Below are 72089 nucleotides of genomic sequence, written 5' to 3' on the forward strand. Positions count from 1 at the left end.
ATGTGACACAATCACCTAATTTGTATACTTTGCTAGTGGAGGTTTTAAATATTGATCCTCATTTCAAGGAAGCATTTAGAGGCAATTACTCTGAATGTGGACTAATGGCTTACAATGGTTTGAAAATGAAGTTAAATGCCTTCTTTAAATCAATTATTACATAAGCTTCCATATTTCTATTTGCTGACAAAGCAGTATTTGGACTGATAATTACGCTTTAAGTCTTCATCACTCCATTACACCAGTAAAACTCAACTAACTCCTCTGAAACATCAGTATAACCCTGGAATAAAAAAAGTGGAATTGTGAATCAGGTGCTATAAATTGGTTTCCATCCCCTCTACTTTTTGGTAAGGTACACAGGCAGCTGACAGATTATAAGCTGTGTGTGGAATTTGCACAATGGCTAATAAGAGCTGTCACAGTTTAGGACAATTGTACCTGTATTTCCCCTCACTGTTTCAGCAAGGATACCTGCTCTGAGCTCCCCAGCCATTACCTTTCTGGGTGGAGACCCTATACCAGTCTCTCTTCCTTCTGATTGGTATATACCTACTGTGCAAAGTTCCCTACCTTCACCATGTATTTCCCAGCACAGACAGGTGACCAAGGTCACCTGCTTGCTTTATCTTCAGAGACTATAACAGAATGATTGCTACAGATATATGTCACCATGCAGCTCTTTCTAAGCAAGTCTACTTTATTCTTAAGGTAAAAAGCACTACAGAAAAAACATGAACAACAATACAAGAACCTACAGGCATGCTATAATAACAGAGTTCACCCCAACCCTAACATGGATTCTGGCAATCCCAGTCTTTCCAACCCAACCATCAGAATTGGGACCCTCCATGGACCAGGGGTTCTGACCACCTGCTGGATCAAGAAGAAGGCCATGCTCCTGTTTAAAACTATTTATCCAAAACCCCTTCCTATGTCTGTCCCTGGAGAATCCACTTTGAACTAGTCTGTGTATCTCTGTCTCCAGGGAGGTTGGCTTCAAAGAGTTGGTAATGGAGGAAGTGCATTAGTATCCCTCCTTCCCTTCTATAGAAAGTCCACCATCCCTTCTTCCCTTCCATAGAATGCCACATACACAACTGCATTTTAATGCAATGTACCCCAAAGCTATTAACACGGATTCAATAAGGTTTAACAATTCAATAAAGTTTATCTTCATTCCATAAGGTTTGTTCAAGATAACACAGGATATTGTCAGTTGGTCACAAGAGTCTCCTGTGGTTTGGAGATATTCAACTATTTACTTATCTCTTGTTCTCTGTATACAGATTTCTAACATATCACCGTAACATTTAGGGCACCACATCCTAGTTACAGATACCATTATTTTCTTGTAATCACCAAATCCTTGTCCCATGCCTCATTCTGGGCTACTTTCTGGGGTGGGCTCAGCTTTTGGGTTATCTTCCTAAGGAAGTGTTGCTAGTGCCAGGCTGCAGCTGTTATTGAGGGGAACTCTAAATAAAGAGATGAATATGAGTGTTGCCATAAAGCTGCTATAGTTTTACTGAAATTGCCTTTGGTAGCCATTGCCATAGCTGAAATACTTTACCCTTGCCAGCTTCAAATGCCAACTCAGGGCTGACTGCTGGAGTGTCCATAATACAGCTGAAGTGGTGTAATGCAGGGGGAAAAAAGCACTCTCTTAAATGGCCAGGTCCTGATCTATATCAGAACTATTAATGGACAAAGTGTGAACAAAACAGGAATGTTCCCGTAATGGAAAAATCTTCAAGGTAAGTGTGATCCAGGGAGCTCTTGGTGCCAACTCACAGGTGGCACAAGAAGTGCACAGGGATTCCCTGAGTCAGATATCTGCATAATAGTTCACCAAAGGATGGCATGTGGGTCTCTGCCAAAAGCCAGTAGCCCACTGGTCATCATAATCATTGCAAAACATATGTACATATAATTTTTAAGGAGTTACATATCTATACTAAAAATGTTCTTAAGGTCTTAGAGTTAAGATCACCAGGAGGTGATATACCTCAGGGATGTTCCTTTCAGGCAGGAGGTAACCAACACCTAGCTCCCTGTCTGGCCATGGGTGTGCTGTATGACTCAAAATGTATGCCTACTTGGTTACGGAGCCAAGGCCAGAAGGAAGTTGCCAAGACTACCAGAAAGGAAATTTACAGGAGGAAGCAAACAGCTGGGGGCATCCTATTTATAAACAAAGACCTGGTCTACACTGCCGTCAGCAATCGATGGGAGATACGCAAACTACATAATGTAGCTTGCATATCTCCCATCAACATACTTACGTTCATGTAGCTTGGCGTCTTCACAGGACTGCGTTGACAGGAGACACCGTCCTGTCGATGCAGCCTTATTCCTTTTGAGGAGGTGGATTACCAGGGTCAACCGGTGAGCCCATCTGGGATCAAAGACCCGCTCAACTGATCCCGCTGCATTGATTGCTGCGCAGCCAGCAGTGTAGACATATGGGAAAGCCCAAGGAATGTTAGGGTGTATTTGAGGGTGTAAGGAAACACATAGGACCCTTCATCTGGGAGGCAACGGACAGCATGCTTATCTTATGAAAGGAGGGTCACAGCCCCAAGCCTGGCTGTAAAGCATTGCAGGGATTTTAGGTGAACAATACAAGATGGCAGAGCATCTTAATTAGGTCTAGGTTCTAAAAAGTGTGCTATGATTTAATGTTATATGTAGCCATTTATTTTCAATTCTTCCTATTGCTACTACTTGAACCTCAATGCTTTATTAAATAAACTTATACTTGATTTTACTATAACCTATATAAGCACTGTGTTTTAAGCGGAGAGGAGATCTGAAGTGAACCAGTTTGCTGGGAGGGTACTGTCTCTTTGGAAGCAACAAATTTGTTAGTATTGCGAGTGCCCAGTGCTCCAAGGGCTGGATGATCCAGGGCGATGCTCAGAAGACATGTTAGGATGTGCCTATTGGGAACCAGCAGAGTAACAGCCAGGCCTGTGAGGCATACAGGCAGTGCTTGTGATACCTGTGGCCAGTGGAGTTGGGGAGCTGACCCAAGGCAAGCACAGACAGGGCTTCCTCACACTAGGGGAGGTGGTAACATAGTGCCTCCCAACCCTGGGTATCCTCAGAAAGCCTCACAGTAAACCTGCATATTAAAACTTAGGGAATGTGTAATTTTCCCTTCTACCCCACTTCCTTTTGAGGGCTAAGGGTCCTTGAATATGGCCTTTGATGAATAACCTGACCCTAGTGTGAAAACAAGCCTTTATATCAGCACAGCATGTGACCTTCTCCCTGCCTCCCTCGGAATTGAGGATTGAAAGAGTTACTTACTAGTAACTGCTGCTCTCTGAGAGTTGCCTCTGTGCAGTCACACGTTGGGGATTTGATGCCTCTAGCATCAAGCTGTGGAGCTGTATAGAAAAGGCATGGCTGCTGAGGGATCGGTGTAGTAGCACTCATGCTGTGGTGCTATGCTCTCTAAAAGGGAATACACCCACTTCTTATTCACCCCACACTGTTCTCTCAAGCCTACCAACCCCTGAAATACCAAGAACTCTGAGGCAGAGGAGAAGGTGCGTGGGTGGTGTGAATGCAGAGCAGCAGCTCTTGAAGATCACTTACAAGTAACCAACCCCATTCTTCTTTGAGGGACTCCACTTTTCCACTTCTGGAACATTAGGGCCCATTCGATGACGGTGAGCAAGGAGTTTTAGGCAAAAATGGACTGTAGCATCCCTTTACTAAACCAAGCATCAGATCACAATGGCTAGTCCAATGGATACTGCTTACTGAACGTATGAACAGTTGCTGCTTTGCAAATGTCTGCAAGAGGAATCTGTTCCTAACAAGCTACAGAGACAATTGTAGTCCCAGTGGAGCTTCTCTTCAATCCTACAGGTACTAATTTTCTGACCAAACATTTTATACAACTTCTAATATTGTGAAAGTCTATTTACTAACTGGTTTGTTCCTTACATCTTTCCCCACAGGCAACAAATAATGCCACATTTTCTGAAGGGCTTAGTCTTGTCCAGTTAATAGCAGAGGGAACTTTTCACATCTAAAAACATATAACTGAAATTCTCTTGGATGGACATGAGGTCAGATGAAGGAAACAGAGGGAGATATATACTGTGACATCTGAAAATCTGAGGCCACTTTAGGCATCAATCTGGGGTGAGGTCTCAAATGACTTTGTGTGCTATTGTGTAAGATGGAGATGCCCTCATGACACTGAGCTCACTAGCTCTCCTAGCATGTGTCATGACTATTAAAAATGCCATTATGATAGCCAGGACATTCTGAGAGAGGGGCTCAGAGTGGCCCATAAACATTACAGCTTCAGGAAGGGCCATTAGTAGTGGGAGAGGCATTAGTCATGCCCATAAGAAACGTACAGACTGGGGGATGGGAAAATAGTGGCTTGTCTTTAATCAACATGTGAGAAGCAGACACAGCTGCAAGATGCACCTTTAGGGAAGCTACTATTAAACCCTATGATTTTAAATGCAAGAGATGCTCTGAAACCACAGACTCCCACCTAGGACAGAGAACTCATTGCCCTTCATCCAGCACCAAAGCTTTGTCCATTTTAGTCTGCAACACTTCAAGGCAAAGTTCTTGCTGGACTGTAACAGTACTGCTTGAATTTTCTGCAAACACAAGCAGTCCATGGAAATTAGCAGACTATCTTCCCAGTGGCTAAGCAAAGTGCCTCAGCTACAACAAATTCTCAAGACAAAGTCTGTGCAACAGAAAATTCAGAGAACCAGCAATTCTTTGGTCAGCTCACATTTGTGCTATCAATATACTGTTTGCTCAGTCCTCCGATTTTCCTTATGAAACTGGGCATGAAGGTAATAGAGGGAAGGCACAGAGATGACTGCTCCAATTAAGCAGGAATGCATCTGATAGCAATTGGTCTCTGAGCCGTGGTACAGTACAGATGGCACTGAGAATTCTGACTGGACGTGAGCAGGTCAATTTGTGGTTGAGCCCACCTGAGAATTAAACTATCACTAACTGGTTTAGGAACCATTTGTAAGATTTCCAGCAGTGTTGACTCAGTTTCAGGATTACCTGCATCTCTGACCGTATCTGTCGAGTCAATTTAGATTGTAAAGTCTTTGGGCAGAGGCTGTTGAAGAAAACACAGTCTTCACTTCTGTTTGGGTGGGCAAGGAAAAGACCTTTATTAACAAGGTTATTACCTGGGGCAACAGCTTTAGCTGAACTGCGCCCCCCATCTGTCGTGTAAAGGTTTTTATATAGCCTTATTACCAATTCATTATTATACAAGAAAATGCATTAAGCATGTGTAAAAAGAGTGAGTTTGCACAAACAGTGTCATGTATACAAGGAACTTTCCGTATTTGGTTACAAAGGAAGGCATGCGCATAGCTTATTGTTAAAATGGAAAAATACAACTTCAGTTAAAAGAAAGACACAGTCGGGCAGTTTACTTATCTCATTTAACTTCAGAGAAAACTTTTGCCCACGCCTTGCTGACCATGCTTATCGGTCAGCGCATTCCTAACTGCCTCGTAGCTTTCAGCTACATGCTCAAACTGTCTTTGTGACAAACTTCATGTTTCCACACTGTCCACCTGTACGCTGCCTAGCACAATAAGTCCACATTTATGGTTGGTCTTTAGGCACTACCATAATAAACATGAACACATCTGCACAGATTAGGACAATCCTAAATTGAACAAAGCCAACTCATACAGCTGCAAAAATACCCTGTACGACAAAATAACTGAAACTTAGTCTAGTTATGTTTCAAGATGAAATTCAACTGAAAAACATAAATGTTGTTTAAATATATACTCAAGATCCCTTCTAGATGAACAATGCTTGTCTTTTTCCTTAGCTAAGTTCTGTAGGGTATTCAAGATACATAAACTTTATACAAGAAGGGAAATGGGAAATTTGTTTCTCTTCCTTCAGAGTACTGATGGCGTTCTAAATTTGGGCATTGGCAACCATACACTACAAGAACTGGTGTGTCTTATAAACATAATTCAGTATTTTTTCAGTATTTATGGCTGAAATATCTGAGCAGAATATTGCTAAGGATAATTCTGTTGTGCTTTAGGGCATAAATTGGGACAATGCATACACAGGATTAAGCAATGACTAGGTAAATTTTGGGATGAGGTTTGTACTCTTTTGAAGACCCAGGTACTGGCCATTGCTACAGGCTAAATACCAAGCTAGATCAATCAGTCAGTAGTCTGATCTTGTAGGAGTAATGCTATGATATGAATGTAACTTTTGCTGTGAACATGAAGACTTCACAGAAGTTGTCTTGAAAAAGCTTAATTTTGTAACTAATAGCTTCTTTGTAGAAACCACCTTGCTCACAGTGTGCAGATTGACACTGCTCAGCTAGATGATTCTAAGATTATTTTCTAGAATTAAAAAAAAATCTAAGAATGGTAAACATGCTTTCTCGGTTCCTTTTTTCATGTATCCTTTACTCTCTTTAAAAGTCTAAAGTAGTTCAACAGGGTTGTCTACTGGTAGAGAACAAAAATGCTAATACCTGTTACTCAGGGTTTTTCAGAACCCAAAGCAGTAGTAACTTAACTGGTGTTTTGGGTTTTTTTTAAGGTGGTGTCAGGAATAAATTAAAGAGAACACAGCACTTTTGTCTGATAAATGATTGATACAAGCAAACGTGCTTTTATTTAAAACTACTATTTATTAAATATTAAGCACACATCACAGCAGGTTTAGGATATTTTAAATATACTCAGTCTTAAATCGTTTAAAATATTTTTTTGATTGCTTTGAGGTATTTAGCTATAAACACTGAAATAAAGATAATTTTATTAAAACATAACCTACAGTGATTTGTAGGGGTTAGCATAATAATTTTCTTGGTTATTAATTTAAAAAATTGTAATATATTTTAAAATATTTTTAGTATTGTTAGATATAACAATATGTTATAGGCTTTTAAAACCAAGGTTACTTTTTATATATATAATTTTTTGTTTTATTTTAATTAGCAAACTGCAAGTATGCAGCTGTCTAACCTTGCCTTACAAAGGCCTAAAATTATCTCTTGCTATGTGGTATTTAGTTTTCAGCTAGCAATAATTAAACACACAAAATGGTTAACTGCAGTATTATCAAATACTGGGATATATGGAAAAATATCAAATTCTGGGAGAACAATACTCAACTAGTGTTACAGAAGAAGCAACAGCTATAGAAAATCATTCATATCCCTCTATTAAGCCTGTCAAGAATGAGAGATAAACAGCAGTAATGAGAAAGATTTGAAAGGCAAAAATATTCAAACCATGCACTGAATACTGAAAACTAAGATTTCTTTTGAGCTGAAACAATTTTAGAAAATTTCTATAGTATGGAAACAAAAATAAGAGATACGCCCATTGGTAACAGAGTGCACTACTGTAAAAATCATGGTAGTGCCATCTATGTAACTGAACTTCTTTGTATTAGTTTGTGAAAGCCATTGATTCATTCTTGTATATAAACTTTATTGATCTTATTACTGCTACCAATGAAATGTGTGATTTTTCCATTTACCAGAGACACTACTACATTTTAAATGAGACCATGTAATCTTCTCAATATATTTATTTGTCATTTATCTTAAAATGTATGGCATCTATGGAAGTGTCATTTGTTACTGTGCTTCAATTACCAAGAGCCAAGTAGTAAATCAAATGAAGAGCCAAAAGGCTAAAGCAGAGTTCCAAAGGCTGACAACTGAATTTTTATGTTTGCACACAAGTTATCAGGCACAAAATTAAGAGTGCAGCTGGACTTTTTGCCTATATATTGGCCAAAGTTTGGCTGATTTTACTTCCTAAAATATTTCACATTACCCCTTTAGATATCTCCCCAAAGAGAAGAGAATGCCCTAACTTGAACATACTGACCTGTAGTACCTCTTATGAACGGAACCAAAATCATGTTATAATCTAAGGGCCTAATTCCTGTATTCCTTATTTCACTGAGCATTTTACCTGAATATTAATGGACATATTCTCCAAGGACTGGAGGACAGTCTAGTAAAGGAACACAAAAAAGTTCACTGCAGCTCAAAATGTTACATCAAACTCAGTAGTTTAATCTAACTGAAGACAACACAATTTGTGGTGTTTGAACACTAATATTCATGTAAAAATATATGAATGAGAAAAATACTGCGATGAGGTTTGCTGACAATGTGTCAGTCACAGGGTGAGCTGCGCGTTAGACCCATTTCAATCTGTCTTAACTGCTCCCCTCAGGTGACCCGGCTTCCAGGCACCTCACTCTGGGTAGAACTATGCAGTCTTACCACTCAGACGCATCTCTGGGCTGTGGCTCCGTTTACCAAGAGCATTAACTTGAGAGGCCCTACTGGGTTTGGCGCACCTAAGCCCTCCAGAAGCCCGTGACAGAAGTTTGTAATGACACTGAAACAACTTCTTCAAAAACAGAGTAGTATTAATTTGCCAGATGGAACTCAGTATTTAGAAAAAGGGGTTAAAGCCAAAAAAAAAAAAAAAAAAAAAAAGGGTCCTATCCATGTCCTGACTTACCTAACGAATAGCCTTTCTATCCATAGCTAAGGTAGATCCAGCTTATTCCAGACCCACCCTTCTGAATCTGAGTAAGTTCGCATCTCCACAGACCCTCTCTGTTTCAGTCCATTAGTGTGTCAGCCTCAGTCTGCTGAGGATTCTCTCTCTCCCTCCCTTTCAGCAGGGCAAATCCTTTAACTGACTGGTGTCTTTTGATCTCTCTCTCATCAGCCTCGGCAAAGTAGCTGTGTAAACTTGCTAGCACCAGTAAAGTAACTTCTTTACAGCTAATAACCTGGCTACTGTGTTTGAGTGTTTGCTGGGATGTTCTTTACAATGTCATTGTTTTCCCTTTCCTGCTTAGTTCCTCTAACAACCCCTTTTGGATCTTACCCCACAGCAAGTAATCCATCATAAACACACACAGATATGTACAATATTCATAAAAAATAAGAGATTTCCCAGTTTGGCACATATCATGCTATCAAATGCATGTTCTTTACTAATTGTTTCTAAAAAATTTCCCTGCATTCTATTATGGACAATGGAAGCAAATGGAATAACTCAAATTACAGAAATCATTTGAATCATTTGTTAAAAACACATTGATAATGAAATTTAAAGTTACAATAAAAGACATACCATTTCAGAATATAAACGTCACATCTACCAAGTTTTTAAGGTTAAAGGCCCATTTTACATACAGTACAAATTTGATAGAACAGAAATAAATAAACCGAGTAAGAACAAAGTCCCTTACAAAACTTGTATGGTCAACGTGGTAGTTCTTCTGTTATGTGCTTTGTCTTTTCAAATCTGTGTTTTTAAGGACAGAGGCAGAGCACCTGGCACTGCCCTTTTTCATTTACTAAAAACACATGCCGGGAGACTCACAATACTGAATAGGAACAAATCCTCCATTCTGGATCAGGCAGATACCCTCTCACGACTGAGGCACACAAGGGTCGATCCTGTATCCCACACACAGGGTGACATCTAGCCCCACTGAAAACAATGAGAGTTTTCCCACTGACTTCAAAGGTGGCAGAATTTCACCCTCAGTATCAACTATTTCTCCACCCTTTCCCCAATGCTTGGAGACCAAGGGTGTCACCTCCATGAGCTCCCTGTCCACAGCTGGTCTGATACCTAAGACTATTTCCAACCACATCTTACCAATATACTTTTTCATGCCCGGTAAAATAGGTTTAAAACAAAAACACACTAACTTCTTTGAAGATCTTTTAGTCTGTTTTTTCTTGTTAAAAACATTGGTTGCAGTACAATAGTTTACCATACAGTATCAACAAAATGCACTCAATTTACATGCACAAGCCATTAAACAGTAGTACATGGACTTTATATTGTCATTCTAAAGTGAACACTGCTACGACAGCTGACATTTTGCTATGTATTTGTTCTTGCAAGCTCTCAAAAATAATTAGAATGAAGTTAGTGTTCCAATTTTAATCTGTTCATGAAGTATTGTCTGAAGATTTCAATGCCAATATTGTAATGCGAAACACAGCTAAGACTATTCTGTGCAAAATACCACACAGAGTATGGTACTTATCTTCAGCAACATGTTACACTTTGGAAAGTATTAGAGGGCCCCCATAAACTGATAGGTTAATGTCATGTCCATAGTCAAAAAGTAAATACAGTCAGACTGCTATCCAAAATGTATGTTTCATGTGTTTTCTACCTTTAAAAAAATATAAAAGGGACTAATTACAACTTTAAAAAGAAAAATATAGGAAAGAACAATAGTCAAAAGAAAAGCTACTGGCAAACTGAATAGACATGCAGAGGAAGAAAATCAAAGCATCCTTTTCAGGCAAAAGAACTACCGGGATCATCAATTTTAAAAGCATTCAAGCACCATATAAAACAAAAACTTATAATGGAAGGAAGATTATACTATCCTACAACGTTTCATTAAAATATTTTAATTATTCCAATTATTAAAAACTAAACCAAATCAAAACCTTCAAATTGGCTGCCAGTCCTGCCTATTAGAGGTTTCTTTCTACAACAATTTGTTCTAACACACACATACATATGGATACTACATATTATGAGGATATTAGCTGAAAGTTTATGAAAAGTCATTCTTTGTGGGAGGTGCAATTTTGAGACACCGCTTTAGTGGTACTGTCTCAAAGCTTATTAACCAGCTGATAGTGTTTCTATATTCCTTCTTCATCTATTAGGATTAAACGGCTGGTACTGTTGTTGTGGGGCCTATGGAAGTGGTCAAGAGGGAGATCAGATTTATGACTGACATGGTGAGCTGTTATATCCACCATGTTAAATAAACTGAGACTGTTGTAATAAAGTCCTTCCTACAGCAAACAAAACTCTTAGTTTCATGGGATTGAATATAATTATTAATATCTTTCTATAGATTAGAAAAACTCATCTAAACAAGTGATATTGTAAGGATGCAGAGCTGCCAAAAATAAAGTGCCTTAGCTCTACCCTGCTTTTGGTATCTTCCTAAATACCGTACATAGAGAGAATCCTCTCCTTTGTAAGTAACTAAGAGAAATTCATAATTATACTACTGTTGGGTCATATACTGAAATATTTAAAATAGTCAATATGGTAATTGGAACTATAAATCAGCACTCACCATCATAAACAAAAAAGATTATACAGGATTTCAATAAGTAAAATCAATAAGACAAAAAAGAATAAAAGCCCCAAATCTGCTTTTCCAATAAATGCCTTCATAACAAAAGTAGTAAACAAAGGTCTAGTTTTAACATTCTGCAAATCAGATCCTCTAATCCAGACTGATTTTTTTTTATTTCAGTTTGACTATCAGAGAAACCACCTCTTAAACATTTCTGGTATAAGCACTCATTCATCTTAAGATAGCTTTCAACAGAAGTTGAAGTTCATATTGAACTTCTAAATTAGGAAACCATGCCTGCAAACATTTGCAAATAAAACACTCAGATTTTAATTTAGCTATATTTGCATGAACATGCATAAATATGCATAAATTCAGACACATTTGTCCATTTGTTCGACTCATGCCCACATCATGCATTCATACCATACATCTCAACTAGCATTCACTTCATACTCACTTTCACTCCATCTCATCTTTCTACCCACTCATTATGCATACATTACCCAGACAACTCACTCCTCCAATAGCACCCATTCATTTCACTCATTCTACATACACACACACTCATTGTAGGCATGCAGCCAACACCCACCCATTCTACATGCACATGCCACACCTCGTACCCAATTCATTCCATTCAGTCATCCCATCACACACAAGACCAATTCAGTATTTGCCTCCACCATGCCAACTTCCACATAACACAAGAGAAGGGGAAAGAACAACATGGGCTTCACTGTTTATAGACAGAGCCCAGGGCAAGGGTTGGGATTCCATGTGTGGAAGTTCCATTCCTCCTGATAAACATCCCAGGCCTATGATTCCCTACTCCTTTGTTGTTTCCTCCCTTACCACAGATGTCTTTTGGAAAGGGCTCCAATGGCCTCCCACACCTTTGAGCCTTTGGGAGGGACCAGCTGCCCATTATCTCCTGTGTTTGGGAGACTGTCAAGTGGGAGTCACTACCTAATTCACACTAGGCAGAGCCCAAACCTGACTCTGAAGATACTAAGCTCAAATGGCTTCAGCCCTGCCAGCTGAAAACAGCTCCACCCCCATGGGAGGAATCTGCCAGCAACAGGGGGATTCCCATCATGTGGGTATGGAACCCCACACATTGGGTAGAGCTACCCCAGCTAGTAGGATTGGAGCATGCAGAGCTCAATGCCTGGGAGGTTGTGTCCCTGCCTTTGAAGATCCTGGGGCTCTGTGGGATTTGGGAGGGAGGTAGTGGGTTCCCTGTTTGCAGCTCCCCAAAGACTAGAGATGGGGAGTCAGCCAGGACCACATGAAGACCTATGGAGGGGAGGGGCAGGCGATCAGGGCCCATCTCAGAAGATGCCTAAGGTAAGAGGGGAGCTGGGGCTAGGATGGGTGGATCGATAAGGACTAGAGGCTGTGGGAGGGTAAAGGATGGGGGAAGGTCAAGGGGACATGGAGGGCTGCAGTGCCGGCAAGGAGCAGTAGCTCCCCAATCAGCTCTAAGAGCAAAAAGCTGAGCACTTCACTTCACTGCTTAAATAGCTAATAGGCAGTGAAGCAGAGCTCTGCATATTCCACAGACTGAAGGACCAGTCTGTATCAGCTTGTGTGGCAGCTCCAAATGGCTTTCCTTCCATGTGACAGAGGTGAATAGGAAAGAACAACCAACCAAAGGCTATCTCCTCACAGATTAGAGGTTTTCCACACAAATCCATATAATGATTTGAAAATCCGTAGTCTACTGGGAAACCTGTGCAACTGGCATGTCTAGGGAGTGTCCACAGTTGGCACATTGGAATCTAATTTAAGTTGACCAAAACAGATCTTCAAGCTATATCCTCTTGGGCAGAACACAACATTGGTTCATTCTAACCTTTTGCACAACGTATTCAAAACAATAAGGGAGTGATCTCATCTTTTGTCATGTGCACTCATCTGGAAAAGACTTCCTGTAACACCACCTCAAAAAAACCTCTCCTTTTCAAATTTTGTCTTTAGACATCCCTCATCTACAGCTATTGACTCTTCTCGGCCTATCTGCTATTCTGTACAAAACATAGATTTATTGTTTTGATCCACCTGCCAGTAGCTCAAATTATTCCATTAGTGGCTGGGCTGGAATTCCTGGAAGTCTGGTTAAAGTTCAGGAGGAAAGGAAAGTTATGTTTACTGGAAGCAGGTACTGTCACTTATTTCGGTGGCTGGCTGGAAGAAGGGATAGTCCACAAACTTACTTTAAACTTGATTTTCAAAATACTTCTTCAGGAAAAAAAAAGGGGTGACTGTAGAAACTCTGAAGGATGAACCTGGTAACAAGTCAGAACTAAAAACACTTACCTTGTCAGGAAGTGAAGGCATGTAATGGATGCTTGTAAGCAATACTGGCTAGAATTGTTAGGAAATGCAAACCAAATGGTGGTGGGTAGTTGAAATAGGTCTATCTTCAGGCAATGTGAAATGGTGGCTCAAAGGAAAAAATAACTACAAAAATGCTTAAAGACTTTATTCTGAATCACCCACCAACTGGCCCCACTGATAGTCTGGATTGGAGGACCGGATGAGCAGCAAGTACCCTTTTTGGCATACATTTACAAGTTAGGCAGCAAATGTGGAAATCCAAACTCTACACAGTACATCCAGAGCAGGCAGCTAAGTAATAATCCTGTTACAGGACGAAGGTGAGAGGGAATTGGTAAACGTCAGTTGCTATTATAAGTGAAAACATTTCAACAATTTACATTAAATAAAAGCTAAATGGTATCTTAATAAAAGATGTACTGAATAAGGTAAAGCCACAATAAATTAGTGTTTCCATAAAACTACATGCTGAATGTTTTGTTCCCAAGTCTATACATTGTTACTGTCTGTTAATTCCTAAATATTCTGACAGCATAATTGAATAATTGAGGTACATTAGTTTATATTTTTATTTGTATTGTAAAAAGATTAATTTTTCTTTTCCAGTTTTTTTTCTTCATCTCCAAAGAAGAACAAAGGAAACATTCCTAAAAGGCAGCCAATGGTCACTCCAATAGCTTTACCCTAAGGAAAAAGAATGGAGAGAAATGATCAGTTTCTCACAGTTCAGTTGCCACTCATTTGCACAGGAAATAGGTCCCATTATGCAAGCCACTGTAATAACACGTAATTAGAAACTGACCCTGTCCTGAAGTGCTTACAATCTAGAAAGATAAAAATGATATAAACATACAAGGATAGCAATCAGGGTAACATCATATTAATTTAATGGGTTTGTTTTTTGCCCCAAGTCAGGTAATATACAAAGAGGAACATATATGCAGGGCATAAGGAGTGGGATACACACCATAAGAAAAGAACAGTGTGAATAAGTAGTGGGGAACAGCTCTGGGAAGGGCTTTGAACAAGAGCTCTAGAACTTGAATTTCATGTGATGGAGATGATGATGATTGTGTAGGGATTCAGGAATGGGGTGACATGGTCAGAATGACAGGCAAGGAAGATACCATAGCAGCTGCACTTTACATGGAAGGTGTCAGGGAGACCAGAGAAGAGATTATTGTAACCAAAATGGGAGATGAGTGCCTGGGTCAAAGATTTTGCTGCTTGTATACCAAAAAATAGGTCAGATTTCACAAACACTATGGAGGAAGAACTAGCAAGATTTGGGTCCACATGTCTAGGTCAAAGGAGAAGTCAAAGGATACAGGTAGGTTATATCTTTGAGCAAAAAAACAAAAAGAAAAGAAAAGATGGTCGTATTGTGAAGTGGCAGAAGGGGTGAGTGGGAAGGTTTTGGGAGGAAAAATAGTGAGCTCAGTTTTGGCCATGTTAGGTTCAAATTGATGGTAAGACATCCAGAAGATGTTGTCAAAAAGAGATGCTGTAAAGTAAGACTAGACAGAGGGAGACAGCAGACAAATAGATTTGGGAGTCATTGGCATGAGAATGGAAGCTGAATCTAAGTGAATGAATGAAATCTTATGAAAAGATGTAGAGGAAGAGCAATAGAGTAGTTCTAAAGGTAACTTTCTTTAAAGTTTCAGGAGTTGGATTCTCACAATTTTAACATTTGGGATTAGCAATTAGCATAGGAACACCCTGAATAGTAGAGGCTGAAGAGTGTTCCATTGAAAACATTTAGTACCTTTACATAAGGCTAGAGGATTCACTGCTGGCAGTGTTGAATCAGGACATACAAACACACACCTCTCAATAACAACTTTTCCTAGATAAATGCTGTAATTTTTCTTGCCCTAGTTAAACTATTCCCCCATTACATTTTCAGCTCTTGCTTGGATATTTCCTTCACCTTGCAACTGTAGCATTTATTTCATCACAATGAAGTGCCACCAAAAAAAAAAAAAACCTGACAAATTTAATTTCCCCCATTCTAAATGAGTCAATATTAAATGCTTCATTGTTTAATAAAATTAAAACATGCAATGTTTTCTATCTGTAAGATGATGAATATCCGGTAATTCTGAAAATGATTTCTATCCTAAATCTAGGTAGTGGATATTCCTTTAACATGCACATTTTACCTAGATGAAAGCTGGTTTTAGATCCAGATTAATATACACAGGATTGGAATTTGAATTGTACACCAGTTCAGGTATATTGCCAGAAAACATTTAACAAATCTGACAGGAACAATTAATACAGATACCAAACTTTCTAAGGACAAGTACTGCCACTCATCATGCTGACTGACTTCAAAGAAACCCATCTAATCTTACCACCACAGCCAGAGTTGCCAGACATTTGCAGGCTGTGTGGCTATTTTCCACTCCTGTAACAGACCCATCTACCCTCTATTGCAGCCTGCCTTTAATCACCCAAATGCAACTCCGTAACACTCTCCAAGCCCCCCACATACCTGTTCCCCCCCAACTTGACAACAATATTCAGTATTTAGCAAATACCAAAAGGTAAATATTTGATATTTGGCAAAAACGGAAATACTGAATTCATCCCATCTCTGCTAATGACCAGTGAAAACCACACACAAACTATAAATAAATATATTTACCAAGTGTGCACTGAGACGTGTTTGCCACATATCTGCTTGCTTAGGTGTTAGATCAGGAATTGACAGGCCCATTCTCGAAGCTAGAGCTTCAACATAGCCTGCAAGACTGAAAAAAGCCATATGTCAGTAGTACTCAGGCTTTTGGATTTGAAAATACATTGGCTGGAGTAAAGCACAACTGAAGTTAAATTACTTTTGCAAAAGTACTACTATCTTATATCGAACAGCTTTTCTTGCATCCTGTACTGCTAATCCACCAGTTTGGCATATACAGAAAAATATTCAGACTTTGAAAGTTCATATTTATATTATAAGTGCATATTTTTGACTAATTCAATCCATAATTAGGCAATCCTTCCAAATAACCAAAACTTCATATAAGAAGACTGGACATTATTGTAGTTTGGCACATTTTACAATAACTTTATGAAAAAAATTTCATCATTTAGCAATAAACCTTTTTCAATACTAGGGAAAAAACCAGTAAATACATAAGAGCTTCCCTCAGGAACTATTCATGGAACATTCTATCATATCATATATTTGTGCTTTAATAATCAGCTGCTGAGGCAGAACTCACTGTCAATATGCTTTTTTCCTATGTCAAAGGAAGCTGAAAATTCACAGATATCAGTTTACCATTGATAACTACTCAACTCTGGAATCTAAAGATATCTTTTCCCCTCTCATACACCTTCTTAAAAATGTAATAGTCCAACTGTAAAATAAAAGTAACATTACATTTTAATACTGAGTGTTCAACATATTTACTATGACCTTTATCATACATGTGAAGAAAAGTTACTCTTTTTTAAATGAACTGAAAAAATGAGGATTTCAGAGAAAAACTTGTCAATTAACTTAATCTATTTAGCCTTTTGCAATACTGTAGCTGCGTTGGTCCCAGGATATGAGAGAGACAAGGTGGGTGAGGTAGTATTTTTTATTGGCCCAACTTCTGTTGATGGAAGAGGCAAGCTTTCATCTTTACACAGAGCTCAAAAGCTTGTCTCTTCCATCAACAGAAGTTGGGCCAATAAGAGATATTACCTCACCCACCTTGTCTCTCTATTAAGCCTGGCAAATAAAGCTTTCTAACTGCTGCTAAAATGCGAGTTTTTGTCAATCTCGAGGCACATTAATAACTTGCAGATATTAAAATTGTATGAGACACTATATATATAGATTGCCACTCCCAACACAGGTGAAGTCATTCCAAAGAATAACTAGTTTATATGCAACTCTTCAGGTTTTTCAGTTTTCCAAGAGCCAATTCCTATTACCAATTAAATTCTCCATGTAAAGATTCTCTCTTGATACAAGCCTGCTAGCTCTATTCAAAGCTTTGGCAATAGTCCATAGCCATTTGCTGGGGAACACACTTAGTATTAACAGTACAGCGTTACCCCCACTGACAAGGAATGCAAGTTAGGAAAGTTTTGCCTTTTTTTTTTTTTTTTTTAAAACCAACTTGCCTACCTAAAGGGCTAATCTCAATTGTACCGTTGGGTGGAGCAAGCAGGCTGCTACACATTAAAGGTGGTGGATGTGAGTCTGGGAAGGACCTGGCCTGCTTAATAAGCCTCAAGGAAAATAGTTATAGAGCTCTAGGTTGCAGTAGTCCTCGGGAAATACCACTAAAAAAGGAGGGTATTCCAAAGATGCAGGCAAGCTGAACAAACCTGCCTGAAACCATATTGTTGGAATGTGCCAGATCTCCTGTCTAGGTATACTAGTAAACTACAACAGATAGACTGAAAGATACAGTCTATTCAAACTATAATGTAAAAATCTGGTTTATAGATTAGGACTCAACGATTTTTAACAACTTCCATATTTTTTCCTGTATATGAAAAGGTATTTGAAGATACTAACACTATGGGATTCTCACTGTTGGGCCTTGTTCTTCCAGAACACGATAGGGTGGAACTAACTGAGGCTAAGACAGTGTTTGATGCTATCTTCAAAGATCTTGCCCAAAGTCTCAAACACTGACTCCACACATAGCAGGTGAAAGAAACCTTCATATTCTAGCACAGAATGTATGTCATGCTGAGATGATCAAGGACATTTTGAAGAAACTGCTCTAAAAAGAGCTTAGCATGAAAAATATTAAAATGTTGGATTTATGGCATTTTAGTTATATTTCTCTTATCTGAACAAAGTTTTGCAGTTTCTGGCCATTCAGTGACATTAATACAAATTGAACATTAATGCACTGACAGGATCAAGTTTTCAGCTGGTTTTCTACTGAGTCTCCATTTAGACATGCACAAAAATACATACATACATGGGTTCACATTTTGCAGGTACAAAGATTTGTGCAAACACAATTCTGCACTTGCCAGTAGCAAGTATTTCATATGTGCATCTGCAGAACACACTGAAATGAATGGGATTTGTGAATGCAAGTTGTGTTTGCAACAATGGGTGAAAATTCTATTTATCATCTGCAAAGTATGTAAATATATTTTTTAATAGATACGACAAAACTTTTAAAGCTAAACTCGAGATACTTTGCTATATTTTCTGATTGGAGTAAAGGCTAAAATATTTTCTGAGACCCTGAAATGTGGGGACGGTGGATGTGTCACGGGATCCACACGTGCAGAATATCTCAAAGAACCACAGTTACTATCAAGTAACTAACTATTCTTCCTCCTTCGAGGTGCTGCACATGTGGATCCCATTTATGGCAATTACCTCATAGTTACCTTTAAGAGGCGAGAGCTAGGACTTATCTAAAAAGAGACTGCAAAATGGCTCTACCAAAATGGGTATCAGATCTTGAAACGGTAACTAACGAATAATGTTTCATAAAACGTATGAGCTCAAGACCTACCAGGTGGCTGCTTTCCATATTTCCTACATTGGAACCTGACGGAAGCATGCTATCTATGAAGCTTGTGCTCTGGTGGAGTGAGTTCAAATGCTTGACAGAGGACTCTTCTCAATATCATAAGCAGTTCTAATACATTCCGATAACCATTTTGAAAGTCTTTGTGATGCAATAGCCATCCATTTTGATTTATTACAAAAAACAATGAAAAGTTGACATTTTATTAAAAGACCTACTTCCATCTAGGTAATATAACAGGGACCTCACATCTAATATATGTAATTTAGATTCAGCAGGTGAAGAATGAGGCTTTTGGGATGGAAAAGCTGGTAAATGAATGAACTGATTGATATGAAAATCTGATAGTAGTTTGGAAATAAAAGATGGATGCAATCTCAGATACGCTATCCATGTGAAAAACTGTCTATGGAGGATTAATCTTTAGGGCTTGACGTGTGTATTCTGCTAGTTGATGTTAACTGGCACTGGGAATGCTATCTTCACTGTTAGTAGGTGTCCATAAGTGAAAATAGCACTAAATTTAAGTCCCATGCTGGAGCAATCTTTCTCACAGGATAAAAATGTGAATAAGGCCTTTCATAAATCTATTCATTGATTTATGAGAGAAAAATTATCTCCCCCTCTTCTGGAGCATGACATTCAGATATTATTGCCAAATGGACTTTGACTGAAAAGATTAACAGTCCTGAGTGCTTTAAGGATAAGAGGTAATGTAATATTATTGGAATAGAACATTGAGATGGAGCATAACCTTTAAACCTTGCCCATAAAGAAAAATGTTTCCATTTGGCGGTATACGTAACCCTAGTGGATAATCTTCTACTCTGAAGAATGATCTGTATGTCTGAAGAATGCTCTCTGTCTATTGAGGACATCCAGGCTAGGAAATGCAGAGAGGCTGCGTTTGGGTGGAGAATCAGATATGACTCTGTGATAACAGGTCTTCCAGAACGGTGAGTGTGCTAAATTGATATTATGACAGTAGCATTAGATTTGAGAACCAAAACTGGCAAGATCAAGCAGGGGCTACTGATATAACTCGAGCTTTTTCTTGCCGTATTGTCTGTAACACTCTTGGAATCAGTGGAAACGGAGGGAAAACATACATCAAACGGTGTGACTGAGAAATCTTGACTGCGTCTGCTAGAGATTCCAGACTCTTTCATGCTCAAGAGCAGAATACCACACATTTCCTGTTTTGAACTGATGGAAATAAGTCTATCTGGGGAAGTCCTGCGAGCCCGAGTCAGTTGACCCAAGTTGTGAGACTCGCTGCCCCCAGTTTTTTTCTTTGCAGGGTAGATACACCCACAGTTGTTCAGACTGACTGGCTAAGGTTGTTGGAAGGAACTGAGTGGCAGTTGGGATCACTCTGCCCGTTATGTACTTGGGGGATGGGGGTGTGAGGGCATGCATGGCACATGCACAACCCCTATTGGACACTGCTACTGAAATGTTCCAAGCCCCTGTGCTGGGGCACATGAACACCATAACTGGGAGCCACATGTGCAGTAACAAAAAATGCAGCTTTATTTCTGAGCACAGCAAGGAGAGAAGGGCAATTATTCTGGTATCTTTATGGGTATCTGGTTTATTATGTAAGCAGAGTCTGAATGGACTCTCCCCAGCCGAGCTGGTATTTGCATGAGCACATCCACGCTGCTTAGGTGCTCAGCATGATGGGACTGCTTTGCCCAGATGGTCCCTTTGGCTGGTGTTAGGTTACAAATAACAGGAGTGGGGGGCGGGGAGGGTGGGGGAGCCAGGCCAAATTTGAGTGAGTGGCATTGCAACCTGGCACATCCGAGTGGTGTTGCAACCTCATGTTCCAGTTTGCAATGCTTGAAGCAGAAAACTGGGCCAAGCCCAGGGCCGTATTATCCATTAGGCGCAACAGGCACAGTGCCTAGGGCCTACAAAACTTTCAGGGCCTACGAAAAAAATTTTTAATGTATAATTTTTTATTTTTATTAAAAAAACTATTAATAGCTTAAAATCAAATTAGTTATTTTGGTCAGGGGGCCTACGAAGGCAAGTGTGCCTAGGGCCTATGAAGGTCTTAAAACGGCCCTGGCCAAGCCCCTTGGGACAGGAGTGGCCACTCTGGCATGACTGCAGGGCAAGATCACTCTGCAAATTCTCCCAGGGCTTCCCACACCCAAAGGGACAATGTTCTCCTCCCCTCCAGATAAAATGAAATGAAACAAAATCCACCCCTCCAAGAATGAAAAAATTATTTAAAAATATAAAGAAAATTTCATGGGGCTTTACTCATAGGTCCATTGTTACCTGAATATGGGTGGTTGGGAGGACCCACTAATTTAACTGTCCATTCTTTTACCAGCTTCTTTCCACAATTTGCCTGAGGTAGATAACTCAGAAATACATAAAACAGATTAGCCCTGCCTGGTAAATCCATACATTGTAGGAGGTGGTGGTAGCACCACGTCTTACTAAGGTTGCCTGAAACTTCCCATTAGAAGACCCCTTTTTTTAAGTTGTTTATAATTTTGCCAAAATATATGTAAGCAGGGTCTGAATGAGCTCTCCCCTGCCAAGCTGGCCAGAGGGAGGGGAACAGGTGTCAGGGCCAGTCTGTATTTGTATGAGCACACCCATTCTGCTTAGATGCTCAGCATGGTGGGACTACTTTGCTCAAATGATCCCGTTGGCAGGTGTTGGGTTACAAATGACTCTAATGTTAAATGCAGGGGTAATGAAATGCTGTTCTCATTACTGTACAAGCAAAGGGCAGCAGAATGGTGCTTAGCCTGTTCTGATTGAAGGGTCACTGTCATCTGTACCAAACTAGCTAAGCAAGGGGCTCAGATGCCAGAGTGCTGTGAAGGTTGATAGGGGCTGGGGACAGGTATTCCTGCTTGGAAGTGTGGGCTCTGCTTAAGAGCCCCAGGCATGATTTAACCTCCCCGCACCCACTGTTCAACGATAAAGCTAATTAAGATTCCATTAAGAGTCTTTTGTTTTGTTAAGTGCTCACTAGAGCTGAACTCATCTACTCTGGGACGGTGCTCCCGCCTAGATTCAGCACTAAGATTTACCCACTGAGAGGTGAGAATCACTGAGAGCTGGATGGAAACTCAAGAGACCAACCTGCAGAGGTCACAGAGGAGAAGCAGGTGGCAGCAGAAGGTAATGGTTTGCGGCAGCTGGCAGAATGGATGGCAGAGTGAACAAGGTGCCTTCTTTGCCCCCTCCCGCCACCCAACCAGGGTGGGAGGTGAACTCTGCAGCTGCACCTCTAGACTCTGGGTCAGCCCTGACTAAGGACAACATCCATGAATGTGAAGGGAGGGGCACATTAAAGGAACTTCTTGTTGCTGGACTTAAGAACCTGAAGCAAAAGGTAACTGCCCCACATACCCTGGGGTAGGTGTTTTGTTCATGGTTTTTTATGCATGTGAATCCTGCTTGTGGTGTTTTCCCAAGTTAATGCCGGGTTACTTTTCCCCTTTTTATTAAAAGTCTCTTTTTCACATTCAGTCTCTGTGCTTGTGAGAGGAGAAGTACTGCCTCTAGAGGCACCCATGGGATGGGTGTAATTGTCCCAGTATCGGGGCTCAAGCTGGTTTTGTGTTGTATTGTTGAAAGGAACCTCTAGATACTGAACCTGGCCCTAGTTGCTGCCTACTCTGACTGGCAGAAGTTACATTTAAAATACATTTCAAGAATTAGAAACACCCAAAGGGATTTCTACAGTATATTGAGCTTTGCTGCGGGGGGAGGATTGAGATCAGGAAATAAACTTCAAGCAAAATCCAGACTTACCCCAGTCCAGCTAAATCTGAAACAAGATTTCCCAAAGCAGCAGCTGAAATATTGACAAACAGAAAAGCATTTTTACAAAACCCTCTGACAAAAGAATAATTAAGATATATAACATAAGTATCCAGAATTAAGTTTCTTCTCTTACATTAGGATTTCTTTTAGCAACACTTTGTCAGAGTAGCTTCAGTAGAGCATTAACATAGTAGGTGGTGCACTTGTTTTCCTGAATTTATTAAACTGAAGAAATTCATTCAGACCTGGAACACGGCATAACAAATTTTCAGATTGTAGTGAACAATGGCCAACTTTATACATCTGACACAGGAGCTAGGAGTCCTTAGTCTGAGTCACAAAAAACAGCTTCCAATCAGTTAGCAGAAGCAGCAGAACTCCCACTAGAAGTTGTCTAGCTAGGTGTGACTAGAAAGCCATGAATACCATGAACAGTCTTAGAAATTTTTACACCAGATCTGAAAAATGTGTGTATTTAGACAGGAACTAAGACTGTATATATCAACATGCATATGGAATCTAGTAAGGACAAGGAGAACAAACAGCTTTAAATTACCAAACTAACCCTAATCATAATTCTAATTAACTTAGATTTGCTTCCCAGTTCAAAAAAAAATTGTTTAAAAAAAAAAATCACATAACAGAAGTAAACCAACCATGGCATAATCAATCTCAAACCCCTCTCAATCAATAGTTGTTCTTAATTATATTTCCCATTTTAACAGTAAGGACTCAGAAAGCAAATGACAGATCATGGCACTATTTTCAGTCACATTTTTAGAGCCTTATAAAAGTTCAGCATTTTCCAAGAGAGCATTCTTCCTAGGTCTATACTAGCCATGTCAAGAAACCCAATTCAAGAAAGTCTCCTAGTGCTACTGGATTTATAACTAAATTCCTGTTGCTAATAAGTGCATTTTCCTAAAAAACAAAGAAGGAAACTACTCACTCTGGCTATGTGTATACTGACAGCAGCAAAGTCGCTGCCATCAGATCGACTTATCTGGATCGACTGAGCGGTCAGTGAAGTTGATCCAGAAGTCGACGTACTAAGATGACCTTCTCAAGTGGCATAGCGCTGCGTCAACAGGATCGCGGTTCCTGTCGGCGCACTGCAGTGAAAATGACGCGCAGAAGAGAAGCACAGAAGTCTCCTGGAATTACGCAAGTTTTTTGCGTACTCTGCGTAACTCCGATCGACTGCTGCCAAATTGCTGAGGTAAGTATAGACATAGCCTCTGTGTTCTATTAACTAGTATTTGAGAGAACACTCAGATGGAGAAACTATACAACTCTGCATTCCAAAATGACAGTGATCTATAAAATCAAGAATGGTGTGGAGAAAACGCATCGGGAAGCATTATTTACCTTTTCACAAAATACAAAAACCAAGGATCACCCAATGAAATTAATATGCAGCAGGTTTAAAAGAAACATAAGGAAGTACTTCTTCATATAACAACGTGTGGAACTCCTTGCAAGGGGATGTTGTGAAGGCCAAAAGTATAACTGGGTTCAAGAAGAATTAGATGAGTTTATGGAAGATAAATCCATCAATGGCTACTAACCAGGATGGTCAGGGATGCAACCCCAAGCCTTGGGTGTCCCTAAACCTCTGACTGCCAAAAGCTAGGACTGGATGACGAGGGATGGATCACTCAATAATTGCCCTGTTCTTTCATTACCTCTGAAACATCTGGCACTGGCCCCTGTCGGAAGACAGGATACTAGGCTAGACGGACCATTGGTCTGACCCATTATAGCCATTCTTATGTTAATGAGTTAAGCAAAAGTAACTTTTGATAATTTTGTAGCAAAACAGAATTTTGCAAAAGAATTACATCTAGATTTATACAATACAAAGTCATCCCTACTTTCATGCCAGCAGTTATGTGCTGTTTTCTCTGCAACTGGAACTTTAGAGTCTTCTTTCAAATAGTATGACAGAATTAAAATAACATGTTGCAAATCTGGATAAGAAAACAAGATAATTTAAACATACTTCAGAGCTATAGGCTTTGGGCCTGATTTTGCAAAGCAATGAGTGCCCTCAGCTCCTGTGTACTTTATTTGGAATTGCAGGCACAGAGGCTTGCAGAATCAGGCGGTTCTGTTGATGGTTTACAACTTTCCTACAGAAAATGCCACTTTTTTTAAGTGATACAACAGCTGGACTTTTACACAATCAATATCTGTAGAAGCTATTTCAGATGAAAATTCCATTACTGTAGATGGAATGTTTACTTTTAAAAACCTAGAGTTGTTTCGCTACAAACAAGATTAATTTATGGAATAAGGAGCAGCTGCTTCAAATCCATGTGGCTCATTTTCAACCTAGATTGAAGGAATTTGCCATTTTGATTTACATTTATTGTGTTTATATTACTTGCCTGCCATAGTTGATATTCCCAGAACAACTCCAATTGATAATTCTATTTGGGTTCCCTGAAAATAAAAGTTATCTTGTCATTATTTGAGGCATTGATTGTCAGAAGTAAGTTAAGAACATTCATATTTAACATACCAGACTGATGGCTGCTTGTTTTATTATTTAGAAATACAGAGGTAGCTAATACTATAGGTTCTACTGAACCAATATCTCTCTCTCCAGCCTTTCCCATCCCCTTAAATACAGGTCCCTGTTTCAGATATTTAATATCTCATATATTCATTTCATACTATATATTTGTTTCACAGTGGCCATCTACTGGACATCAGAAAACAAGAGTCCCAATCTCAGTGCACTAATTTCCTATTTTAATTCTCTTAGCTAAATGTAAAACTGACATGTTGTTATTCTAACACTTTACATCTTTAAATGCTGATCAAAATAATAAATACTCAACACCACATGAGATACTTAGGGCCTTATTTGTCAGATGGAGAAGACAACACAATGAGATTAAGTAGCATGCCCAACACCTCAGGATCAGTGGTAAAAATCAAGATTAGAAGTAAGATTTTTTGGCCTCTACTCCTGTGCTCATTCCACTAGTTTATTTTGCTTTTAGGAATTATTTTGGCAAAGTTCTAGGGCCTGTGTTATACAGAAGTTCAGACTAGGTGATCACAATGGTCCTTTCTGGCCTTGGAATCTATGAACTAGGTAGAAATATTGAAAGTGTTCCAATTAAACCCATCCAAATTAAATAAAATACTGTATATAATAAAAAGCAGCAGCAGCACCTACAGCATTTCTATAGGACCATTTATCAGCAAGTCTCAAACATTAAGCAATACAACACTCCAGTGTGTTATGTATATATTATAACCATTTTATAAATGAGTAAGACATATTTCATGACATGTCTAACGTCACACAGCAAGTCAGCATCAGTCAACAGAAGTAAGGATTCTTGACTCATTAGACCATTCATGCTGCACAGATTTTAAGAGCAGGAAAAAAAAGGAAGTTATTTTCAAATCAAGCAAAAATAAGATCGGCTCTAATTTTGTCCCTTCAGACAGGAACACCATTATCATGAAAAGGAAAAAAAAATTTTTTTTTTGAAAATATTCTGTATAAATAAATAAAATGTGAAAATATTCCCAGTGGAAGTACTAAAATTGGACTGAAGCTAGCAACATGGTGGAGAAAAAGTCTTCTGGAAGTCATAATAAAAGTGAGGAGTGAAAACGATGTTTATTTCATCGGAGACACTACAGTTCCTTTATCAAAATCAGACAAAGACAAACTTACCGCAGCAATCATAATTGCATTATCCAAAAATCCAAATCCTACAAAAGGTATTGCATTGTGGAAGAACACTGGAAGAAATAAGCAATAAGAGATAAGAATCTATCCAAGTTTCAACTGTTCTTCAAGTGTTATACATAAGATTTAAAAGACAAATTAAGAGACAGACATAGTCTTTCCTCTGCTGCTTCTATAAAGCTTGGCCTTGTTGTCCTGATCTTTTTATTTTCATTGGGTACACCCACACAGCCATAGAAGACCCACGGCAGACCCATAGCTGGCCGAGGTCAGCTGACTCAGACTGCGGGGCTACAAAATAGCAATGTAGACATTCGGGTTCAGGCTGGAGCCCAGATTCTGAGACCCCCCCGAAGGTCTATAATTAACTCCATTACCTTGGTTCCTTAACATGTTCCTGGAGTTTTTTTTAGACTGTCAACTCCTCAGAGCAGGGAATATGTCTTCCTTTATGTTCCTTGGCCAGCGCTGAACACTGTCCTGCACTTAAATCTGCTCCTCTATTTCCTGCTTGAAGAACTGAGTTTCATTTCCATTTCCTGCATTCCCAACCCATCCCTTTTTCTCTACTCCTCACCTTTCCTCTGACAGTTCAAGAGAAGAAATGTCGTTTGATATAACTCAATATTGTAGTAACTTGGTATGGACTATGACACGAGTGCCTTCCTTCAATAAGCAAGCTTTCATTACAGTACAATTCTTTCTCCTTTTTGCTACCATTCTCATCTCTTCTGCCCCAATAGTTCTTAGCTTGTAAGCACTTTGAGGAAAGGACTGTGGCTCTGATTGTGTATATGCATCACCTATCTCAGTGGGGCCTCAGTCCCCATTAGAGACTCTGAGTGCTACTATAATATTAACTAAGAAACAGTATAACGCATATAACTTAAAATGAGTGTTTCCTACATTTGTTTTTAACACCTTTTTTGCTATATTCCTACTGTTTCTGCCACTTGGTGCTTTTTCCCAAGAATATCTTAAAATCTACACTCAGTATTTTCTAAACATACATACAACCACATGGGGGGGGGGGTGTAGAGAGAGAGAGAGAGAGGGAATAGTGAAAACATGAATATTGATTTCACATTGCAGAGAAACTGAATGGATAATAAAAATGTGATTGATACAGCCAACTCATACTACCTAGGAGTGGCACCTATATATAAGCCAATTTTTGGAACTAAAATACCAAAGTTGAATACGTTTCTTTTTGCCCCCCAAGTACATAAGGGTGTATTTGGAATTTTGGAACTATTCTACATGACAGTAAAATTTTTTCCCTTCATATATGCATTTGAAAATGTATAGTGGATTGTGATTTGTAAAATCTGCTATGTTAGCAAACTTTAACAATGAGGACATTAAAAAGGCAACAGATAGAAAACACTAAGTGTGTGAAACATACTGCACTGGCTCTCAAGGTCTGTATTGCCAACTATGGATCTGTAGTAAGGGCCTGATCAAACTCTTAAATGAAGTCATTGAGATTCTAATAACTTCAATAGGCTTTCGACTGGTCCCTGAATGAGTAACACTACAAACAACTTAGACAACTAAAATGGGAAATGAGTGCAGGAATATGTTTGGCCACTTATGTACAAGAAAAATTACTTACATTCTTTCTGTTAATAAGCAGAGCTGAACACATAATTTGTCAAGAAAAATTTAAAGAGTGGGGTGTTTTTATTCCTGTTCATGAATTTTATGTATTTGTTCACTGTTTCAATTACTCAATTCAGTCACTGCATGCGAGTAGCTCTTTGCAGACTAACAGCATGAATATATGTGATATCTGAAATTTGCTTTCATAAATATTCTGCAATATTTGCTTAAATATAAATTGCTTTGGCAAACATTCCTGCCAGTAATTCTTATTGCTACAGTGTTTATGGAAAATGAACACTAAGTAGATCTAAATACAGTTGAAAATTTAAAATATATGTCAACCCAGTATTACACAAATAGTTTTTATTTTGCATTCCCCCACCCCACACACAGATGATAATCTACTTCTTTAAGAAATCAAGGAAGAATTGCTGAAAAACTTGCTTTTTGGTTCAGCCAAGAAAATAATTTACTCAGACACCACTCCTTGCCAAAAAAAAAAAAAAAAACACATTTTGTATCTTAACACCTAAAATTTTGACCCAAACCAAATTCCGAAACCTACATCTATAGGAGAAAATACCATGCTATAACCAGCTCCACTTGATTTCTAAATTCCCAGAAATTTTATCCAACACCTATATTTATACTACATGTGCGCGCACACACACATTCCCTATCTTAATACAGATATTTAAAATGTAATATCTATATGTAGACCACTAAATAAATAAAGTTAAAACTAATATTGCAAGAGGTCAGTGACAAGAATAAGATTGGTCATTAAAATTTCCAGCTGCAAAAAAAAAAAAAAAATGCTACCATATCAACACAGCTTCGAATCAATATTCTATCCTGTATTGGCTTTGAATTTCTTTTCCTATGCAATAAAAGTTTGCACTTGGGTTTTTTGTAAACTAGATATTAGGGACAGTAAGATCCACCAAAGGTATCTGGCTATTTCCCCAATTAGGGTACTATGAAACAACAGCTAGGGTGGTTGCAGATTTTTTTTTTATGCCTCAGTGCACTCCAGGTGTAGGTTTCCTCACTAGTCTCTAATGAAATATGTAGGCAGCTCCCTTTAATGAAAGCAGGAGTTAGAATAAATCTGCAAAATTTTAAAAAGACAAGTATTTAAAGTATGAGGAATGAAAGAATACATCCAACTACATTCAATAGATTTTTTTCTTTTCATTTACCATGTTTCAGCTGTCCTGTGGATGGTGGTGCAACTTCCAACTTCTCTAGATAGGTCAAAATGAAATTAGAAAGTTAGTCTAATCACTATTTACAATTCATTGCAATATAAAATGTTTATGGTATCTCTATATACTCTAGAAGGCAGAAAATAGAAACCAATGTGGTTGTAGTGGAGTAATAAAAATACAGACATAGATCAAAATATTATACAAAGATATCTCAAAAGTGGATTCAAAATAACAATCACTGTGACTAACATGCTCTCTATTAATTTATAAGGTCTCTTAGACTAGTGCCATACCAAAATTATGCAAAACAAGTTGCCTATACTAGAAAAATGTGATGAGCACCTTTGTTATAAAATCCTAATATTGTCTTTCCAATAACACTATACACAATGATATTATCTTTCTAATATCATGGATTTTTCATTGTTGATGCAAGATTAAAAGTAAATAATACTATTGTTGTATAGGCCATTGCTTTTTACAGCAGCAGTTGAGGTCCTGAAGCATAAGCAAGTCTTTTAGGGCCAAAATCAGTAAGAGCCTTGAAGATAAGGACCAAGATCAGGTGATGAAAAAAATCCAACCCGGAATTGCTGGGATCAAAGGAAATAAGTGGTAGTATTTGACAGGCCTTATATGTACTTGAGCCCAGGAAATTAAGTGCAAGTCAGCCACCACTGACCCTCAGGATATGCAGGCACTGCCACCCTGACGTTACCTATGCCTGGATCAGGGACAAAACCTGAAGCTGGGCTTGTCATCCAGGCACTGGACAGGAAAGCTCTCTCCTACCAGTTGCTGCAGCAAGCCTGTAGATATTACATTTCATGGGAAAGCACAAGGGAACTGCTGATTGGTCACTCGACCATTCTCTAACATGCACACCTGTGCTTTGGCTAAAGCCTGCAGAATCTTTATTACAGATGATGCGTGAGAAGGAAAGAACCCAGCTTTACTCTCAGAGCCCAGGGCTGAGTTTAAGGCTGGCAGAAAAAAATTTCTTTTAATAGTGAGCAAGTTTGAATTAGAATAGTTGAGACACAATAACCATAGAACACTATAATGCCATTTTTGCAGAGTCGCTTGGAAGTATATAACACAGTTTTAAAGCACAGAAATGTGTAAGAGATTGTAATCATATTAATATCATTATCTTATCAGCAAGATAGTCCCCAACAATTGAAAGACCAAAACTCTAGATGTAATTAAAGACTTTAAATACATTTCACAATATATTTCTACACAAGAGCTGTTTTTGACCTTTTGAATTTTCAAGGCTTAGCACAACGGATACAATACTACTATTAATTCAATGCACAAATAGGGCGTACATGAGTCTCAAAATGAAAACAGCCCTAGCATCGGATTTCAAGAGAGCTTCTCACCAGACCCTTTGGCTAAGGCACACAATTGAAGGAGACACCAGAGTGTGTCTTGCAGTAGGAGGAATTAAATGGAAAGAGAACCTTATTAACATGTCATTAGAATAACCTATTTAAGTGGAAGAGTAAGGCATTCTATATTTTCTAGTAACTGAGGCCCAGCAATCAACTAGCTAAATGTTTTTTTAAAACAACTTTTCAAATCTAAGTTCTTTACATGTTTATAGTTGATAAATTGTTTTAAAACAAAGTTAGACTTATCGCAAAAGGATAAGCTTGGAAGACAAATCTGAACACTGGAAAAAAACAGTGCTGTATTAATTTGTGCCTAGTTCAGCAAATGATATAAAATCTGCTGACCATGGCTGATTTATATCCCTTCAGTAATATTCTGCCATTTAGATCCATGTTTATTCCTTTCACCTGAAAAGAAAATGATTAGATGAGTGACAGTTGGGGATTATTCCGGAAATCGGTCAAGTGTACTAAGAAGCATGAATGCTATTTTGTGGATGAACAAACTATTAAGAAATAAGGATACAATGAAACTTGCAGCCCTAAAGAAATGCACAGAGTCTACTGGTAATCCAAGTCACAACTTGTTATAATTTTATAACAAAATTATTAGAATAAATCTCTAATATGATAATCCTGCAATCAGCTATTGGCCATATATGATGGGTGCAATACGTAAGATACAGCTAGGCAATATCAAGTCTCATGTAACAGCGTTAAAGATCTAAACAGCATAATTTGTAAAAAAAAGAACAGTTTCAGACACTGTACTGGTCATATTTTAATTTTCTACTCCCAAGCAGAACAGAAAAGATGTCATTGTTAGCAGTTTACTTAGCAGTGGATGCTGGGAAAGGGTGACGAAATAATATGAACAGTTAAGGAAAATACTAATACTGTAGATCAGGGGTCAGCAACTCGTGGCACGTGCAATGATTTTGAGCAGCACACCGCACCCCTCCCGGCCCCAAGCAGGGCCACACGGCAGCCTCTCCCCCCTTCCGGATCTGCCCCTTTCCCAAGTGGGCCATGGCCCTGCACAGTGGTTCCCTGCTGGCTGGAGCCGCACTGCTCCCAGCCCCAAGCAGGGCCACACGGCACCCACTTTCCCCTTCCAACCCCGCCCCTCTCCCAAATGGGCCAGTGCCCAGCAGTGCCGTGCTTGTTGGAGCCACACCACTCCCGGCTCCAAGCAGGGCTGCGTTGCAGCTGCTCCCCACTTCTGGCCCTGCCCCTCTCCCAAGTGGGCCAGGCCCCAGCGGTGCCCTGCTGGCCGAAGCCATACCACTCCCGGCCCCAAGCAGGGCTGCGCGGCAGTCGCTCCCCCTTTCCAGGGATCCCAGGCACACAGGGGCCGGGCAGCCTTCCCCCCTCTCACTCCCGCTCCCTGCTGAACACCTGGTAAGTCACTGGCCAGGGCACTGGGCCCATGGCACATGGGAAAAGGGGAGATTTGGCATGCTCCTTCCCAAAGGTTGCCGACCCCTGCTCTAGATCTAGTACCCCTACCATACACATACTGAAGGATAATTTCTTACCTGGAAGTTAGTTTCTGTGCCTCAGATCCATCAATCCAGAACACAAGTTTCTCTCCGACCTGCCTGTCAAGGCAAAGCCAGCAAATCACTTGCCAAGATAATCATCATCAGGACAGTGAGGGCTTTAAACACACAAAACAAAAGAACCAAAAGAATGTTCCAGGTCTGTCAGAAAGGTAATCTAAAGTCCTTTACAGGAGAGTCCATAAAAAGGAAAGGAACTACACTAGGGAAGAATTCTGGACTGGTGGATAAGATGCACAGAAACCATGTAACGCTTACTTGAGAATCCTGAAGGAGGTGCACTCTATATAATAAATGCTAAGGATGGGGCAAGCAAGAGAGCTAACTAGTTGCCAATTTTACTCACTGTGATAGCCTTATGAGACAGTCAAAGCATGAAGTTTTCTAAAACCAAAAAGTGAGACAGAAGTACAACAAACACTTAAACTATAATGTTTAGTGTACACATTCATTCATTTGCAAGTGGTTGCCTTAGAAATTTCAGGCAAGAAAAGTCAAAACACAAGATGACAGTGTCTAGAAACAAAAAATGTAGGCCACTTGTTGTACATGATATAAATGATTTCCAGTTGCTATAACAGTTAAAGCATGGAAGGATGCTGACTAGTGAAAGGCTAAATATATGCTGTACCATGTTAACCAGTTTAGTTACAAAAAAGCTTATTAAAGCATTCACATGATATGCAGAACAAAGGAAAAAATATGATTCCATATCACCACTGGAAAAAAAAGATATTTATGTCCATAAAATACTCTGCATATTTGTGGTGCTGGATAGATAAAGACCAACATAAAACAATTAACAGGAACCATGGAAACCTGCAGGGAATTATAGTATATGCAGCACTGTTGTAGCCATGTCAGGCCCAGGATACTAGAGAGACAAGGTGGGTGAGGTCATATCTTTTACTGGACCAACTTTGGTTGGAGAGAGAGACAGACAAGCTTTTGAGCTATACAGAGGTCTTCCTCAGAGAGTTTTAGTGACATCTAGAGAGAGTGCCTGATACCTTCCTCAAAATTTCAGAAATCTCTATAGGTATTCAATGTTTCTGTTTACTCAATCCTACTCTTATCTCTGAATATCAAATATTGTACAATACAAGGAAGATTATTTTAAAAATATTTAAACTGAATTGCCTTCACTGCTACTGGACCAAGTTTTGCACAATGTCCACAGAAGGTGCTACAATGAGAACAAAAACATTTAAGGTAACAACAACACAGACACTCCATATTTACTATAAATGTATTACATAAACGTGGTGGAGATTGAACCCAGAACCTCTGGATCTAAAACTCTGAGCTGCTACTGGATAAGATAAAAATATAGGTTTCTTAACTGAAAGGCCATAGCAAACAAACCTGTATGTGTGAACCAGACATTGAAGGAGACAGTCAGACCATGTAGGATGATTGCACAAGGAAAAATAACAAGCTTTTTATATGTATGCATGGTAGTGACAAAGGTGTGCTTGGCACTTCATATGTACGTGTTAACATGAGACTCCTTCCCTGAAGAACCTACAGTCTGCACGTTTTTGTAAATCACACACGAAATGCAAATGTTGTATGTTACTACAGGATGGTCAGAGTTTTCTTTGAGTGACAAATTCTATCTTTGGTGCTGATATGGTGTGCCTTACCAAAGTAACTGAGGACTCGCCTTTTTTTTTTTTTTTTTTAAATACCCTCACAACCTTTGGCAGTGCTATTATCCCCATTTCACAGATAAGGAACTAACACACGGAAAGACTTAGTGATTTGCCCATGATCCCCTAGGTTTGAAGCAGAGAAGGGAATCGAAGCCAGTTCTACCAAATGCCAGGCTAGAGCCTAAAACAATGGAAGTCTTCCTTTCTCTTCCAACTCTATTTCAGTACCTTAAATTCACAGATTTTATAATCACAGAACAACAGAAATGTTGGGCAGGAATTGACTTCGGAAGGTCAGCTAATCCAGCCCCCGGCACTAAGGCAAGACCAAGTAAACCGTAAACTACCCCGACAGGTGTTTGTCTAACTAACCTGTTCTTAAAAACCTCCAATGATGGGGAATCCACAACCTCCCTTGGAAGCGTAATCCAGTGCTTAACTATCTTGACAGTAAGAAAGTTTTTTCTAATATCTAACCTAAAATCTCCCTTGCTGCAGATTAAACCCATTACTCCTCCTCCATTTAGTAGACAGAGAACTAATTACAGTCCTCTTTATAATAGCCCTTAACATATCTGAAGGCTTATCAGGTCTCCCCCTCAGTCTTCTAAGACTAAACATGCCAAGTTATTTTAACCTTTCTTCTTAGGGCAGGTTTTCTAAACCTTTTATCGTTTTCATTGCTCTCCTCTGGCCTCTCTCCAATTTGTCCCCATCTTTCTGAAAGTGTTGTTCCCAGTACACAGTACACCTACTAAGGCTCACCAGAAGCAAGCAGAGCAAGACAGCCGCCTCCACTGTCTTACATATGACACTGCTGCTAATACACCTCAGAATGATATGAGCCTTTTTAGCAACTTCATCACATTGTTGGCTCATATCCAATTAGTGGTCCACTACACCCTCCAAATCCTTGTCAGCAATACTTCTGCTTAGACAGTTACTCCCCATTTTGTAGTTGTGCATTTGATTTTTTCCTTCCTAAGTATAGTACTTCGCACTTATCTTTACTGAATTTCATCATGTTAATTTTCATCATGTTAATTTCAAACCAATTCTCCAATTTGCCAAGATCCTTTTGAATTCTAATCCTGTCTTCTAGCAACCTGTCTACTAGCAACCCTCCTAGCTTGGTGTCATCTGCAAATTTATTAAGCATACTTTCCACTTCATTATCCAAGTCATAATGAAAACACTGACTAGTGCCAGACTGCTGTGGGACCCCACTAGATATGTTGCCCCAATTTGACTGCAAACCACTGATGACTACTCTGAGTACAGTCTTTCAATCAGTTGTGCACCCACTTTATAAGTCATTTCATCTGACCACATTTCCTTTGTTAATGAGAATGTCACGTGGGACTGTCAAAAGCCTTACTAAAAATCAAGTTATATCACCTCTACAGTTCCCCCCTCCCTATCCATACCCAATAGGCCAGTAACCCTGTCAAAGAAGGAAATTAAGTTGGTTTGGCATGATTTGTTCTTGACAAATGCATGTTGGCTATTCCTTATAATCATATGATACTTTAGGTGCTTAGAACTGTTTGATTATTTGTGCCAGTATCTTTCCAGATATGAAGTTAGGCTGACTGATTTATAATTCTCCAGGTGCTCTTTGTTCCTCTTTTTAAAGATAACTACTATGTTTGCCCTTCTCCGGTCCTCTGGGACCTCACCCATCCTCCGTGATCTTTGGTCTTCTTAGGGCAGAGAAGACAAATCTGCCTGATTTCTGGAATGGCTGTGGGTTGTCATATGGGTTCTTTTTCGGAGGTAGCCCAATTAAAGGGAGTGGTCTCTCTTCCTTCTCTGTGAGTAATTCAAGGTTGGCTAAGAAGTCCCAGACATACCATCTACGGAGCTCTTTTAGGGGCCTTACTTTCCACAGCGGTCCCCAGCGATGAGGCCGGCCTCCTCATTGAAGCAGTGTCTTCTCAAGCAGGCAATCTTAAATCTCTAGCCATCTGCATCCTCTTTTTTAAAGGACTTACAAATAAAGTGCCTTTTCTTAGTGTGTCCTTCCCCAAAGCACAATCAACAGTGAGGACTGTTATTGGGGATAGCCATCCCAGAAGAAGGACAACACTTAAATCCCGGGGAGGGCATCTGACTGGGAGAAACTACCCAATTAGTACAATCACTAATTAAGTATAACTATACTATCACGATAACCAAGAAAATTAAAAAAAAGCTGTGAAGACAAGTGCAAGGAAAGATCACACTAAGCACTCCGACTCTAGCTGTGGGCAACAAAAAGGACCTGAGGGGAGTCAGGGGAGCGCCACCTTCACATAGTCATGGGAGGGGCACCCTACAGGAACTGCTAAGCAAAATTCTGACTGATGTGATGGGCACGCACACATCTGAGTTGATTACATGTCTGCAACCACTTGAAGAATAATTGGAATAAAAGCCATTCCCTCAGTACTGCAGAGGAACTTCTTCCATTGTCCCAACACGTAAGACTGAGTCCATCTCTTGCTGTAACAGTCTAGAGGTCCCTGAATAGGGACAGGGTGGTGGGCAGGGAAGGTAAGGAACAGCAAGGAATATCCCACTGAGATTTAAAAAACCCAGCAGTCTGTAGTAATAAGTTTCCATGCTCTCTGAAAACAAAAAAGACGGTCCCTAAAAGTGCCCAGTCGTTCTGCAAAATGGCTTGTGACCAAGGCATCAAAATGATTGCTTCAGGGTGGTCACAAGACATGCAGCATGGGATATTGCAGGCTAGCCAAAGAGTTGTTTCCTTAATTCCTTAAAATAAAACTAGTCATTTCTGCTATTTATCTCTAGATGTCATATTTGGCTGATTTGGTTGCCTAAATCTTTCATGGATCACCACAACTACTAGGGAGTGAGATACATGATGAGTACAGAAGTACTCAAAACCAGTCAATGTCACCTGACATTTTTCCACCTTCTCAGAGGTTGGCACAATGGATACCAGCATGTCAGATATTCTTTGCTGGCTCCTATAAATGTTTTGTTAACTGGTAATACTAGGCAACCCAACATAAAAGAGACCCAGATTTTGAATATATACAGCTAATTGGTCACCTTAAAAAAAAATCAACACATTAAATGCCTGTCTTCACCAATTTAAAAACAAGAAGTACAAAATGAATAATTCAAACAGGTCTCCCAAAGAAACCCAAAGAACAGAGTGTAAGCAAACTATCACAAATAAATGGAATGTGGCAGACAGGCTAAGGAGACACCATTTAATAAAGTAGAAAGAAGAGAAACAGAAAATGCTGACATACGTCATGACTCTGCTAAAGTTGAGCAAAACCTGGGCTACATATTAAAAAATTGTCATATGGCTATCTAAAGAACAACGTATTGCAATGAACATTGCAGAAGTACCTACAACGTCTTTTACATAATATTGAGAGAGTTTTTTTCTGATCTTCTGCCTTTAAAACCAAGTAAATATGGTTCATAGGAGACAAAAACTGAAAATTCAAAAAGCCAGCAGAGGTGAAAGAACAAGAAAGATATGTTTAATTGCAAGCGCTGTTAGTACATGTCCCAAGACTCAAGCAAGCATATTATTTGTTATAAAGGAAAGTTTCATACACAGAAAAAGAGTAAACTAAAAGAAAATGCTTTTAGTTGTTGGAAACAGTTCCATGATATTTTTAGAAACAAGCTATCTAGCCATTTCTATATATTTTAAAAAACGGAACTAATGTAACAAAACTTGTGACAGTTGCCCTGACTATGCTGCTTGTATACCGCATCTACCTGCATCCCACTGTCTACTTTTACTTTTTATATTGTAAATTCCTAAGGGCATAGACTATGTCTTCAAACTTCTGTACAATAGCTAGTACACTTTGGTTAAATCAGATGGGCAGCGGCTAAGAGTTGGCAACTCCAAAGTAAACTTTGTGTCATTTTCTCCTTGCTCAAGTAAAACAATGCATTTTATTTTCTTTAAATTTAGATGACACACCAGAACTAAGTCTCTGATGAAGAAAATAAAATAAGTATATGCACACTTTGAATACCGCTTACGCCTGCTAATGTGTTAACTAGGAAAATAATTTGAACTGTAAAAATCAATCTATACATTTCGTGTTAGCAGAATGTTGATCTCTCCTAAAAGTCTTAATATGTCAAAAAAGTAACATGTTTTCCTCTAGAAAAGTTAGTTAAAAATCTAACTTCTGACAGGTATAAATTCATTACTTTTACAGATATAAGATTACTGCTTTTTACATATATTTTCAAACTTAGACCCCTCTCCTGCAAACACTTACGCATATACCAAACATTGTATCTGTAAGTAACGTATTGACTTTAACAGGATTACTCACATACTTGAAGTTAAAAGATGGGTAAGCATCTGCAGGGCCAGGGCCAGGGCCCAAGGCTCATATTTTTAAAGGCTTGTAAAGGTGTGCAAGCAAAGTTTAGGAAGTAACTTTGCACAGAATATATATATGCAAAATTGCACATCTCAATTTTTGAAATTTAGGCTTAACTCTAAACTAGACTATTCCATATCAGTTCACCTATGAACAGTAATTACTGCTTTGTATTTTTTAAAATGAGCAATATGATATTTTTAGTGGTGAAAGTATTTCAACAATGGGGTACTGAACATTTAGTGTACCAGATGTAGCTCTTTCCCAGCAAAGTGAATCTGATGGAATAAGGTACATGGCGCCAATATTTAAAGAGTGAACAGAGCTATTTCAAAGTCAGCACATCTGTTTCAGCATTAAATAGAAGTTAAGGTATAGTTCAAAAGCCTCTCCACAGGGACATGGAAAAGGAACATCTTTCTACATTGAGCTAAAAAAATTCCCATAATCAATGTTGGGCTTAGTGGACATTCTTGAGAAGGTAGTCATATTGATGCAATTATAAATAGAACTGCAAACTTTAGTCCTGCTAAAAAAACATGCCAACTGCCTCAAAACAAGCAAGCAGAAGTAAGTATGTCAAACTGATACTTTGCGAAGTTTTTCGTGCTGCATAAAGCCAGCAAACGTAAGAGATTTTACCATACCAAAAGTACTAGTTGACTCTGGTGATGTTACCCACTTCATTGGCTTCTCAAATGGTACCAGTGGCTTTGGGAATTTGGAAGCTAAACATTTTAAAAAGCAAAAACAGGAACAAATCACTATCTAGTAGCTTATATAATTTTAAACAATTCCAGCTAATATGATTTACCTGCCAGAGAGGATAGGGCCTTTATAACTGATGGAGAGTTAACTCCCATGGATTGCAGCATCACTGTCTTTAATAAGATATTTTTGTGACAGTAAGGTCTGCAGCATCAGACTCTGAGAATTTCTAGATGTAAATAGAGAACTCATATGCAATATCAAATTAAAGAAGTGGTCTTTATAAAAACATACAGACAGAACATTGCAGAATGGAGCACAAATCGAAGTCAAGTAAATGAATCATAAAATGAGTTGAATTTCACTGACCAGTATATTGCTGAATCTAGTGTAAAAAATGGACAACTATATGATATTTAGACATTTTCTGAGAGAAGTTTCAGGCTAATTCTGTTTTAAATACATAAATGCTTCCTTTGTAATTTAGAAGACTATGAAACCCCACTTCATTTTTGATACTCTAGCAATATATCAATAACCTCATCCTGTTTTCTATATGAAGCTCCCATTTTCACAGCTTATACACATGGAATGTACCTCAGTATCAGGTCCTAAACAAAATCAACACGATGTTAGGTTTGCAAGCTTAAACACAAAACAAGTCAGGAAATTAAAGTTTAATTTGTCATAGCAATTTTAACTTGCCTATTCTGCGCATAATGTACGTATTACAGTAGACATTTAATCTAGCAAAAATACCACGTATGAATAGGAAAAGATAACATTCCTATGAGAAATTTAAAGTTGAGTTTCCCAACTACTTAAATTAGCAATTTTATTGTTGCATTAACATGGGATTTTGGATTTTTTTTTAAAAATAGTTTAAAAACATAGAGGAATATAGAAATAAAGAAAATGAGGTGAAGAACTGTTGAGTTATGCAGCTCTGTAGTGCAAGCAAAGGTAGTTATGCAACTAGAAACTAACATTTTTCCACTGTTCAAGAGCAGTACACGTTAAAGCTTTTTAATTTTATAGATTAATATTTTTCAAGCTCTCAGTTCAGAAGACTCGTAACTGAGATATCCCATGAAATGCCTAGTCTTCAATCTGCTCTCCCTTCTCTACCTGCATCTGGTGCTGATTCTTTTGCAGGCTATCAGAGGTGCTATAACCTTAGTGCCACCCATATTTGAGGAGGGGAAAGATTAGCATGAAACCTAATTCAGACTATTTTTACAAAGCAAAACAGTTTCATCTAGGGATGCAGAAGGTGAGGAAATCCAACTTTCGACCTTATTTAGATGTTGAGGTAGTTGCGGTGTTCACCTGGTCAGAGAGGTCTGACCCTGATCTCTATAAACCAATAGTTACCTGTGAAGTTTTTAGCCCAATGGAACATTCAGTAATAGAGTTTCCCATCTGAACAAGGTAGAATCCACAATTCCAGCCTTCAGAAAAATGTGTGAATGGGGCAGACAAACAAGGCCAAATTTGCTTTGCACAGCAGCTTGCTTCATTGAATACTTTGAGTCAGAAGCTGCTGTGGCAATTTTGTGGATGAACAAAGGCTCATGATTCTGATAAAGAAAATGCATTTTTCCCTCAGAACAAGTATTACACCAAAGCAAATAAAGCAAGATTCAATTCTGAATGTCCCTTAGTTGGGCTGATTTGCATGTATTATATACACACATTCTCCTTTGCCAAGAAAGCCATGTATATTATTCACACCTTAACTACAACTTCTGCTATTTGAACAATTTTTCAAAGAGCATTTTTAAAAATAAAATTGAACAAGCCTTTTAAAGTTAAATGTGATTTATTGCTGATAATTGAGCTAATTGCTGTACATGTCAATACAGAGCAGCAATGAAAGGCTTCTGACTTTTTACTGTGGCATAAGTGCTTACCAATTACATTTTCAACCACAAAAACCAGTTAGCATTAATGTATGTTGCTAGCTAAGCTTCTCTACAAAGCGATATTAAAATAAACTATCATAAATAATTGTTAGATTCCCATAAATTGATGCTTTGTGTAAATTACATTCAAAGTACAGGCAAGATTGACCAACGTTCAAAGTCTATTTCTATTGTTTCAATTTTATTTTAACATTTTAGACAAGCTATGCAGCACTTGCTGGACCTTTAGACAGAGGCTCCATGGACTTGACACTAGTCTTAGACACTCAGAAAAGAAAGAGCACTGTGCGATGGCGGAGGAAATTTATATTTCCATCTGAAATATCAGTCTCAATACCTCTCATGAATTAACCTTTTGCACTCACCAGTGGGTTTTGCAAACATGCCAGCTGAAATAGCTTGCTGTCACATTGCATTAGAACTGTTTGCACTGGTCAAAGCCGCCTACCCTTGCAAAACTGTTACAAATGTTTGGCAACACAAAAATCTGTACAATCACTATTTATCAAAACAATGATGAAACTATTCATTTTATTCTCCCATTGGGGGGGAAAAAAAAGTATCTTCCTTGGGCAAGCACAATTTATATAAGACTAAGCCAGAAAGCAGATGGTTCCATCTATGCACAGCTCAAAATCCACCTATACATATATACAATAGCCATAAAGGGTTGCCAGAAAATCTTCCCTTCAGCTTCAACCTTATCTGCAATATCACACTGGCAGAAATGTTCCCCACAGTAGACCAACTAGTCCACCCAGAATATGCACACACCCTTAGTCCCACACCCCACTCATTATAAGGAAGCTTATTTTGCAGAAGAAACAATCCCCACAGAATCACGTAGGTGATCACTGAGCCAAAGAGCGGCACTCAATCCATTGGCCTTGATAGACTTTGTACACTGCTCTGAGATGTTTTCATGAAAGTCACTTAAGAAATGTAAGTTTGACCAAACAAAACAGAAAACCTGAATGTAATAATCTTTTCACTGAAAACAAATATTCTTTCTACAGTCATTTCTTAATTTTCATCAGAAGATAGTTTTGTTACATAGAAGGAAATGTAGACGTGTAAATGAATCTCTGTGTAAAGTCATTTTCAACACTAGCGATAAGTTTTTCCACTACTGTAGTATCAGCAATACCTTCCTCCTCTGATCGTGTTCAAAAGGGAAGAGGCAGGGAGGAGGAATTAACTCTGTCCCACTGCTCAGCAAAGCTTATTGGGGCACCACTTTCTACCCAGAAAATAAAGCAAAACTGGAAGCATTTCTGATATATTCAAAACAGAAAAAAGAGGAATTTGTCAATCCCACCATTTGGTGATTTTATGGTTATAAAGAGGGAGGAAGCACTCAATATATGATGCAAGCCCACTCCATCTGTGTGACTTTAGCATGATGTTTGCAAGGTACAGGCATGACATTTACAAACTGTGTATTTTCCAGGAAGAATGGAAGCTCTGAGACATAATCCTCAAGCTTTTCTGCTTAAGAACAACTTGCAAAGAAAATCTGCGTTACAAGCAAAAAAAATTAAATTGTTGTTGTTGTAGATACAGCACACTATGTAGTGATGTACTATCAACATTTTAATATGGAGCGCTTAAAAAAAAAAGTATTCCACCTCAGCTGGCAAGACTTATAGTAAAGTACAATATTCTCCTGAAAACACTCCCTAAAAATCCAGTTCCATACTTTTCTCCTCCTCCTAGTCCTCCCACCCAGAGCTAGATGCTCTCCCTCCACTGCTCCTGTGAGAGGTTCCTCTATGCTGCTCCCTTCAGAACTATTGTTTGGGCACTGCCAAGCACACAGACTTTCTGACAGAGGACTAAAAGTATAAAGGAGAAGTTCCATTTTGTTTTTTGTTTTGTTTTTAAAGTACATTTCCAGCCCTTTTCTAGATAGGCCTGATAACATCAACCAATGTAAATCAATCAGTAGGATTGGGAAAAGAAAACAGCCCCTAGGATCCACTTTGGCAACAGGAAGCTGGAGGCACCAAGAGTTCTCCAACTAACACTTACCATAAAACAAATCAGTTATGTTTGGAATGCATCCTAAGGAATTATCCTATAAACTCAGCACATCCCTGATTTTCCACAGGCTCACCTAACTGTTAGGATTGGTGGCTTCTAAATCTTAAGGACAGTGGCTCTGGCTTATCTATCTGACAATTGTTCTTCAGCGCAGCAGCAGTGACAAACAGGTGGGTTATTCTTCAGCCTCTGCTATTAGCGAAAGCTGCAGGCAAAATGTCGTGCCATATCTAGCTGCAAGGCAGTTGGTAGACGTGTTACCGGTCAGCTCTGTGTTCTTGGGGAACCAGGGCACAAAACCCCTACTGTCTCACTCACTTGAACCCTAACACACACACCCCCACCAGCCTCTGCTTGAACCAGAACCAATCAGAGACGGATTTACCAAAAGCAATAAAAAGGCAGCGGGGGACACACCAAAACCCCTCCAAACAAGGGTGACAGGATTAAGGCAACTCCCCTAGCCTCATCTACATCGAAGATGGAACAAGGAAACATCTCTATTAGCATACTGAATGGAGAATCAAGCTTCAAGGCAGGGACCACACTGAACTCTGGGATCAGCAAAGCAGGGAAGCACACCATGATGGGAGATCTCTGCTCCAGATGTTAATGAACCCACACCTATACATACCCACCTCAGCAGTTATCAGACCAATTCTAGTCATAGAGCCTTTTACTGATATCCAAAACACTGAATCTGCCTGATTGCATTGAGAGCTACCTGGAAGGAACACTGCCCATAGCCAGGAATGATCAGTTCCTATTGTCCAGCATAAACAAAATGATTCTGGTATACTCCCTTGAGTCATCATTTACCCATAAACAAACCTAGTGTTCTCCCTTGAACCATTGTTTCTTCCCTACAAAAACCCCTACCCAAGTTCAAACCTTTGTTCTGATGCCTGGATCCAAAAGCTGCATCTGTTCCACTGGGAATATAAGGCATATAAGGATGGCAGCTTGGCAGTGCTGCTCTGCCCCGCCTCTGGAGTCCATGGGCATATAAGGGTGGCAGCTAGAAAGTGCTGTTCAACCCAGCCTGCTGAGTTCAGGGACAAATAAGGGGTCAGCTGTGAGTGCTGATAAACCTGGTCCACTCAGACATGCCCTGTTAGTGTGTGTGTGTGTGGGTGGGTGTGTGTACATGTGGGTGTTTATTTCAGTCTGAGGCTGGAGGAACCCAACCCTGGGAAACTTTGGTCCAGCAGGCTAGCTCCATTGGGAGGGGACTTGCAGAAGGAAGAAATAAAAGCTCCATATACAAACACAAGTAGTACATTAATAGAATTACAACCCCCTCCAGGAAAGTAACCTTAATAAATGAACGTACCCCCAAGGTGACAGGCAAATCTGGTAACAGATGGATCTATATTCTTCTTGGTAATTAGTTGGGGAACAGGCCCTCTTTGGTTCTTGATATAAACGAGTCTCCCGACTGCTTACAGTCTCCCCTAACTAATGAGAGATCTGCTAGGCACAGAAGAGGTAGGGAAGGAAGAGAGTCAAAAACCTACCCTAACTAGGAATTCTTGGTCAAAAAGGTCACATACAAGACTCCTCTTCCATAAAGGTGTATTGTGTCAAGAGCTGAAGCCTCAGGATACATCAGAAGACCACAGACATGAACCAAGCTTAAGGAGTATACGGTCACAGAACTGTGCAAACCTTTTATCATTTTCTTATCAAGGAGAAGAAAGTTTGTTAGTTGCAGCAAGCATGGCAAGTTAAACAGAAATGTCAAAGGCTGAATTTCTAGTAGCCTTTTAACAAAAAGTTGACCCCAAAGCAATACAAACAGATGAATTCCAATATGGCTCCAGCCAGTCAATTCCTTAGTGTCTTGCTGTGCAACAAGAAACCAGACCCAATGCACAACATTACCAAATTCAGGTTGCTAAACAGCAGGCTCAATCCAAATAAAAAATAAAGGTGATGTTGGAAGATCAGAGAAAGATATTGGAAGATGTGGTGAAAATAACTGTTCCTCAAAGAGTACGTCAACACGGCAAAGGAAAACCCACAGCTGGCCTGTGCCAGCCAACTCAGGCTTGTGGAGCTCAGGCTGAGGGATTGTTTCATTACTGTGCAGATTTCCGGGCTCAGGCTGGAGCCCGAGCTCTGGGACCTTCCCAGCCCACGAGTTCCTACAGCCCAGGCTCCAACCCAAGCCCAAAAGTCTACACAGCAATGAAACAGTCCTGTAGCCCAAGCCTAAGTTGGCCAGTACAGGCTTTTTCTTTGCTGTACAGACAGATCCTTTGAGGGTATCTTCTCCACGTGGAATCAAGTTAGATTCTCAATGATCTCCAATAACCTTTCAATAGCTAGGATCACTTGCACCCTTTCTCCCACATTACATCATTCTCTTTTCAATGCTGACCTTGCAACCATAATTTGTACTTCTGTCACCTCGAGACTAGACTATGCTCTACTTGGGGCTGCATTTTAAATCCAGTGGGAAGCTAAAATTAATGCAAAATGTGGCAGCCTACTCAGTAGGTGGAGCACCCCATTGTGAGATTATTCCCTCAGTGCTCCAAGATCTGTCCTGGCTGCCTGTGGATTATATCCCTAAATGACTTGAGGCTGCCTACTTAAGTGATTGCCTCGCTCTACATGCCACATTGCTAAAGTCATCAGTGGAGCCAGATCCCTCTCAGCAAGTTGGCAGGGCATTCTGCATGAGGGCCCCTTTCCTCTGGAATACACCCCACACTGACCCAAAACAGCCTAGACATGTAGACCTTCAGGGGAGACTCCAAAACATTTTAGGGGGATTTTTGGAGACAAATGCTATTTGAGGGCTAATGTTCACTGAGGATGGGTCCATTTAGTTTTTATTCATACTATGTGAGATGCCTGCTGAGTCGTCTGTTCATGTTAATTGTGCTTTTAAACTAACTTTATGAGTGCCCAGAGTGTAAGAAAGCCTTTTAATTGTACAGATCTAGAACAAACAAGAAGTCATCGTTAATTCAAATACAATAAAGATTCATATGACCTGACTGTTTTGCTCCTGTTTAGTTTTCTAAATACTAAGTTAACTGAGATACATAGTAAGGATTTTATAGAAACGTAGTAATAGAGGAAGGCCACCATACAGTAACTAGCAATAAATTAACAAACTACTTAATGCAATCTGTTTATCTCTGTATCAATCTTCAAACATTATGTTGAAATAAAAAAAATCACATTTCTTCCTGTCTTATTTAATCACTGACTAACTTGCTTTCGCAACTAAAAGAATACAGCTATGTGCACCTCATATATTGCTTTGCCAAAAGCTAACAGTAAAGCGCCACGAAAACACTGAATTCTCTCAAGTGATATTCACAAAGAAAACCAGTGACATTTTGAAAGATTACTATCATACAGAAAAGTATCCTATAAAGATAGCATTCATTTACACATTTACATAAAAACACATTATTTCTTCAGTTAAACAATGCTTCTAGTGCTGAATGTTGTAGCTCTTTTCCATTTACTGCAATGCTTCCTTGTGACTTGCACTGTACATCTACAGGCTATAAAAGTGCCCTTTCCAAGGACATATATTACAGTACAGTAGAACATCAGAGTTACGAACACCAGAGTTATGAACTGACACACACCTCATTTGGAACCGGAAGTACACAATCAGGCAGCAGAGACCAAAAAAACAAATACTATACAGCATAGTACTGTGTTAAATGTAAACCACTAAAAAAATGAGAGAAAGTTAAAAAGGATTTGACAAAGTAAGGAAACTGTTTCTGTGCTTTCATTTAAATTAAGATGGTTAAAAGCAGTATTTTTCTTCTACACAGTGAAGTTTCAAAGCTGTATTAAGTCAATGTTTGAAAGAACAACCATAACCTTTTGTTCAGATATAAACAACCTCCATTCCCGAGGTGTTTGTAATTCTGATGTTCTACTGTACTACCAAAGTCATAGAAACCGACCCTCAAAAGTGAGTTGATTTCTTTAATAAGTTATATCAAGAATATTTGTAATAATCATTTTTATTTTATGACATCCAATGTTAAATAATAAGAGTCAGAATTTCAAATTTAGTACTTCGCTTAACAGGTTTTCTGTTTGGTTTTTAGCGTTACATCAAGTTTCGAGAATAAAACTGAGCGAAAAATTTAAAAAGTGGCCACCTGCATGGCATCTTTGGAAGCTTATGAACTAGCTGCTTTGACAAACACAAAGATTATGCTGCCAAAGAATTGCCAAGATATAGGTCTTTCAAGGTGCTGAAGGCAGAGGGCATTGTTCTAATGCAATGTTACTGCACAACAAAGAAAAATTTACCTTTTATTTATATATCTACAAAGAGATTATATATCATTAGTACACTTTTTTGAAGTGACATTTTACTTGAGTCTCCTACTTACTTTATTGCTTTTTAGGGATTGAATTGGCCTAATGCAGAAGAGGGAAGAAAGGCAGAATTCTTACTAGCTCAGACCTCAATGCTTCCCTGAATCAATAAATTATGCCAACATCCAGAAAATTCATGCAATTTGAATACCTAGGCCTTATCCACACTAGCACTTATGCCAGCAAAACTTTTGTCATTTGGGGGTGTGTTCCCCAAACAACATAGATTTTGCCAGCATAAGCACTTGTGTAGACAGTGCTATGTCAGTGGGAGACACTCTCCTGCTGACATAGCTACAGCCACTCAGTTCAGGTGGATTTATTATGTCCGACATAACACGGCTACATAAGTGCTTATGCCAGCAGAACTTATGTTGCTCAGGAGGGTGTTTTTTCACACCTGTGAGCTACAAAAATGTTGTCTACACTAGCACTTATGCTGGCAAGGCCCTAGTGTGAAAGGGTTATTTGGAATCATTTCATTTCTTTTCTCCACAGTCTGTCATTTTATATCCATCTTTTTTCGTGGAGTTCCCAGATGCTTCCCTAAAATCTGACATGCCAAATCTCTAAATAGCACACTTTAAAAAGCTCAAAATAGACCATTCTGTCTAGAATGATATAGCAAGCCCTATTTTTAATACTTTGTTTTCTGCTTCTCTTTCTTTTAAATTTGTTTTTTCTAATATGGTAAAAAGTTTGCTTTTTCTCCCCGCTGTCCTTTACCAACAACTTGAGGCTAGTATTAATCTGATCAATGCCCAGTATACTTTCATACAGATTTCACTATACCCTCTCCCAATTTGATGCTGGACAGTTTTCAGGTTATTCACAGATTTTGTCTACTGGGGCAGTCTCCTGCATCCTTCTCCTTCCTAACACCTTCTGGAGAGCCTCTCCCACCTGTTTCTAAAGCGCTTCAAACACAACTTGCTCCACCCAAAATATGTTTTATTCTTCAAGGTACAGAGCTAGGCAAGCAAGGAATCATTCCACTATGCGTGTTCCTACTTTTTTTTCTGTCTTTAACGGAAAACTTTCCGTGGGTAGCTCTGGGCCCTGTGCTGAACTCATTTCACTCACAGAGCAGCTAGCTCGCCAAAGTCCCCCGCACAGCCCCACCCACCCACCCGAGCCCAGCTGCTCGGACACCTGGCTGGAAGCCCAGGCAAGCATGGGGAACCCTTTCCCTGTCACTTACTTTGGGGGCTGGCTGAGTGTCACCGGCCCCCGTTACAAAGCACTAGCGACTGTGGGGCCAGCCTGGCCCCCGTGGCTAACGCAGCTGCAGAGCAAGGCGCAGGGGACATTGGCAGGACGCGGCCCGGGTGCGCGCCCTTTACAGGACGACGTTAGCGGAGGGCAGTGTGGCGGCGGCCAAGGGGAGCAAGGCGGAGCGGCCCGCGGGGCGCAGGGCGTAACGGGACACGCCCCGAGCCGGAGGGAGGGTAGCAGGGGCCGGCGAGGCAAGGCTGGGCCCCGGCGCGGGAAGGAGCCGCAGGCCCCCCGGCAGCCAGCGCCCCCGCCGCTCACCTTGCGCGATGGCGATGGACTCGAAGCGGTGCAGCTCCCGCAGCAGGCAGCTCCGCTCGGTGGAGTGCAGGCTGTAGATGAAGTCGCGGGCGCCCTGCGCCGTGTTCAGCGCCTCCATCGGCTCCTTCTTGGGGTGGGTGCCCAGCGCCCGTCCCGAGGCCGGGGAAGACGAGGCCGGGGGGAGGACCCGCCCCTCGGAGCCGCCGCGCAGGGTGCCCAGCTGGCGGCGGCGGCAGCAGCAGCGGGGGGCCCGCCAGGAGCCCAGGCAGAAGGGGGTGGCGACGGAGCCCCCCGGCCGCCCCAGCAGCAGCGCCGCCCGGCTCAGCCACGCCGACATGAGCAGGCAGGGAGCGGCGCTAGGGAGCTACAATCCCCGCCCGGGCACCATCCAGGGCACAGCCCGGGCGCCGGGAACAAGCGGCCGCGCTCGGCTCCTTCCTCTGCCGGTGAGCGAGGCTGGGGAGAGGGACGCGCTGCTCCTGGGCTGCCGGCCGGCCGGGGAAGAGGCGGCTTCGCTCGCTCGCTCTCTTTTCCCCCCCTCCCCGGGCGAGGGAAGGGCGAGTCAGTCACGGCTCCCTGCGCCGCCCCACGGAGGCTCCTGGCAGCGGCACCATCCTGCGGCCCCCGAACCGAGGGCGGCTGCAATGGGAAGGGAAGGGAACTCCCCGCCGCTCCACGCCGCACACAGACGCGGGGCGGCGGCAAACGCCTGCGGCTCGGCGGGCAGCCCCTGATCCGAGGGGGCGGCTCCGCGCAGGCGCCCGGCCGCTGCCTGAGTGACACACACGGCGGGGCGGGCGTGAGGCGCCCCTCCCTACCCAGCCCGGCGCGGCGGGCGGGCGGACGGACGGACAGCTTCGGGACTTGGGAGCCGGCCCTGCCCCCGGCTGTGTACGTGTGTCCGGCCCCAGGCCTGTCTGTGGAGCGCGAAGAGGGGGTGCCTCCCGCCGTGCTCAGCACCCCCGGGGCCGCCTCTCCGCCTTGCTCCGTCCCCTCCGGTCGCAGCGCTGCTGGCTGTCCGGGTTCGGGACCCCGCGAGGAGCCGGGGAGGGGCCGGTTCCACCCCCGCCCTCTCCTGGACAGCCTAGGCTGGGCGCTGCCCGCGGTGTTGTTTCCCGGCCCTGCTGGGGGAGGGAGCGTCCCGCTGCTGCTGCGGCGAAGCGCCGGGCAGGCCGGGTGTGTCAGGGGCGGCGCTGATTCAAGTCCGTGGGCGCTGGGCTTTGGTAAAGGGCCTTTGGGCCTGGCGAGCTTTGATGCGGAGCTCGGTTGCGTCTGTCCGGCCAATAAACCACGGAGCGTGTGGCCCGCCTAGAGCGCTTTAGGGCCCCTTGGAGCCATGATCCCGCGTGACTGTGTCCCGGAACTGGTACCAGAGTGTCACCTAGCCTGGATGGAGTCATCTCCGCTGTCGGAATTGGGCGCCAGGGACTCGCATCGCTTTTAGTGGGCAGATTTGTGGGGCTGGCAGGGCCCTGACACACGCAGAGGGCTGGTGCCTGATGTGTATGCTGCCCCGGGGGAGGGAAAGGGGAAGAATGCGGCATGCTCATGGGGGTCTGCCTCTTTCTCCCTGAGGGAGGGGGTCTGCAGAGCTCGTTTCTGGAAGTAAGCATCTCCTGCAGCTCAGGGAGCTGACCTGTCTATTTTCTATAGATTACACAGAGCGAGAGGGTGTATCAGGTTTAGGCTTGAACACGTGGCTGCTGCTCATCCCAAAGCTAAGCCGTGCTATTTAGCAAGCATGAATCATCTCAGAAGTATGTCTTCTTTGTAACTAAAACGGTCAGCTAAAAAGCAGATTTTTTAAAAAGGTGTTCTTTCCTTTTATTACTAATAAATTAAATCAAATAATAGCTGAACATTGATATGATATACTTAATCAAAACATGTTACAAACATCAGCTAACCAATACCCTATCAGTTTAGACAGTCAAAACAAACTTTCACTTTGGTTTTTGGTTTCTTCATCCCTCTTCTGCTCTCCTCCACCCCTCCCACACTCAGGACAAGGCTGTAACATTTGGATGGCAAGCACTGCAAGGGAATTGTTTTTAAGTTAAACAAAACAATTGCTCTTTTACAGACACAAAGGTTTGTTATTGGGTGTTGCAGTAATATGTATTAATTAGTTTTAAAAAATGAGCATAGACTATCCCATATGATCCTAGAGTGCAATCTTTTTCAACCAGACATTTTAGGTTTAGGACAATTATGTATCAAAGTTTTAAAGGGATTGGGAAGCTACTTAAATATACCAACATGCAATCTGGTATTTTTATTGTCCTGGGAATTAATTTATTTGCAAACAAACTGCCAGGCCTAAATCCATAGTCAGAATTGTCCAGTCCCTGACCATTGGCAACCCAGCAGTTTTTAGGTTGTTTAAAAAAAAAAAAAAAAAACAACTAGTTGTTGCCATCATTGGTTTTTACATTTTAATTGCAGGACCTCAAGCACCTCTGCTACAAGGGATTAATTTATTTATGAAGTTCTATGTTTTGTTGTTGGTTCTTTTAATTGAAGGAATAAAAGAAGGTGGAAGCAAGTCCAGATGATTTCTGCAGCATAGATGTCTGCTGCTGTTTTTCTGGGGAGAGCATGTGAACCCAGGCCCCTCCTCCTCTCCCCATCCATTTGGTGGGGAGAGATGTTAGAAGCACATGACAGCAAATGCACAAACTGCATTTTCCTTTCCAGCCCAACAGCTGCAGAGAATTAACAAAGTTCTGAGACAAAGACGTCATACTAAGTGAGGTTTCTTATATATGATGCTTATAATTTTCAGTCTATTAAGTCAAACAACAGAGAGAAAGCTGGGTGGTGGCTTGTATTTCCAGTTAAACATGTTATTAGGAAGCCACCTAGTACTGGTTTTGAAGCACTATCACTCTTCCATAATCCATTCTCCCTACTCTTATTCCTGGATCAAAAAAAATTAAGTTTTTAAATGATAGTCTGGGCACAGTTTTAGTGTCTGTGGAGCCTTATTAAAAGCATAGCTATCTGGTGGGTTATGATGAAATCAACATTTTGCACATATAGAGCTTAATTCATATTAACTAATTAATAAAACTGGTAAAAAAACTTGTTAAAATGTTTCTCAACCAAAAATAGCTTTTTCTCCAAACTGGATGTTTCCACAGGAAATGTCCCTATTACATCAATTTTTCTGAGGGTCAGTGGGGGAAATAGGGGTTTCCAAGCAAGTGAAAACTTGAAAAATTTCAGTTTAAAAAAAAAAAAGAAAAAAGTTGTAAAAAACCCTGAAAGTTTCAATGGGGGGGGGGGGGGGGTGTCAAAATCCTAAGAACTTTTGAAGAAGAATTGACATTTTTCACCATTTTTATTCATTTCTCATGTTCATGGGAACAAAACATTTACCAACAAGCTATGCTAACTAATACCTGGTTTACACTACAGCCTTGGGTCGATGGAAGTTGCCTTATGTCGACCTAATAATGTATGCATTCACGTACACCACCAGGTCCCTTCCACCGATCTAACTTACCTGTTACGTTGACTTAGGCCTGGTCTACACTAGAAAGTTGTCAAAAAAAAGTCAGCTTTTTTCAAGCAAAAGCCCAGGCAGCTGGTTCCCAGTCCCAGCTGGGAGTGGGACAAGAAGCCCAGGCTGCTGCAAATCTTCAAACCCAGGGCAACTACTACCAGCAGTGTTAAGGTAAGGTGGCCCTGGGATTCCTGTGTTTTCTTATGGCCACAACTCACCATGCCCCCACCCCTCCCAGCCACCTTGCACAAAGACCACGCTTAACTTTGTAATGGAAACATGCCCTAAGGCCCTGATTCTACAATGAGTTCCTTGCAGTCAGACTCCTCTACCTGGAAGGAACTCCAGGAATATGACAGTACTTCCTATAGGTGCAGGGATCTAGATTTAATTGTAGGATTAGGTCCTGAATCATGACACCCTTCTGAGGCAAATTCTGTCTCCATTTTAGAGATAAGGAAATAGACGGGGAAGAGAGGCTACTATCATAGAGCTGGTAAGTGGGAGAACCAAACAAACCCAGGAAACTTAACTCCTAACCCTTTGTTTCTTCTAGGCCATCTTTAATTTGTAAAGAAATTGAGAATTTAGAGGACAGAGTTATCAGAGAACTAGAAGGATTTTCTCAGCCAACAAGACTTCTTTGGAGAAGTGACCATTAAGAGCGGAGACTTGAGAGCCAGACATAAGGAATTCTCCATCAAGAACACCTGACTATAGAATGACCTACCAGAGAAGATTAGATTTGGGGCTCAGTTCTTTTTTCAGTGTGTTGCAAAACTCACATTATTGCACAAGCTTTCCTGCAATTATTATTTATCGTGGTTGGGCAGGCTGTGACAGAGCTCAAATGTTGTTGCTGCTTTCCAAACGTTCAAGAATTGACTGCTCCTCTCAGAAGGAGCTCAGAATCTAAGGCCCTGATACTGGAAAGAGCCACACAGGTGGATCTCTGTGTAGCAACTCAGTGAAATGAATGGAGGTTCAATTGTGGAACTCATGCAGGATTGGGATCTTAAGGAGATAGATGTAACAGCCTAAAGGTATTTGATATATATAAACACCACTCCAGGAGGCAAAAGAGAGGTCAAGGGGATTTAGCTAGTTATAACATTAAGAAAACAAATCTTCAGTTGAATAACAAGTTAGAGCTCAAAGTTAGAAAGTATAGTAAACTGTAGAGTATCTTAAGGGAATAGCAGTGGTTCCATCCAAAACTGCATAGGATAAATTCAGTATAAAAACATTGAAGGGAATAATCCTGCACTGTCAAGAGATAGACCAGATGATCTAATAGGCCTTCTCCTTCTTTCATTGCTATTACTTTTAGTTAGAGAAAGTGAAACTGAAGTCTCTACCAAGCTGACACTAATTAATCAGACCTTATTTTAACCTGATACAGCATGTGTTGTACAGTAACTCTGATTAACCTTTGAGACTTCAGCAAGATCTGTGAGCTTGCTACAAAAGTAAGTATTCTCACAGCCTTTTGAAAATCGAAGTCTAGTTTTTGTTTTTGTTTTTTTTTCCTTGCTGCTAGTTTAATTCTCATAACAAGGAATGACCAAAGCAATGGAAGTTGGCTTACACAACAGTTGGCATAACTCTTGGAGATTATTTAAAATAATGCAGCTGAAAAAATTAGTGTTCAGGTCTAAAATGTAGAAAAAAGTGTTTATGTAAGAAGCAAATGAGAACTGAGAGCAGTATCGGTAACTTACCTTTCATCACTGGGAAAAGGTCTGAAGACTATTTTAAAGTGTAACAGTGCAAAAAGACTTCCAGAGAATGCCAGTGCAAAAATACTACAGCTGTGGACACGTAGACAACTCTTATAGGTACACCTAAAAGAAGTGCTCCTTTTGAGACTGACCAGGGAGTGGGACAGGACAGGATTAGAGGCTTGGTTCCTCTTCTTGGCTTCTCCTAGCCCCACCCAGAAGTTTGTAGGGCCTTCTATTTTGAGCAGAAGTAATCTGGATGGTGCTGACTACACTTCCAAAGAACTTAATTCTTGGGTGTTAACATGGTTTCCCTGCCTACTGTAGATAAATATAAGACATTTTAGGTGAGGAGAGACTGAGATCCTAAACTATAACAACTGTAAAACAGTTTATAGCACCATAACTTGAAGTTATGTATTGTGTACATTTTTCTGGTTTACTACTGAATTGTCTGTAAATATAATAGAATTTCTATTGCGGTTTTTGGTATTTTAAACTTAAGTGTACATCTAGCTTGCAGGAAACTGCACATTATGAAAATAATTAAAATTCTTCTGGTGAGGCATGCACAACTGTCTCCTTTACATCACATGCCGAAAGAGAACCTTGCTCATTTAACAAACTTGGGCACCAATCCTGCAATTAGTTTTGTATGGACAGACTGCTGCATCTGCACAGAACCCAGCATATACAACAAATTGCAGAATCAAGGCCTTGATGTGTACATATACCTCTTTCAAAAACTGGAAGGTTTTATATACATCTCTAGGTAATTTGGCAGAAGTGCAACCATATGAAGTAAGATCAGGGTGATCTTAGTAATAAATATTAAAATATTTGGGGTAGGTTCAGGTGTCAGCGTTCAAACCCTGGTATGAAGAATACTTAAGCACTAAAAGGAGAATCAAATATTAGAGTAGTCTTGCTAAGTTGTCGAAGCATTTACCAGTCCGGCACAATCATATTTGCCAACTCTTTACTATGATGAGAAAGTGATATTTTACTCACCCTGAACAATAATGAAATAAGAAGATTTCTAGTGGCAGCCTGGATTGTTGCAGATTTCTATGGTAAAACTCTTGAAATCATATTTCCCATTTATAGAAATTTAGTAATATTTTCATGCTTCTGATTGTACAATGCCAATGCATGCAACAAAGGAACAAAAGAACTTTCTGAGTTTCTGCTTTTATGTTCAGAACACTTTTTAGGCTCTATACTCTTTTTGTACACTATGGCCAAAAATCTTCTAACGTGCCCATTTATTTTGGGTGTCTGTTTTTGGTAACCCAGCTTGAAAGACCTTGGATCTGATTTTTCAGAGCAGTTGAGCACTCTGCTCCTATTGAAATCAGTGAGCTATGTGCACAGTACTCCTGAAAAAAAAACAGATCTAAGGTCTTTCAAACTAGAGCCCCTGCCAATCAACTTTGAAAACCTGACCTATCCATCAGTTTTGTGTGTATAACTTGAGATAAAAAACAACAGTACTGCTGGGTTTCCTTTTACTTTGAAAAAGATTGTTAGTAAGCTGGAGGGTTTTTTTGGGGGGGCGGGTTGGGTTTTTGCTGTGTTTGGTAAAACCAGGCACCATTACAAATCTTGAAGTAAATTACTGATATGAATTTGATAAGCTCCCTCTGAAATATTGTGACCAAATGCACCCCTTTATTCACACCCTATGCACTGTTGTGATAATCTTTATACAAAATATGCCCTCAAAGGTATTATTTGAAAACTAATAACTCACTGGACAATAATATCATGGTGAAAGGTATGTAGCAATATTCTGTGTAAAGTTATGAAATCCTCCCTGTATGATGTTAAAGACATGTTCAAACTCAATGAGCCCCATTAGGTAAAACTGGTCAAGCAGATCTTAAAGAAAGGGATGTGTGTTTACCTTAATTTGCATGTTAGCTGTAAACAGAGTCCTGACAACAAAAGAAGGAAGTAGAAAAGAAAATCTGCATCTCAGCCAACTGAGGGGAGAGAAAGAACAGCAGTAAACCTCCAACCCCCTAGACTGCGTCCCCTTGCTATCAGCTGGAAAGAACTTTATCTAGGGCAGTGGTTCTCAAACTTTTTAAATGGAGCCCCCCCCCCCCTGTACTTTTGTCTAACAATCGCGTTCCCCCCCCCCCTTCCTCAAACTCCCCCTTTCAGGAAAAAACAGGGCCTACAGCATGGGGAGTGCGGCAGCAGCAACACATGGAACAGCAGGGAGCAGAAAGCATTGGCAGGGAACGGGGGCAGCAGCAGCACAGGGAGCGTGCCCGGCAGTGGCAGAGGGCTGTTGCTTCTACAGGAGGTGGGAGGCGGTAGCGGCTGCTTCTGTCTCCGGGGAGCTTGGAGCTGGACTGGCTCTATCCGTTGCTCTGCGGCGCCCCATGATTCATCTTGCGCCCCCCTCCCACTTTGAAAACCACTGATCTAGAGGTCAATCTCACAGGAATGCATTTCAAAGGGTAACTGAATTATAAAAAGTTATCTCTGCCTGCCCATCTCTCTTGAACCTAAGAATACAAAAGAACCCAGCTCTTTGACTTTGGGAGGGATCCTGATCTGAAGATTGGTCAGTGATGCTGTTGGGAGCATGTAGTAAAAATTTTACCTTGAACCAAGCCTAGTTTGCTAATTTAGTGCCAGGAAGCATTTTATGTTTATTTTCCTTGTAACCATTTCTGACTTTAATGCTTGTACTCACTTAAAATCTTTGTAATTAAATAAAACCGTTTTCTATCACTTTTGTAGCATAAAGGGGCCTTAAAATTGTCTGAAATGGTCCTCTGAAAAAGTTCATTGTGCACAGGTCCTAGGTGGCTAACATAGAGCATCCATAAGGCTGGATTGGGGTGCACTGGCAATGTGGCCAGAGTGTATTGTACTAGTTAGTCTGTTTCCCAGCTCCCAGAGGGGAGTATAAATCAGAGCACACTGGGAGCTGGGCAGCCTCTGCATGGCTCCTGAATACAGTGAATATAAAGGTGGCTTAAAGCACCTTTGCTCATCTCCTCCATCCTGCCCCAAGCCCAGGAATGGAGTCGGGGAGAGTCAAGCCAATTCTCTTTCCTCTGGAGCATGAAGAACATGGGTGTGTTAGGTAAAGCTGCTTCAAGTGTTACAGAAGCAGTCACCCAGGGCCTTGGTGACCATGGCCATATATATATATAGCTTTGTCGGTGACCCAGCACAGCCCCATATTGTTCCTAATATGAGCTTGTTTGCCCATGTCAGAACTAGTTTGCTGGTGGCATGTGATAATAAATATTTAAAAGACAGTTCAGTTTGAGCCCTTCACACTCTCAGCACAAGGAGAGGTGATGGCAGCAGTTCACTAACCTTTCACGGGAGTTTTTTGGGCTATTTTCCTTTCTTGGCTTTTTCCCTGGTTTCCTCTTCATTCATCTCTTCCCCTTCCTTCATCTCACTTTGCACAGCTGCACTTTAGTGTGCACAAATGGCTCTTGAACAGAGGTTCCAAGAATTAGATGAGAGCCATCACCATGCACTCTTCTTCCACTTAATTTTGGATTTTTCTGTAACGTACATGCACGGATGAGAGCACCACTGATTTTGGGAAAGTGCTCATTTAGAGCCGAGTGTCACACTGTGGACACAGCTCCACATATGCTCCTCCTATGCTCCTAAAGCCTTCCTAGTGACATATGCTCCTAAAGCCTTCCCAGTGACTTCAGTAGGCATTTGATCAGTCCCTTACTCTAATGGACAATCCCTGCCAGGAATATGGTACCAACTGTTTTCTCACAGGGACTGAAAATAGGAAAAATCCTTTAAAGTCCTGTGTTCCATCAGCTCCCACCCCAGGGCACTTGTTTGCTTAGAGGAAATAAGGTGGCTTTTGGTACATGAAGCCCCATTATCTGAGTGTGCCATAGCAACAATAGCAGAGAATTTAGAGTCAGTGATGGGTCAAAATTAATGAGGCCTGGATCTATTAAAATAAGTTGCTTTATCTACCCACCCAACAGCAAATGGCTCCTCCAGCACCAAGCTACCCTTTCTTTGCTGCTTGGAGGTGAGGGAAGGGGTAGCATAATACTTTTCACTAGCTCCTGACTAAGTCCATTCTCCCTCTCTTTTTTCCTAGTTCCCACTTCCACCTTCCTTCCTCCAAATCACAATGGATATGATAAAGGCTCCTTTTCCCTCTCATCTAGATGGAAATGTTCTGGTCAACTCCTTCTCCCCGTCGCCCATTTCCTTCTGAGGATCAGGGGTGGGGAGGAGAAGAGGGATGGATTTCAGCAGCAGCTTTCTCCAGCTTCACTCCTGAGTTTACCAGTCATTTCTGTTTAGGTGCGTCAAGTCATACTGATAGCTACCTCCCATTTCCCAATTATGTATTCTAGCCCCTGATGGCAGCTGTGTCTCCATGCAAGAAAAAAATTATACATTGTGATTAAGAAGTTGCACAGGTCCTTTATATAGCCCAGAAAGTGAATAGCTTTATTCATTTTAAAAAACAGAGACTAAGGCAGTCACATTATGTGTTGAGTTTTGATCAGACCACCATGCAACTAACTAATGCTTGGTCTACACTAGAGAGTTTTGTTGACAAAAGTCAGCTTTTGTGGACAAAACAGTGCTGGTGTACACATTGCAAGCACCACCACCACCTGCCAACAAAACTGCCAATTTTTTGACAAAATAAAACCATCTCAGCAAGAGGTATAGGGCTTTTGTTGGCATAGCTAGGGCAATGCAGAGTCAATGTAGACACTGCCTCCCCTTACATCTGTGGATCCAATAAAGCAGTGAAATTGACAAGAAAGCGGAAACCTGGGGCAGCTGGTTCCTGCTTCCAGCTGAGAACGGGGAGAGAAGCCTGGGCTACTGCAAGCCCGGGCTCACGTCCGACTCCCAGCTGCAAGCTGGGACCAGACAAGCCGTGGACGGCTGGAGCCCGGCTACTGGCTGTGAGCTGGGACTCGGCAAGCTGAGGGTGGCTGGTCTCCACTCTCTGCTGGGAGCCAGGGCCAGAAGTCCTGGAGCTTCTCCATCTGCTCCCAGCCCAGGCAGCCTTGTTAATTACATGGCTGAAGGTGAAATCGATAGGGCTGTTCTGGTGGAGAGTGGGGAACAGAAATCCTGCACAGTTTCCCCTGGCTCCCTGCTGGGACTGTAGAGTAGGGGGGCAGCCCACAGAGCCTGGGAGCCTCTAGACTCCTGACAAGGAGCAGAGAGATTGGGCTCTCATCTCCCTATGCTGCCCCTTAGATCAGTGGAAGTGCTCCTGGTGAGGACGCACACCACCAATCCAAGGAGAGCAGTTCAAATCACAAAACTAGAGTGAACAGCCTTTACATAGGAGACCAATGCTGGGGGCTGAGATTGGAGATGAAATCTTCCTCCCAAGTTCACAGGTAGGAACTGGTGTGACATCAGCAGCATTCTACATAGCCTCGCTAGGCTGCTACATATGGGTTTCAGCCAGTGAATCCTGAATTCACTGACCACACTGCTCATACCCATCTCTATCCTCTAACTTTCCTCTATGCTGCTGTGGAGAGTGCCACCACAGAGCCGTGCAAGGGTTCTGAAACCTATCCACCGCAAGCTCCTCATCCCATGCAACAGAACTCACCAGGCCCTCTCAAGATTCAGAAAAGGATTAGACATTTAATTTGACAGTTATGAATTATAACAGATTTTGTAAGACTATTAAACATGTTTCAGGCCTTAAACCATTATCTGGCTATTAAAGACCAGGCTGTGACCTAATGTGGGGGACAGATTATCCCCCATTTGCCTGCTGTGGGATTCTTACACCTTTCTCTGGAGTGCCTGGTAGTTAGGCCACTAGTCCAGGATCCTGTCTATAACAGAGCACCTTGGTCTACTCCAGTATGTCAATTTCTTTGTTTCCAATGCCTTCAGCATCCTAAGGGATTCTCTCCTGTCAAGTGGACACACTGATAGACAATTCTGTGTGAAAGAGTGGAAGGCTTGTTGCCCCTCCTTTCTATCTCACGTGTGAAATCTGAGCATTTTGTCCTGTGTGTAATCTGCCTACATTTCAACACATTAGTAACATGTGGGAAAGTGGTACTGTTTTTTCTGACACTGAAAGCTGTCACCATTTGTTGTTGTTTATTAGTGAAGAAATGACAAATCAAGTTTTAATCTGTTTATTCCAAGCATTGTTGTGCTTTTTTATTTTTCTCTCTCTACAGTGAACATTCATTTTCATTCCCTTTTTTTCAAACATTAAGTGGAGAGAGCTTCTGAATATGCATGTGGGCAAATTATGCATTTCACAGAAGGTGCTATAAAAATAAAAGCATTTTAATTGCTTTATGACCTATTTTTCCAATGTACTATAATGCCACACAAGGATTTTTTCCATGAAGAGCTTTACAAGCCAAAAGGAAAAAACAGCTGGCAAAAATCCCACCCAGCCAACCAAAAAAACACCAACAAATCCCTACAACCACCCACACTCATGAAAGCAATTTTTTTCCTTTAAGTATTACTTAAATTTTTATTTAGTGAATAATTACAAAGAATAAGCCAGAACTCAACTGGTGAAAATTGGCATATCTATACTGTTGCTTAATGGAGCCATGGCAACTTACACCAGCTGAGGCTGTGCTCCAGTGTTGCTTTAAAGTGCTCAAAGGTATTTTGATGTCTGCTTGTTGAAAGAAAAAAAAAACCAGAAAAAAGTAATAAATCCTTAAAACTCCAGCTACAAAACATCAATCAGAAAAAGGAACAGCAAGAGTATTTTTTGATTGATACAAACAAATCCATAAAAATTAAAGAAGGCTCACTGTAGCCTCCAGATTGTTTACATGTTACTTAAAAACATATCAAAGATTACCTACTACCATAAACACCCTGAACCACAAAACAACTTACTCAAATCCAAACATAATACATTCATGTAGGTGTTGCATGATGGCCTGTAGATCAACCAATTTAAGCTTAGATAAACCATTGGGAAGCAAATAACATCAATGAGAGCCCCTGTTCTGCAAAAGTCCTGTCTCCAACCTGCAGCATTTAAATCTGATCACTTTAGGGTTGCCAATTTTGGTTGGACATATTCCTGGAGGCTTCATCACATGACACCATTTTTAATTAAAGATTACGCTAATTCCTGGAGACTCCAGGACAGTCCTGGAGGGTTGGCAAACCTAACCAATAAAAGCCATAATCTGTCCTTCTCGTAGAATTTACAACTAGGTATTACAGTGATTTTTGTCTTTCCATCAAGTTTCAGTATTGCCTATCATGTCAAAGTCCTCGTATGTTCCCAGGCATTCTAGAGCATCTATTTTTGCTAGTAAGTTTCTGGCACGGGGATTTGGCCCAACACTATTCAAGTCAATGGGAGCTAGACCAGGCCCATAGATGTTTATAGTTTTTATTTTGGCCATCAGACTTTTTATTTTCCTCCTTAATATGACAGTCTGTTACTTTTCTGGAATTAACATATCTCAGCCTGTCCCTCCTCCACTTCAGCTGTAACGTCTTTCCTATGTTTTCCTAGGTACAGAAAAACCTTATGTATTACAGTTTCTCTAGCTGACCCAAGTGCTCCTCAGCACATAGCAGCTTTGCCCCAGTTTCTAGTTTAAATAATCTCCCCAAACCTTATTAGCTAGCAGTACCTAAACCATTATTCTGGACAGAACTTTAGCCTAGCCAGGACAGTGTTCACAGACAGTTGAAACAGAAAGCAAAAACATAGGACAGTAGAACACAGTTTGCCAGAACTACTGTAGTGCTCTGCATGAAGCTAGTGGACCGGGTTCCTACCCTGTATGTCAATTTGTGGTATGGGTAGCTCCCGCAAGCCAGACCATGATTCAGCCCAAAATAATTTTTTTCTACAAAGCTCCCCCATGAGCCAGATTTTTAGTTAACTCTTCTAGCATAAATGGCATGTAGAGAATAAGTGCTATTTTATTTATTTATTTTTAACACACAAACTACATAATGTGACCATGTTGGAGGGCCGTTGGATCTGGCCCGGTCGCTGCAGCCCTTCCTCGGGTCTAGACTCAAGGAAAGCCACAGCACCTTCCTAAATGTGGAATAGCGTCTCCATATGAGTTGTAGTCCAGCCCTCAGGCAGGGCAGGCGAGCAGTGGGTCCGCTCTCTGGAGTGGTAGGGAGGAGGAGGCAGCTAGGGAAGGGGGACGCAGGCCCATCCATCTCCACTGCATCCCAGCCCAGGGCCCTAGCAGTGGCAAAGGCGTTTGACACTTAGTGAGCAGGGCTCTGGCCACAACACACCAATGGGGTCCTTACCCCAGACTCAGCCACTGTCTATGGCTGTCCCTGGGCCACTTCCTCCCCATATCCCCAGGTACCTGTCTCATCAGGGTCCCCAGGGTTGCTGTGATACACGGTCCAGGGCAGGCCCACCAATTCCTCCTCATCCACAGGTGGCAGGGCAGGGAGCTCCTCAGCAAGGGGCAGCTCCTCCAGGTTACAGGGCTCTGGGGATGGCTCAGCATCAGGCAGCACCTCCAAGTCCCATCCAGCCTCAGGGAGTATCTCCCATCCAGGTTGCTCAGGGGTCTCAGGCCAGTCCTGGGGAGTCTGGTTGCTCAGTCCAGTCACTATGACCTGCTGACCTGATCCAGCTACCCATAGGCCCTACCCAGTCCCTGAGTCAGGATCTGGGAATGGTCAGGCTCTCTGCTCTGGGAGGCAAGCATCCCTGGGGTCAGCTCAGCGCCACTCCAGCCTAGGCTTCAGTCAGCAGAGCAGCATGTCTGCCTCCAGCAGCACTCTCCTCCAGATTGAGCTCTGGGGCCTGTCTTTTATACTGCCCCTTTCTGTAGGAGCTCCGCCCTGCTGTCACTGATAGGACCACCTGGCCAGCCCAATCATGGCCCTGCCTTTTGGTTGCCAGGCAGACTGGCCTGCCGGCCCTATCACAGCCTGGCCTCTGTTGCCGGGCAGACTTGTCTGCTGGGCCTGTTTCAGTCCACCCCGGTCGCTGCAGCTCTTCCTCGGGTCCAGACTCCGGGGAAGGCCACAGTGCCTTCCCACAGACCTGTAAAAACCAGTATTTGTCCTCTGAGCGTAAACAACAACAACTGAAGAAAAAACAAATACTTTTCCAACAGTGAATGGAGACCATTGCTGCTCAGACATATTTGCTAATGGACTGTAGAAGTTACCCATTGATACAAAGGTGCAGCTCCCTTCTCTGTTCACGTATTGTCTTTAACAAAAGAGATTGTTAAAAGGATTAACAGTGTCATTCCAAATAATGACTCTACCAGAACTGACATAAATGAAGATCTGATGAAAGGGATGTAGGGCAAGTGTTTGTTTTTAACATAAACATGCTATGGACACTGTACCCTCTAGATCAGAGGTTCCCAAACTTTTCTTATTGCGTACCCTCTTCCAGATCTACCAGCTGCCTGCATACTCCTACCCTTCTCATCACTGATACTTTGTGGTTCTTCACACTACTTGTCTTTAGCCATCTGTCCATATTTCACTGTTACATACAGATATAGTTATAGTGCAGCGAATACAACCAAAAAAACCCCTGATTAAGTTCTGAGCTCAGTTAGACAGGACAGTTGCTGGGCAACTGAACCTGTGCTGTACAGTGATTGGAGGTGAGGGCTCGGTACGTCAGCATCTCTATGTATCTGTGTTCTCATTGGTACATCTTGAAGTAAATGAACTACTGTATTTTATATAACAAATTCCCACAGAGTTTTAAAGCTTCATCTGAGTCGCCGATTATGAAAATGCAATAAATAAAATCAACAAATGTTTAATTTGTGCCAGGGCTGAGCCCCAGCACTTCTTGGCTTGGCAGTTCAGGGCACAGCACCTCTGGTCTTGCTGCATCAGTTATGAAAGTAAAAAAGTTGCTTGAACCCTGGCACCTAATTGCTTGAGCTCCGGTAGCTATTTCATTACTAATTAAGCACTGAAATCCACTATTATGCAATTTCTCCCATATACCTCCCCTCCTCCCCCCGAGAGATGTCTCCTCCAGGTACTCATACCACAGTTTGGGAATCCTTGCTCTAGTGTTACTGTAATACAATGAATAAGTAACCTCATAAACAACAGTGCCTTTGTCTAACTAATGTATTTATCGAAGGAGAAACATCATATACACCATGATGGAATTTTGTCAAAGGAAGATTCCTTTCTATTCATCTTACAGAAATCAATTGCCATGTCAACTCTGGAGACAGAGCTAACTGTTTAACATATGATTATATTATGCATTCTGTTTTCAGTTATGCTATGTTAAATATCCTAGCTTTTTAATTTCTGCAGTCCCATAACCTCCTTCTAATTCTCTCTCATTAACAAGCAGACCTCACAAGGAAAAGGCACCAATGTATTTGAGATCTGAAACATTGCTATTTAATACAGGGAAAAACAAACCCATATAACCAGGACTGGAAATTAGAGAGACAAGATGGGTGAAGTAATATCTTTTATTGGACCAACTTCTGCTGATGAGTGAAACAAGTTTTTGAAGAAGAGTTCTGTGTAAGCTGAAAAGCTTGTCTCTCTCACTAACAGAAGTTGGTCCAATAAAAGATATTACCTCCCACACCTTGCCTCTCTAATATCCTGGGATCAGCATGGCTACAGCAACACTGCATAGCACTAGAAATGAAATTCACCAGCAAAAGGGGTCCAAAGTATAGTAAAGAACAACATTTACCAATTTTGCAGACACCACACATTGTGAAAAGTCCTTACATTCTGAAACTTTTCAAGACAACAGAATCAGCATGTACTCTAGTCAGCAGAAATTATTTTCAAGCCTTTGCCCACAGAAGATTGCAGATGTTGGCTCCATGGTTGGGTAATCTCTTCATCTGAAGTTTGGCTGAATGAAGAAAGCTATGAACACAAAGAGCACACACTACGGAAAGAATCTTTGTGGCAGAAATAGAACTGGGCTAATTAACTAGTACAACCATAAACTGGAAATAGGTGGCTCAATGATTTAGCATCAAAACTCTTGCATGCTTTTCTCTTCTATCCCCATCTAACAGAAGGCCTCAATGTTCTCTCAGTCATTTGTCATGTTTTGGCTTAGTCAACAGTTTATTGCCAATCACAACATTCAAAACTTGTGGGCCAGCCCCCCAAAAAACATGAGCTGTTAAAGATAATGCATTTTGGGTTGTTCTTCCTTGGTTTCCAAGTTTTGAGCCTTTAGGGTACACTCTGCTCACATTTTCAAGCCTTTGCCCATTACTATCAGAGCTAGAAACTTACTTTATTTTTTTTTAATAAAAACCAGATTCTCACATAATCTCATGACTCCAAAACCTGGGACCTAAAGAAAAACAACATATGTCACAAGACTCATGATAAAACTGTAAGAGTTGGCAAGACTGCAGGTTACTACTCCATAGACAGATTCTGCAAGCAATTTGGGCTTGATTTTCAGAGGTGTTGAGCACCTGTGGCACCTATTGGCTTCAAGTGGAGTTTTGGATGCTCAACTCCTCAGAAAGTCAGGATCTGTGTGTGAAAGCAGGAAGCAAGATATATAATTATTGTAATTCCAACAACACAGGGTATTTACAGTGTATCATTGTAATATCCAGGTGCCAATTCTAAAAGTATGTCTACGCTACAAGTGGTCCAGTGGCACAACTACTTACTTTCTGCAGAGATGTAAGAGGGTTTTCCATCGCTGTAGTAAATCCATCTCTGCAAGAGGTGGTAGCTAGGTGACAGAAGAAGTCCTCTGTTGATGTAGATGGGTCTTCAGTGGGGGTTAGGCTGACCTAACTGCGTCACCCAGGACATGAACTTTTTCACAGTCCTGAGTGATGTAGCTAGGTTGACCTAAATTTTAGATGTAGACCAGACCTAACATCACAACTGGAAGTATTCTGAATAATCTAAGATGAATTTCTAAACACTTTTAGGCAACCAAACCCCCTTTAAATTTACTATTTGAAATGGATTTCTAAATACACTTAATGTTAAATACAGTTCTTAAATGCAACACATGAGATGCCTTGCTGTCACATAGACTGTGTCTACACTTTTTTTCTTAAAATTTCCCAGTGTTGCTATTCCTGTTACAGCTGCAGTATCTCCAACAGTACTAGCAAGAGCACTTGTGCTAGTGTAGACAGTCACTGTCATTTTAGTCACCATGTTGTATAACCCAGAGCAGATCTAGATGACCCAGTGGTTAAAAGACATGTGACTTCCTACTGTGGACCAGGTCAGAGGCCTAAATTCTTGGTTATATCAAAGCCTCTTCAAACCACTCTGGCAGTGTAAAGGGGCCTTAGGGTAGAGGGAAATGTAATTTATGCCCACTTTAAGGCCCCTTTACACTGCCACAAAGGTATAAGGGTTCTTAATGTCATGGAAAATTCAGGACCAGATCTCCTTAATATCTGATCTTAACAGAAGCCTGTACAATTGTGATCCAACCAACTGGGAGTGTCAAAAGGCTTCCATATAAAGTAAAGGAATGTGACAAAACTTTTTTTTGTTTCCAATTATTCTCTCTCCAGGCCTATTCGCTCTTGATTTGGTGGATGAAGCTGCAGTTTCTCTTCCCTGCCCACCCTCCACCCCAATTTGCCTGCAAAAAATCAATAACAAAACTGATTTATTGAAGAAGAGTTTAAGGTACACAAACCTGTCTAGTTACTTACTTTACATTATATTTAATGGTGTTGCATCCATTTAAATGAGAGATGAATTTGACCCAAGAATTAGAGTAGATATGCCACATCTATACTACAACTTTTTATAGAGTAAATTTTATAGACTAAATCATGCTATCTGCATAGAGGTACAGAAGAATGTTATGTATATGTTCATGCAGATGTAGTGTAATTTCATAGGTATTAGTTTAGGATGTTAGGTAGTATTTAGGGTACTAAATAAATAATTTAAATAAATAAACTGTATTAAATTTTAACAGTTCAAAGTAGCTTACAGAGATGATTACTGCAGTTGTTACAGATCTTGTGAGGGAATTAAGTGCTGATTCAGAGAAGGATTTTGTGCCAGAGAAGTCTGGCACTAACTGCAACCTTGGCAATATCCTCAGTGTGGAAGCCATTATGAGGCGCTATGATGAAGCGATACATCTGAGAGTCCCTAGGTGATGTATTCTTCTCTCACCCTGTTTATAATACCTAGCATTCATGTAACACTTTATATTTTCAAAGAACTGGTTAAACATCAATGAATTCATCCTCATAACAATACTTACAGGTAACTATTATTTGATGGGGAAATTCACAAGTTACAGGTGTTGCCCAAGGTGAAACATTGAGACAGTGAGGAAGTTTACCAGCACCATCCCCCTGCCACACATGTATGCATACACACACTCTCTCTCTCTCTCTCTCTAACTGTTGTGTATTTTGTGTCTTCCCTAATTGCCTAGGTCGCCGTAGCAACAGAACTTAGTTTGTTGCCATAGCAATAGATGTAGACTATTAGGGGATAGCTCAGCCAGTCCTGGCTGGTTTTAGTGTTAATTCAATAAAGACGCTCCCTGTGTTGCATCTCTCTGTGATCCTGTACTGATTTATCTCTCTGAATACAAGCAATAAAAAGGAATTCAACATAACAATAACCAGTTTCAAAATCAGTTCAGTTAAACTGATTCTGAAACTGTTTGGAGCCATAGAATATGTCAGGGTCCTGGCAGCCTAAACTGAATTCAAAACTTGCTTAGGGTGGTTTTGAACAAAATCAGTAAAAACAGTGGAGCCTGATCTACATTTCAGCTCCCACTAGTTTTAAAATCTGTTTATCTGAACTAGTTTTAAAACCAGTTAGAATTTGGGAGCTGTTATTAGAATTTAGGGGTGAAATCATGTCCCCACTGAAGTCAGTTGGAGTTTTTCTATTTACTTCAGTGGGGCCAGGATTTTACCAGTGGAGTTCATTGCTTCTGGACTGTGTTTAGGGCACTAGGTGCCTCTACCGTTTCACTGTAAGGAAGTGGAGTAAGTCAAGTATACCCCATTATGTTTCCGATAGATGGTGGATTTCAAAAGGCTCCCATTCACTTTATTTTTAATACTAGCATATTTACTGTATTTAAGAATAGGATTTTCTATTAATATAATTTGATACATTGAATATTGATGTTGTACACACCTCATTCAATATATATTTTAATGACTATACATCTTATTTAATAAGACAACAGGTTAATGTGCTTAATTTTAAAACAGGTGGGAGCTGAAACGTAGATCAGGCTCCACTGTTTTTACGGATTTTGTGCACCATTCTGACTGAGGGATAAGAGGAAAGGAAGGTCCTGTCCTGGATCAGTAACTGATTAAAAGATAGGAAACAAAGGGTAGGAATAAATGGTCAGTTTTCAGAATGGAGAGAGGTAAATAGTAGTGTCCCCCAGGGATATGTAGTGGGGCCAGTACTGTTCAACATATTCATAAATTATCTGGGAAAAGGGGTAAACAGTGAGGTGGCAAAATTGGCAGATGATACAAAACTACTAAAGATAGTTAAGTCCAAAGCAGACTGTGAAGAGTTACAAAGGGATCTCACAAAACTGGGTGACAAAATGGCAGATGAAATTCCATGTTAATAAATGCAAAGTAATGCACATTGGAAAACATAATTCCAATTATACATATAAAATAATGGGAACTAAATTAGCTGTTACTACTCAAGAAAGAGATCTTGGTGTCATCGTAGCTAGTTCTCTGAAAACATCCACTTAATGTGCAGTGGCAGTCAAAAAAGCTAACAGAATTTGGGAATAATTTGGAAAGGAATACATGAGAAGACAGAAAATATCATATTGCCTCTTTATAAATCCATGATACGCCCATATCTTGAATACTGCATGCAGATCTAGTCACCCCATCTCAAAAATATACAAAAAGGAATTGGAAAAGGTACAGAAAAGGGCAATTAAAATGATTAGGGGTATGGAAAAGCTTCCATATTACATGAGATTAGTAAAACTGGGACTTTTCAGCTTGGAAAATTAATGACTAAGGGTGGTTATGATAGAGGTCTATAAAATCATGACTGGTGTGGAGAAAGTAAATAAGGAAGTGTTATTTACTCCTTCTCATAACACAAAAACTAGGGGTTACCAAATGAAATGAATAGGCAGCAAGTTTAAAACGAAGAAAAGGAAGTATTTCTTCACACAACGCACAGTCAACCTGTGGAACTCCTTGCAGAGGCTGTTGTGAAGGCCAAGACTATAACGGGGTTCAAAAAAGAAATACATAAGTTCATGGAGGATAGTTCCATCAATGGCCATTAGCCAGGATAGGCAGGGATTGCTGTTTGCCAGAGGCTGGGAATGGCCAATGGGATGGATCACTTGATGATTATCTGTTCTATTCATTCCCTCTGAAGCACCTGGCACTGGCCATTGTCAGAAGGATACTGGGCTAGATGGACTATTGGTCTGAGGCAGTATGATCATTCTTATGTTCTAAGGAGAAATTTACTCCACCTGGATAGAATTTCTTTGTGTAGTTGGAGTGTGGGGAAACTATAGAGGCAAAATCTATCAAGTTCTGTGGCCATTGGAACCACATAAAACACAGATCTGCAGCCCCATGCATTCTGCCTCTTGTCCAACCCAAATGTGACCTTCCTCATTAGCCTATGTAGGGCCATTATGGAGACATTTCCTGTGGCAAAAATCAGTGCATGTTAACTCCAGTGCAGCCCAAGGAAGACTTAAGGGGTTTGGAGAGCCTTACACGCAGAAATGAATTTCACCTCAGAGTGAAATTATAGTTTCCATTTTATTATAGGATACACACAATCAAACGCTTTCATAAACATATGAGAGGCATGGGCAAGATAGACCATATAGTCACTCCTTCTGGAAGGTTGTTCTTTAACACATAAGGAATACCAGAGTGTTTAAAAATACCTATCCTCCTAAAAGGCCATCCTCTACAAAGCAAGACATAAATACACTGCACATTACCTCCTGCAGTCATGTCTTTGCCTAGCAGACTATTTGGAAAATGTCTTTTTTTCCCCATATGAAACAGGAAGAAAATTAATGAAAATAAATAAGTCACCATCAAACTTCCAACATACAGGAATCTATTTTTGCCTGACATTTGTTTTGTCGACAGTAAAGATGAGGCTGGTTTTATTCATCAGTATTTTGGAGAGAAAGAAATTGTGTTCCTGTTAATCAAGAATTTCCATTCAATTATTTCTGTAAAGTTATGATCATGATTTATAGACCCCAACGGTCCTAACATCTGTGGAGGAAATATTCTTTAGTCTACACTGTTTCACAGAGAGTGCTTTCTGTGCACAGATATCCTCATCCTACTGCGGCTAAAGAACTAACAAATTCAGATAGAGTGGGCTCTGTGCGATTTTGTTCATTAAGAGATTGATTCTTAATCTTTGTATTTATCATTTATTACATATAACCACTAGTCTTCTAGTTCTGAAGCAGAATTTTAATGTTTTGTGTTTCGTGCACAGCAGTCATTCAAGAAAGCGAATATTGCTGTTAAACTGATTATGGAATTATTATATATTTTAATTTAATATTTGCATGACTTGCAAGATGGAATTGCAAAAATGAAAAACTATTAATAAATTCATTTTCCTAGTCATATAGGAATTGCCACACCAAATCAGAATAGTGGTTCATCTAGTTCAGTCTCCAACAACAACCAATACCAGACTGCTTCAAAGAAAAGTGTGATTATACCAGCTTGATGTCTAGTTGGCAGCTGGTAACAAGCGGAGTGCCCCAGGCGTCAGTTCTGGGGCCAGTTTTGTTCAACATCTTCATTAATGATCAGGAGGATGGAGTGGATTGCACCCTCAGCAAGTTCGCAGATGTCACTAAGCTGGAGGGAGTGGTAGATACACTGGAGGTTAGGGATAGAATACAGAGTGACCAAGACAAATTAGAGGATTGGGCCAAAAGAAATCTGATGAGGTTCAACAAGGACAAGTGCAGAAACCTGCATTTAGGATGGAAGAATCCCATTCACTGTTACAGACTGGGGACCAACTAGCTAGGCAGCAGTTTTGCAGAAAAGGATCTGAGGGTTACAGTGGACAAGAAGCTGGATATGAGTCAACAGTGTGTTCTTACTGCCAAGAAGGCTAACTGCATATTGGGCTGCATTTGTAGGAGCATTGCCAGCAGATTGAGGGAAGTGGTTATTCCCCTTTATTTGGCATGGGTGAGGCCACATTTGGAGTATTGTGTCCAGTTTTGGGGGCCCCCACCACAGGAAGGATGTAGACAAATTGGAAAGAGTCCAATGGAGGGCAATGAAAATGATTACGGGGCTGGAGCACATGACTTATGAGGAGAGGCTGAGGGAACTGGGCTTGTTTAGTCTGCAGAAGAGAAGACTGAGGGGGGATTTGATAGCAGCCTTCAACTACCTGAAGGGGATTCCAGGTGGATAGAGCTAGGCTGTTCTCAGTGGTAGTAGATGACAGAACAAGGAGCAATGGTCTCAAGATCCAGTGGGGGAAGTGTAGGTTGGGTATTAGGAATAACTTTTTCACTAAGAGGGTGGTGAAGCACTGGAATGGGTTACCTAGGGAGGTGGTGGAATCTCCATCCTTATTGGTTTTTAAGGCCAGGCTTGACAAAGCCCTGGCTGGGATGATTTATTTGGGATTGGTCCTGCTTTGAGCAGGGGGTTGGACTGGATGACCTCCTGAGGTCCCTTCCAAACCTAATGGTTCTATGATTATGGAACAAACTGTCCACAGGGGAAATTTCTTGTTAACCCTAGGTCACTAATGGTTGTCTTATGCCCTGAAGCATAAGGATTTATATCCCTCAATTTTTATCCTATTTAATGTAACATTATTCATATACATGTTTAATTCTTCTCTGAATCCTGCAAAATTCTTGGACTCAGTGATATGGTTTAGCAATACATTTTATATAATATTTACAGACATGC

General features: G+C 40.8%; 1 protein-coding gene and 1 long non-coding RNA gene across 3 annotated transcripts; one reads left to right on the forward strand and one right to left on the reverse strand.

Moving 5' to 3' along the window:
- Positions 1-8999: 8999 nt before the first annotated feature.
- TMEM65 (transmembrane protein 65) lies at positions 9000-50458 on the reverse strand. 2 transcript variants are annotated; one of them, XM_067531154.1, is made up of 8 exons: positions 48925-50458; positions 38995-39075; positions 29349-29393; positions 26527-26594; positions 25217-25271; positions 22815-22857; positions 16169-16274; positions 9000-14199 (listed from the first exon to the last, which is right to left on the reverse strand). In XM_067531154.1, the coding sequence occupies exons 1-8, from the start codon at positions 49259-49261 to the stop codon at positions 14104-14106; spliced, it is 831 nt and encodes a 276-aa protein (XP_067387255.1). In that variant the 5' UTR covers positions 49262-50458; the 3' UTR covers positions 9000-14103. The 2 variants fall into 2 exon arrangements, with proteins under 2 accessions (XP_067387255.1, XP_067387263.1); XM_067531162.1 differs by lacking the exon at positions 38995-39075 and having other exon boundaries at positions 48925-50450.
- LOC137142007 (uncharacterized) lies at positions 48925-53358 on the forward strand. The gene is made up of 2 exons (XR_010916817.1): positions 48925-49057; positions 52989-53358. It is a non-coding gene; the product is annotated as an uncharacterized lncRNA (long non-coding RNA).
- Positions 53359-72089: the final 18731 nt, after the last annotated feature.

The sequence above is a fragment of the Emydura macquarii genome, unplaced genomic scaffold, assembly GCF_026122565.2.
Source record: "Emydura macquarii macquarii isolate MOO-44397 ecotype Brisbane River unplaced genomic scaffold, CSIRO-AGI_Emac_v2 contig_369, whole genome shotgun sequence".
Taxonomy (NCBI): Eukaryota; Metazoa; Chordata; order Testudines; family Chelidae; genus Emydura; species Emydura macquarii.

Coding starts and splice junctions, on each gene's coding strand:
- TMEM65 (XM_067531154.1), bottom strand. CDS start 49,261: ATGTCGGCGTGGCTGAGCCGGGCGGCGCTGCTGCTGGGGCGGCCGGGG. Junction 29,394..38,994: donor AGAGTCAACTAGTACTTTTG/GTATGGTAAAAT, acceptor TGACCTATCTAG/AGAAGTTGGAAGTTGCACCA. Junction 22,858..25,216: donor GGGAATATCAACTATGGCAG/GCAAGTAATATA, acceptor TCAATATTTCAG/CTGCTGCTTTGGGAAATCTT.